The 60800-nt window shown below is 38.0% G+C and overlaps 4 protein-coding genes across 4 annotated transcripts; all 4 read right to left on the bottom strand.

The window, feature by feature from the left end:
• Positions 1–3124: 3124 nt before the first annotated feature.
• LOC143342126 (uncharacterized) lies at positions 3125–9297 on the bottom strand. Its single transcript, XM_076765649.1, has 4 exons — positions 9154–9297; positions 8422–8594; positions 4637–4753; positions 3125–3251 (listed from the first exon to the last, which is right to left on the bottom strand). Exons 1-4 carry the CDS (start codon positions 9295–9297, stop codon positions 3125–3127), a joined length of 561 nt encoding a protein of 186 aa, XP_076621764.1.
• Positions 9298–13511: 4214 nt separating this feature from the next.
• Positions 13512–24335, bottom strand: LOC143342132 (uncharacterized). The gene is made up of 4 exons (XM_076765661.1): positions 24222–24335; positions 15974–16128; positions 13680–13787; positions 13512–13617 (listed from the first exon to the last, which is right to left on the bottom strand). Exons 1-4 carry the CDS (start codon positions 24333–24335, stop codon positions 13512–13514), a joined length of 483 nt encoding a protein of 160 aa, XP_076621776.1.
• Positions 24336–27629: 3294 nt separating this feature from the next.
• LOC143342036 (uncharacterized) lies at positions 27630–36141 on the bottom strand. Its single transcript, XM_076765518.1, has 4 exons — positions 36004–36141; positions 28903–29105; positions 27958–28065; positions 27630–27774 (listed from the first exon to the last, which is right to left on the bottom strand). The coding sequence occupies exons 1-4, from the start codon at positions 36139–36141 to the stop codon at positions 27630–27632; spliced, it is 594 nt and encodes a 197-aa protein (XP_076621633.1).
• A 4196-nt stretch (positions 36142–40337) lies between these two features.
• LOC143342035 (uncharacterized) lies at positions 40338–51569 on the bottom strand. Its single transcript, XM_076765517.1, has 4 exons — positions 51474–51569; positions 48209–48294; positions 42627–42746; positions 40338–40503 (listed from the first exon to the last, which is right to left on the bottom strand). Exons 1-4 carry the CDS (start codon positions 51567–51569, stop codon positions 40338–40340), a joined length of 468 nt encoding a protein of 155 aa, XP_076621632.1.
• Between the last annotated feature and the right edge of the window lie 9231 nt (positions 51570–60800).

Below are 60800 nucleotides of genomic sequence, written 5' to 3'. Positions count from 1 at the left end.
ATCGGGTCGTCTTTAATTTCTCATCCGAAAAATCTAACTGTGGCGATTATTTCTTTTGTTTTATTCCCGCCCCGGTTGGCACGACGTCGAGCATACCGCGTTAAATTAAAAATTGAAACGCGAATTAATGTTTTAACAAGTGTTTTGTTTGCGTTGGAATTATTGTAATTTCGTGGCACGTGCATCGGTTATCGGTTCAGAGCATAAATTTCTGCGTATTTTGCTACGTATATGGAACAAACTGAGGGGATATCATTTATTTTTGATAATCGATGGTTCTTCATTATTATTTCTACTTTTGATTTTGTTTCGATAAAATTTGAGTGATTTACAGGCAATGCGTCGGGGAATCGTGTATTGAGTTTTATTCTTTTATTTAGATAACAAAGTATTTTAATGGAAAGTTTTGTTTACGTGTTTATTTATTCTTGAAAATGATATGCACATTTTTATGTAACAAAAAGCTTAATATTTAAAAAGTTACGAGCTAGAACATAAGTAGTATTTACATTTACGTTGCTACGTGGCAGCCACGATGTAAAGTCGTCATTTTTAAGACAGTTTTTCTGTTTTAATCTGTTATTGTAAAAGATAACATGCTCTCTTTTTAAATAGTCTGCAGAGTTTTTAAACTTAATTTTAGATCATTTTCTATCCAATCGTCGTCCTCTTCAAGCCTCAGTAACTTCATTTACATTTCGAATTACGAGTCAAACTTTATACTTGCAAAAAGTTTTAAAGAGATAGAATTTTATTCATCCGAAGAATATGAATATTCCCTTACGGGATTTTTGTTAGAGCTATTAAATATCTATCTCTGTATTCCTTTCCCGCCACCATCCTCGTTCCATGGCAAAAACATGGCGTCGTCAACCGAGTATGCGCGATTTCATAGTAAAATTTATAACACCGACAGTGTTGATTTTTCCAACATCCTTTTTAAATACATTTTTTGCTTTCCCACGTTGAATTCTTTTTTCCATGTTTCCTGAAAGCGATGGATTATGCTTTGTTCAAACTTCGTTTCGTACGAAGTTCACCGGACCGTACGTTAGCGTATTAATAAAACGTTGTCAGTGTGTTTAGCGTAATGCTTGCTGGTTAAATATTGGACATTTAAATAACGACGTCGACATTTTTTTTTTTTCCATCCCCGTTTCCCTCCCACTGTTCCCCGTTTACAAAAGAGCCGGAGCACCGCACTCGGCCGCGGCACTCTACCGAAATGAACTATAAATTCCCCGGCACTCGGTTGACCATTTTGTTAATGCAAAATGAATTACGCGCCGCCGCGGCGCTGCGACAGCCGGTGAAATATATTCGCTGAAAGGTCGGCTGGAAAATCTTCGAAATTCACCGGCGAAAGCGTAAATTGAAATTAAGAGGTCGAAAGAATCGCGCTGGAAATTTTCGTTCGATTCGATAAGTCGAAAAATGTTGGCCTCCCATCTTTCCCGTGGAACCGAATCTAACGAAATTCCTTTTTCATAAATTAACTCCATTTGTTAATCCTTCGATCGCCACACGTCCCTGAACTCGTGATTGCAGCTTCTTTTTACAAATATCTTAACAAACGACCATTTTTTAAATTTCGTTTGAAATGACAGACAATGTCATTTTGGCGCTATTTAATTTTAATATTCACTTCTATTCTTATTGTTTGTTTTCTGAGAAAAATATGTAGTCTGTCTTGCGTATCTCTTATATTTGTTTGTAAAAAACTAAAAGGTATAAAATTTTGGTTAAGTTTCGATGTAAATGGGAGCAGGAAGGATGAAAGAAGAGAATTTTCAGCTCCACTGTCTTAGAACAGTCTAACAACCCGTATTAAAAATAGTCAAACTTTATACGTATGCAGTTCCGAAATTATTAGCGTTTTATCAATAATTGAGTCACTGTAAGAAGTGGCAAGACCTTCCCTTTAATATAAGTTTTGGTTTCTGTCGATACGACTTTTCATTTCGGAGATATCGTAATTTAAGCGAAGGGGTAATTTATAAAATTCCACTCTTCGTTTATCAACGTGTATTAAAAATACTAAAACTTTAGATGCGTGCAGTTCCAAGACTACTAATGTTTTATCAATAATTACGCCATTGTTAGCAGTGGCAAAGCTTCCTCTTTGAAATGGTTTTTGGTTTTTGTCGATCGGACTTTCCGTTTTCGAAATATCGTAATTTATGTAAAAGATAATTTTTCTAATTCGACTGTCTCTGTCTCCGTCTAACGCGTCGGACCTCCTTCTCGCACGTTGACCCACTAACCGAGTGACCGAGTGACGTCACGTTTACTATTTACTACGGTCACGTGCGGTCAACGACCTTGACAAGGCCGTAGTAAGAAAGTAAACAAACTTCGGACCCTTATATCTCCGTAACTAGCCACCGCATCGACTTGAAACTAAAATCCTCATATCTCCGGAACTAATTAAGCTATCGACTTGTTCGAACGCTCATTTTAAAGGGCATTTTATCCTCTATCCAATGACTATACCAGCTACTATAATTTTTGCTGTCTTCCATGTTTATTTTGACATTCACTTTGACGCTACATACCCAACGTAGTTTCAACAATTCTTACTGATTATACGACTGTTGCGCGATGAAACTCGATTACAAATTGTTTGTCTAAAAGAAAAGACAGATCTAACAGTCCCACGCGCGAAGTTCGTGGTTTGTCGAGGTAGTTCTCTCATCATTCGAGGCAAACGAAATATTCGAGCGGGCAGAGGTCTCGTTTAAAAAGCGTCATTATCGTAAACTCCCCTTGTTAGTTAGTTTTAATATCGTCGACTAAAGAACTCGTTCGGTACGATTTACTCTCGCGGCCGGGCGAACAGTTGCGAGCGGCAACGTCCACCGCACTTTACGTTTTCGTTGTAACAAATGTATCCGCGCGATGATCCCGCGGAACTTGGCAACGGTCGGCCGCGTGTTTCGCTGGACCAGAAGATTATGCGGGGACGCAGTGGGGCGCAGGTTGAAAGATCGCCAGACCTCGGGCTGGCGGCCAGGAAAACTTCAGAAGCGTTTCGTCGGAGGCAGCGGCGGCACGTCCGTCGACGTTGCACACGCATACGAACGCGTCGGATTCCAGGAGTCGACGAGGTGCCTCTTGGCCAGCCTCAGAAGTCTACCTCGTAAATGGAGTGCTGGCAGGTCGGATAGAGCTGCGAGCAGTTTTCGGTGGTTCTGTGAGCGTGCTCGTAACCTCGATCCTCCGACCGCTCGAATCGCCCGTCCTTGGGCAGTCTGCAACAGGAAAACGAGATTCAGAACACTCGTGCTCGACCAATTCAACTGCCTCGACAGATTACGGTTTCAGGTTCTGAGCTTTCAGTTTCAAAGAACAAATCGGAGAGTTTCTCCAAAACGGGGAGAACAATTAATTGGCCAACGCGTAGAAACAAATCGGATGACGTGAGATTTTTTTCTTTATCGAAGGATCAAGTAAGAAATGTTTCAGTTATAGTCTATCGTCCATGGAGAGAACAATCAATTGGCGAACGCATAATAACAAATCGTTTTTTCATTATTAAAGGATCAAGTGAGGAATACTTCAGTTAGTCTATTTATGCTTGCTTCAACGATCCACGGGATTCGAAGTCCATATATTCTAGAGAATCTAAGGTGTTGACCGCATCGTAGCATCCAGTAAGGTTTTAGGTGAATTGTTCACGGAAGTGGTGCTTCTGTTGCTTCTCACTTCGTTTCTATTGATTTTCTGCAGGCGAAGAGAGCGAGAAAGTAATTCGTAGGAAGTTAAACAGAGGAAGTCGGTAGTTAAAGGGTTCTTCGCTTCTTTTACGAAGCTGGGACTCATTTTCTTCGAAAGTTTTTGCAGACACGTTGACTGTTAACGCTTGAAATCACGAATATAACTCGAATATCCAGAGAGACGAGGGAATTTCTATAACGATATTCTACTGTTGTGTTTAAGAACTATGCTTCTGTGATGTTTCGAAAGTTATTTTAACACGTGGGCCGACGAACTGTAAATCTGTTAGCGTTTCGTAGGATATTTAAGAATTAATTGCATCGATAAACAACTGATTTGGCATAGCTGCGGCTTGAATGATTCGTTCAAGGCAACACGATCGGGTTGACCAGCTGATGGTTACACGAGTCTGCCACTCGTAATTTAATCGTTTCAATTGATTAACTCCTGTAATTGATTACACGTTGGTCAGCCATACGTTTTAGTTTCACAGTTGTTCTCATTGACTAATTACACGAAATAATTAATGGAGCCTGCTATAGCATAGGATATTATTTGCCATTCATAGATGTACTGTTTGTGCCAGGTAATATTATCTGTTCAAGGTCACCCTTCGTAATTCAGGTTATCAACTTCCGTATTACGTCAGGTAATCTCTTTATTCGAGTACGTAAACCTACAGATTCGTGGTTTCTGAAATTGATCGATTAATATCTTCAGAAAAAATGTTCAAATATCCAATTTCGAAGGCTTCGAATTAAATGTACCTCTTAATGGACGTTATTTGCTCCTGACCAATGTTTATCTATCTGTTTATCTATCGTGGAAGTTTCGCCTTCAGTCGAAACTTTTTCGTCGGCCAGCAAGACACGAGTGGTCGCCAAGTTCTTGAAGAGTTGGTATCGAAGGGAATACTCACGCGAAGATGGCGTGCAACAGCTCCTGGACGAGGGTTCCTTTGCCAAGATCCGCAGGATCTCTTCGTCCAGCTTCGCAGAGTGCCCTCATCACGCAGGCTCTGCCATCGAGGCCCGTCCTGTCGATTAAAATTTCATTTGAAACAATAATTAACGTTGCTTCCTTCGCTGGAACGTCTCGAAAAATCAAATGTAACTCGAGAATTATTTTCGACGCGCGAAAACAATGAAACGGTCCACTCGTGGCGTCGGATGATGCGTGGAACATGTTGTTCGTCGGCTGCTTCCGGGCCGGAAACTTTCGTAAAGGAACGAGAGAGACTCGAGGGTCGTTGGAGGCGACGGAGATCGGCGTTTCCGGTGTGCAGAATAGAGTGACACGAGTGTCTGCCAGGATTCTTGAGCGGACGCGCCAAAGAATGCCAATCGTGTCGTCTGGCCGCGCGTGGATTGTTAATTAAATTCCCAGCCGACCGATAATTACTCACAAAAATCTTGGCGCGAAGTGTCACCAACCGGAGACAGCCTTTTGCAACGCGAGTACTCAGGCTCGTGGAATTTCTTGAGGAGCTTTTAAAGGGGCTTTCGTACACTGGTAGTCTGGAAGAGTGCATTTCTTTCCGCAATTTTTTATCGAAATGCAATTTATAATTCGAAACTCGCGTATTTATTCATACGCGTTTCGAGGAAACGTGTATCTTTGCCGAAGAAAAATGTTGAATGTTCTGAAACGTAGGCTTGCGTCGAACTAAATTATTCCTCGACACTTCTGTTACTTTCTACACGTTGAAGATTTTTAAATAAAAACTATGCTTCCTTTTAAATTATTCAGAGTATTAACCGTGTCTCTATTTAATATCCCATGCGACTGGACGTCTAATATATACCTCGGATCGTGATGTAAATACAAATAGCGCGGGGGAGGTGCTTTGGATGAAAAGGAACACGGTACACAGGGTGACTCGAGAGAAAACAGGTCATTGAATTCTGGAGACAATTTTTTACGAGGAATATTTTATCGTGCATAAATGTTCGATAGAAATTTAATAATTTGACGGTTAACGAATCATGAATAATGGATATTCCGTTCATGTTAAAAACATAAATCTACAGTTTTATGTTCGGTAACGTTTGTACTTGTTAAATATTAAATATGATATAGTACTCGATGAGGTAACACTGTATGATAAAGTTGTTTTCTCGTCTCGTTCCGGTGAGACTTTTTTGACAGTCTAGGATCACCCTGTATAATGTAGCGGAATCGAACTCGGCGGTCTTCCTGTTTCGTTATTCTCACACGTTTTGCATGAAAATTCCTGCGTCTGTCGCCCATTTGCATGTGCCAGCGGGGTAAAAAAGGGTCCATTTGCATGTTACACCGCGCGCTTCGGGACCGAATGAAAGCGAGCTTTCGCGGGGCGAAAACAAAAAGCAGAGGGGAACGGAAGGATGGGAGGGAAATGAATTGAAATTCTTGCGTCTTCTTTGCGGTTTGACACTCTATTTCCTACGTAATTTGTGCCACGATTAAGCGGAGGACCGAGAAAAAGGGACGGTGGTATTACATTCCGTTCGGTATTTCGTCTGATCGTTTTGTAACGGTGTGGTCGCTAATCTTGAATAGCGTAAAATTTACTACTACCAGAATAAAGATTATCGTGCAATACAAGCACCATTACTGTAGAAAATAATGCAATACACGTACAGTTTATATATTCAGAATATTATTAGAATATTAAATGTTTCTCACATCATATACAGGGTGTTCGGCCACTCCTGGCTTTAAGCTTTATTAAAAATTTTAATGGGAGATTCTAGAGGCCAAAATAAGATGAAAATCAAGAATACTAATTTATTGATGGAGATTTCGTTAAAAAGTTATTAAAGTTTAAAGTTCCACCCGTACTGAATTTTTTTCTAGAAAGTGGGTAGGACTTCGGGGGTAGTTCTACTCACCAAAAATGATTGCAATTGACTCCTGCAACTAGAAATAATTTTTTCAGAACGATTTGAAATTTTTCAATTTTGTCGAAAAATTTCACACCTTCTCGAATTTTTTTCTCGAAACTGAGTGGGAATTCGGGAGTATGTCTATTGACCAAAAATGATTGTAATTGACCCCAGAATCTAGAAAGAATTTTTTTAGAACGATTTGAAACTTTTCATTTTCGCCGAAAAATTTAAGCACCTGCCCCCTGTCGATTTTTCTTAAAAATTCCTTTTTCATGTTTAGTAATTTTGTTTGATGCCCTACAGAAAAGATGTCTAATACTTTTTTGTAGGTACCCATGAGCTCTACTTCAGAAAAAAGTTTCATTGAAATATATTCACAATTGTAGGAGTTATGGCTGTTTGAAAATTTGACCATTTTTATGGGGTTTTTCTCATTTTGCGGAGTCAAGGATCAAGTTTTCGAATATTTTTACGATTTCTACATATTCTTCACTAAAATACGCGTTGTTTGCTTTTTTAAACATTAAAATCGTCCAATCCTTTCAGAAGTTATGACGTTTTAAAGATTCGCATGAAATTTCGGGGAACGATTTCTGGCCTGAAATTAGATATTAGAAATTAGATAAAAAATTTTTTTTTCTGCCAAAAAATTTCAACACCCACCCGATTTTTTTTCTCGAAAGTGGGTAGGATTTCAGGGATATGTCTATTCACCAAAAATACTTATAATTGACCCCTGCAACCAAAAATAATTTTTCCAGAACGATTTGAAATTTTTGAATTTAATTGCTAATAACTTTTTAACGAAGCCTCCATCAACAAATTGGTATTCTTGATTTTCGCCTTATTTTGGCCTCTAGAATCCCTCATTAAAATTTTCCCCAGGGGTGGCCAAACACTCTGTATATACTGATGTTTATAAGTCACTGGACATTTTGCTCAATTGTTACATTTATTTATTTTAAATTACTATAAATTTTATAAATTTCCTATGGAGTTAAAATAAATATGCAATGTGTAAGATCGAACGCGTTTAAAGTCAATGAAAGTCTTGTGGAAAATATTGCAGAAATGAAAAAATACTAAAAAAATAATTATAGACAAAGTTTCAACGTTAATTTGAAGGATCATTTTCAAAGGAGTGCACTCATAAAACGAGAGCCTCCAATTGTTTGCTAACAGTTTAGTAAAATCCATAACATAAAACACGAATTTTTCTTTATAATGTAAATAAATAAATGTTAGTTTCGTTTTGCAATTTACATCGCTTCATCAGTGTTAATCGTTTTTATCCCACATTTATTAAGTGTCCCGTGACTTAAGTATTTTGCACATTCTTTGTTACATTTATTTATTTTAAATTACTATAAATTTTATAACTTTCATATAGAGTCAAAATAAATATGCAATGTGTAAGTCTCGTGGAAAATATTGCAGAAATGAAAAAATACTAAAAAAATAATAATAGACCGAATTTTAACGTTAATATTACGGATCATTTTCAAAGGAGCGTACTCATAAAACGAGAGCCTCCAATTGTTTGCTAACACGAGTTACAGTTCTTTTATAATCTAAATAAATAAAAGTTAGTTTCATTTTACAATTTACATCGCTTCACCAGTGTTAATCGTTTTCATTCCACATTTATTAAGTCTCCTGTGACTATTAGACGGAAGTGTACATGCACCAAGGGATCCCTCGATAGTATAAACGAATTAAAGAGATCAGATTTTGACCGGATCCGAACCCACGGTACGAAGATAACAATAAAGTCTTTCGAACGAAGAAAGAGATAAGATTCGAAGAAAATTTACGAGGAAGCTGATTCACTTACGACTGGAGTAGAGCTTCTATTTTCGGGAAGACGATGCTCCTGCTCTTACGATCGAGGAGTTTCGATATTTTGTCGTCGACTTTGCTCGGCAATTCCCAGGCCAGGGCAACCGTCATGCCCATCACCACGTCATTCTCTGTGGCGTACGTTCCAATCGTCAGGCAAAACACCAGCTGACAAAGACAGAAAACAATCGATACATATTCCCGCGATCGCTGCTCGAACAATGTTGACCGAATTTCAATCAATTCGAACCCAGTAGAGAAACCATGCACGAACGAAACGTACCCCGCGTATTTAGGCTGTTTCCCTGTGTGTTTCGGGCGAACAAATTGCAGCAACGTTTTGGCGATTTTTCCGGAGAAAAATACCGAAACAATTCGTGCTAAGGGATGTACCCGCGAAAATAATGAACAAATTTTTTTACGTGGTTGAAACCAATAATGAGTATATAATAAAAATTCTAAAACCGACAAATTCGTGGAGCTGCGAATTTACAAAGAAAAATGCTTTAACTCTGAATTAGAAAATAATATTTTCTGACATGATACGCAAAGGATGTCTCGTACCACAAAGGGTTTAAATATTGAAAGAAAATTTCATTCCGTCATATTTTTCCGCAAAAAGCTTCATAAATCTTGGGCTCGTTCGGGCTGTGGAGTGACGTGACGCGTTCTCCGTGGGAGACAAGGAAAATCACTGACAGGAAAGCGAATTTCCCCATGTTTTTACCTGAACGTTGCTGCCTTCCGGAAAAATCAAGTACCTCTTGGGTCTCGAGAGCATCCTCGGCGCGTCGATCGGGCTCTGTGTCGCGCAGATCATCAGGAAATCGAGGCACGCGAGGACGAAGGAGAGAAGTCGGACGCTCGGCATACCTTCGACGCGGTCCCGGGACTACTTTTCGCGTTCATGCGTTCCGCGAACGCGTCGAAGGAGAAAGTGTCTTCCAAAGTTTCTCCCGCGCCGAACTTCGAAACAAGAATCGCGTATCGAGCGTGATTTCAACGCCGCTAGAATGCGTTTTCTATACTAAAGCACCGGTACCGCCCGGATGAACGAAGTATAGTTCCGCGGACGGGATAACGGGAACGAGTATGCCCGTGTTTTTCCACGGGTCTAATAAGCCGGACGACATCTCGACAATTCGTCCAGCAAACGAAACGCCTTCGAGCTGCTCGATCCCACTGTGGAACCAACGAGCATGGCTTTGGACTAAATTCTGGACCATTTTCATTTATTCGTGAGATAAATCATTCGATACTGGAGAATAACAGGCGCCAGGAAACGAATCAAAGAGAGAAGAAGCAAATATAAGATATAAGGGGATTGAAAGAAAAGGTAAATAAAAGAATCAAGTCAATACAAATCGTATATTGAAAACATGATACAGCATTTAAGTATGGAAAAAGAGACATGCATTTTATTGGTAGTGAATATGGTATTAGAAAATGGATGAACTTCGAGTACTCTAATGATAAGATATAAAGGATATAAGAAAAGATATAAGAGAAAATAAGATATAATAAGATATAAAAAAATAGAAAGAAAAGGTAAATAAAAAAATCATATCAATACAAATCGTACATTGGAAACATGATAGAGCATTTAAGTGTAGGAAAAGAGACATGCATTTGATTAGTGAATACGATATTAAGAAATCGATGAACTTCGAGTGCTCTAATAATAAGATATAATAATAAGATATAATATGATATAAGAAAATAGAAAGAAAAGGTAAATAAAAGAATCAAATCAATAGAAATCGTACATCGGAAACATGATAGAGCATTTAAGTGTAGGAAAAGAGACATGCATTTGATTAGTGAATACGATATTGAGAAATCGATGAACTTCGAGTGCTCTAATGTGGTTTCTATCACAAGGAGATAGTTTTGTCGCGAGTAGGGGCGAGTTGCATTCTCTTGCATAGCTGCAGTCTTGAAACTTTCGTCTCGTCTGTGTTCTTTGGCCAACGCGACGGCACGAAACTCGAAAGATCGAGCGATTGCACGACGATTTGCATACCGGCGACTTGCTTCTTGGAAACGAGCCCCAATGTCCCAAAATCGGTCGAGTTTTCCGTTGAAATGATTCTCAATGCCGTAGAACTGACCGAGTCTTTCGCTTCTCTGCTTCCGTGGACGCCCACTTTGGTGATTAGCCAAGGTTCCCCGAGGAATTATACGTTTGCATGCGCCGCCATACCGCAATACTTAACGATTTTAGCGAACAAAAGAGCAGACGGTATCGTAATCGAATTTATATAAATTGCCAGAAGGTTTTCAGCTTTGTTTCAGGCACATTTTAGTGATTTTTATATCTACATGAAGTTGTCCAAAAATTGATAAACAAATTACAAACAGTTTTGTGTCTTTACAATTTTATTGGTATAAGCTAATAAATATGGATTTTGTTACATGCTATACGATTGAGACGAAAGAAGAAATTATTACTATTTTTTTTTAATATCTTTTTTATGGGATGAATTAAAAGAATGAGTTTTACCTCGAGAAAAGGGATATAGTTTTTTAAATTTAAAGTGAATTTCAGTTCTGAAAAAGAATGGTTCCCAGAAAGAAAATAGATCCCAACTACAGAGCAAACAAAATGGTAGCGGTAAAAGCACAGAAGGCGATGTAAATCTAGGTCCACCGTTGGGCGGGCCAGTCTTAAGAAAACATGGAACAATTTGAACAATATACTATGTTTATAGAACGCATAATATATGTAGCAGAAACTAGTGTGGATATATGGTTTTAACACTCGGATTAACTAACAAAACATACTTAGAAATACATATACAGCCATGGGATGCTCGTTCTAAAATGAGACACATCATTTACGTTTGTAATTATCGAGCATACACTAAATTTATAACGTTTTCAACTAGATCGCGAGGCCTTCTCGGAATTTTTTCCACAAATTTGTGAAATACGTTATTCGATCAGAAGCAAGTAGAAGCAAACAATTTTTTAAGGAACAGGTCAAAATTAATTCATAGTACAATTTAGACAAACAAAATAATCACGTACACTTTTGTCCATAAAGTTACACTCGTTTGCAACTATAAATTTTAAAGAAAGAACACGTGGAAAATAATAATACGATGTAATGGCGTCCAAAACCTTTCATGGAAGACTATTTGTTGAACCGTGAATTGTTCATTAACTTAACGAACCGCGAAAGAATTGTCAGCGGGGGTCAAATCGTTCGATAATTTCCGTCTTCGTCGGCAATTAAGGGCTGCTGATTGGTGCGCGCCATTAAACTCTCTCGAGTTCAATAAACTGTCTTCGGTGCTGTGAATATACCTCGATCTTGGTGCGAATAGATAGGTTAAAAAATGTAAATATCTTATGGCAATTCTCATACATAAACATAAAGGCTCGCGGTAACCATTTAAATAATCGCTGGCGCGAGGAAAATGATAAAAATTAATTGCAGTCGCTACAAACTTGATTCCTATCGTTCAGCTTTCGACCAGGGTTCTCAAACGAGCGAAACGGAATTAATTTAAAAGGAATAAAACACTTTCTTGGAAGCATGCTTGCCTCGCGTTTAAGTTCGACGTGATCCACTCGTGAATTTATTTTCGTCAAACGTCATCCTTTACGAAATATACAAACACGAGAAAATACACTGTAGTCCAGGGTACTGTACCGTGGCGTTCAAGGATTAAAAATTAAATGAACAGCGAAACTCGTATCGAGCAAACAAAGCTCAACGTTTCGTTCATTGTATTTTTAAACTCTCGCTTATATTAATTTGTACTGTCTTCGTCGGTGGAACGTTTTGGAAAAAAATCCAGTTCGAGGGAGGACAGAGGTACGGAGGGGTCGAAAGGGAGAGAGAAAGAGAGGGATCATTTTTTTCAACGGACGACACTTATTTCCTCATTTCGCAGCCCATAGCGGCGGAACGAGCGTCTGTTAATTGCATATGGGAGTTGCGTGGGCGTTCGCCCACCTGCCCCTTCTGCACAGTGTCTGGGAAGAAAACCGCGGACCATTCTAAATTAATGCTTTTCGTTAACGCGTCGCCGCCGTGGATGCAATTATAACCGCTCTGTCGCGGAATGTGACTAGGGGTGTCGTCGTCTGTGGAAAATCCAACGGGATAATACGTGGCTGCACGGAGCATTTCCGGTTTGGACATCACGGGGAAACGAGGCGACCGCCGGTCGCGTCGTTTGTGCAGCGAAAAATTGGACGATTAAATTCCCGGACGATAAAGGATCGTCGCGCTTTTTTGCAATCGAGAATCGCGAACGAGCAATTGAAATGGACAAGAGGATTGATTTCTTTACGGTCGGCATATTAAACAGATTTTTGCCCGACGGCCAATTTCCGGTTTCACGGATGTAAAGTTTACCAGGATTTGCAATATATTAAAATACGTTTTCCAGCATGAGAAAAGAGGATAATGAGTTTCGTGATAATGGGCGAAATGATACATTTATTCAGAAGATATCTGCAACTTGTTTTATTGTAATTTTAACAAATGACACATGTTTCGTTCGATTTACTTATAATTAATTGTGAAATATTTTACTGTCCATCGTCATGGTTACATTAAAATACGGGGTTTTTATTTTAATTAGGACGTATATTCGTGTCGTTGAATTAGTCAAATTTAACATAAATTGCTAACAAATAATATTTACATATCTGCCAAAATGACAATTCAAATCGTGGTGGTTACATTAAAATACAAGTTTTTTATTTTAATTGAGACATGTATTCGTGTCGTTGAATTATTCAAATTCAACATAAATTGCTAACAAATGATATTTACATATCTGCCAAAATGACAATTCAAATCGTGGTGGTTACATTAAAATACAAGTTTTTTATTTTAATTGAGACATGTATTCGTGTCGTTGAATTAGTCAAAGTCAACATAAATTGCTAACAAATAATATTTATAAGTTCTTCGATATCTGAAGCCTGCCAAAATGACAATTTCCGTAAATCTATCGTTAATATCTCTTTACGTATGTACATTTAAATTAATTTGTGTATCTTCGTTCGAAGAAACAGGCATGTTGGTTCACTTTGATTCCATGTCGTTAAGGTTTCTTTGGTTTACTAGTCTATGAGACTATCAATTCCGATTAACTGGAGAGGGCAATTCCTGGCGTGATCGTCGCAGTAAAGCGGGTCCTCGGACGTGCTGTTATTATTCGCGTACGATCTGAAATTAGCGATGGTTAACGAGACGCTCGTGCGATTAATATTAATATCCGTGCTGCTCACCCGACTAGTATCCTTAATATCTTCGCCATGACTCCGTCCCTCTGGCTCGTGTACTGCATGGCTTGGCATAAGTTCTTTATTAAACAGGATCTACCATCGAATCCATGGCTGAAACGTTTTTCAATAGAGTTCATCCAAATGAAATTTATTGTTAAATACGATATTCAGATTTTGCTCCGAATCCATAGAACACGGTGTAGACTTTGTGTTTGTGTGTGAGAAAAAATAACGGTCACGATAATAGAAGCGTATGTTGTTGGTGAATAGGATATTAGTTTAAATGAAGTTTAATATGTTTATATGAACTTTTCTCAATGTTTCATATCCCCTATGATAACGCATGTAATTTAAAAGAGACGCATTTCCCAATTGATTTCGTGTCTGTAAAGAATAAATGTAAGAATTTAAGTTAATTGTATACGTGTACGGTGGTTAAAAGAAAATTTAAGAATCGCCTCGAGGTCTGGCAAAGCGAAAATCCATGATGAAAAGTTCGCAGGTTACATGCATTCTACGTAGTTCCTGCATTTGGAATGCCTTTCGAAAGCACAAAGATCGACGAAAAGGAGGGTTCTGCAGCATCATTTCGCGCAAAGAGATCAAGGAAATCTCCTTTGGAGGATATCTTTTTCTTTTTCCTTGCTTTTCTTTAGTAATTTATATCCTTACGTTTATGCCTTGTATACGAGAAGGAATCGCAAGGAAAGCACTTGATGTTTAGTGATTCGTGCCATTATTCACGTTGCTGAATTCGCGAAGCACAGAAAGCCTTCATATTTTAATTCCTTTTCATTTAGATCTTCAAAAATTAAAATTAAAATTTTAATTGTTTCGACGTATACAAGCTCCATTTTTTGACGCGTACCCAGCCCTTAGCTTTAATTTTATTGCTTCGATTTTTTACTTTGCTATTATTGAACAAATACAGATACATACGTATTGCAAACATGACAATAAATGTGAAAACTTTCCGTTGCTGTTTTAACGTGTTCTTCTGCGAATAAAACTATTCCAAAAATTGTCTCGATCACGGTAGTTCCCTTTAATCTAATGAATACACAAGGTTTGAATCTTTTGCTCTTTCATTCAAAAATCAGGTTTACAATTTATAATTAATTAGGGTGCCCTAATGTGGAACACGTTCTAATTTGGAACACCGTAATGTTAAAGAATCGTGATTTTGATTCGATTACGATTGCCATTTGTTGCAACTAGCGTGCAAAAGAATATTGAAGAAAATGTCGCAGTCTGAGTTTTTGCTACTTATTTCCTTGTATCATACTTTCTTTCTCTAAAAGTGTAAATTCGATGTATTATGCTATTCCATATTAGGCACATATAGTATTTCATTTTAAAAGCACTATGAACCTAATATGGAAAATAAGGAACTCAGTAAAAAAAGTAAACATTTCTTAAACCATTATTACATTTAAAATTTTATTATTACCAGTGAAAAGAGCATATCTATAAATTCATAATATTTAAGTTTTTATAAAAATTCTGCAAGCAAGTGAAACAGCTGTATAAAAAAAAGTATTCCATATTAGGGTAACTGACCTTACGAGTCTCGGTATCAATACGATTTCTATATTATTATTGTTTATCTGTAATTACTGTTCTCTGCCTCAAGTGCAAAAATATCATTATATCTCTCGTATACAAGTGGGTTTTTACCCCGTAAAGTAAATAAGTATCATTTACGAAACTCGAACGATAGAATAGAAGATCGAAGAAAAAATATTACTGTTCTCTGCATTAAGTGTGAAAATATCATTATATCTCTCGTATACAAGTGGGGTTTTACCCCGTATAATAAACGAATATCGTTTACGAAACTCGAACGATAGAATAGAAGATCGAAGAAGAAATATCATAATTTGGAATTGGATATCTGTCAAATTTAAATAAGACGTTGCACCAAGCTCGTGCCAGGGTATGTTTTGATTTCAAATTGAGATCAATCCCAAGGGAAGCCCATCGGATGTGCATCTGGCGTTGGTGAAACGTAGGATTGGCGAGGAGGGGTTGGAAATAAGGGAAAGAGAAAGAAATCGGAGGCTAGACTGCGGAAGCCACCGGTGCTGCACCATTGGCCGATCGGTAGTCGACGCCGGAAACCGTCTGCCGGGCGGCCAGAAATCCATCCGACGGCTTTTTCGACCGACCACTTTCTGCATCGGTTGGGATCGCCAGCGGTTCACGGCAATTTCCCAGGCACCGCGGCTTCCATGTCGGCGGCCACAGCCCGCTGCCCATCCCCTGCATTATTCACGGTCTATTAAACTATTTATTACCTTTCGTACACGAGCTCCGCAGCTTCGTGAACGTCCACGATGGACCTGGTCGTACGAACGGCCCCCGCCGGCAGCTCGAACGCCATCTTGAAACCCGCAGCCTGGGCGAAGATCGTCGTCTCCGGGAACAAAGTGATCTTGAAATTCACCCTGCACTGGAACCCCAAACTTTCGGTTAATAGTTGCTATCCGTTCGCCCCAAAGTTCGCGAGGTAACAATTACAATCGATTTCGAGATCGATTACAAAATCATTGGGGCTATTTGATGACGTTTGCTCCGACTGGAGTGTGTTAAATTCAAGAACCTATTATAGAGGATGTTCTACGATTTTGATAATAATAATAGAAAGCAGAATCAAAAAAATAGTTACTTCTGTTACGAGCAAAATATTAAAATTCGGAAAAGGGAAGAAATTATACCGTTTATCCCTGTTATAGTCGTTTCTGTCGAACGTTTCGTGCGTCGACAAGGGAACAGAGAGACAAAATCATTGAGACTGTTTGTTGACGTTTGCTCCAACGGGGGTGTTAAATTAAAGAACCTATTATAGGGGATGTTCTACGATTTTGATAATAATAATAGAAAGCAGAATCAAAAAAATAGTTATTTTGAGTAGCAACTTTTTAAAGTGAAGGGGTTTGGTTCAAGATGATTAATTTAGTGACATTAAATTCAAAAACAAACGTTTTACTAGTTGGAAGATCGGAAACCCAAGTAACAATTATTTCGTTTAATTGTATTTCTGTTAGGAGGAAAATATTAAATTTCGGAAAAGGGAAGAAATTATACCGTTTATCCCTATTATAGTCGTTTCTGTCGAACGTTTCGTGCGTCGACAAGGGAACAGAGAGACACTGGCCGCTTGGAAACCTCTCGATACGGCCTCCCTCCCCCCAAAAACCGCCGTGGCCACGGATCGTTTCCAATATCGAATCGTCGAAATAAAATAGGGGGGTTGAAAACGGGGACGTGTATAGGAATAACCACGCCCTGTAAGCTGCCCGAGACTCGAGAGCTCGACCTAAAATTTCAATTTCGAATCGACAACGGCGCCCGGAGCCCCAGAATCCGATCGACGTCCATCGTTTCCGCCGTCTTCTTCCTCCGGATGGAAACAAGAAACGGCCTGGAACAATGTGACGGGGCAGGCGTTACCAGCTCCGGAGAATTCAAGCTGTACATCGCCCAGGTATGGCTGTAAGGGGCGCGGAAACCGAGACTGGGGTGTCACCTGGATCTGGCAAGTCGTTTATCAGACAAGCATCCCTCTTCGAGCTTCGCGTTTCTTGGCCGAAACGGGAATGAAAACAAGCTTGGCCTTTGAAGGGGCTGCTATTGCAGGATATGTACCCTTTGGAGACGCATAATTCTTACGATACTCTGTGTTCCTTTGGAGCAGCGTTTCTTAAGGGGTGAAACCACTGCGAGGGCTGAAAATAAAGGCAATTTTCAAGAATTTTTTGGGGCTGACTTTGAAAACTTTTTCTACTAAATGTTTAGCGCTTTTGAAAGTACATTTCTTAAACTACTTCTTGCAAAAATTTTGTGTGAAATTATTAATTATTGTAGTCATAATAGGGACTAGAGTGAGAGGCCTCCAAAAATTTTCAATAACCAACTTTTTCAGATTGGGCGGCTCAATAACTCAGTCAATTTTCATCCGATTTTCTTAAAATTTTGTATGGTAGTTTCTAATACTACTTTCTTCAGATACACATACGAAATTTTTGATCGAATAATTAGTTTTTATATGGTGTGAAAAGAAATGTCGACTTTTTCACAGATTTTTTAGATCTTTTCTTCAAAGTTCCACTATTTTATAATAATTATTATTTTTATAAATTTCTTTGTGCAACTGAAGCTACTGTCTTATAGTTTAAGGAAATTGCATGATTTCTTGTTTTAAAATTTTCAGTGATAAATTACACGTTTCCAATAAATTTTTGGCGACCTCTCACGTCGGTTCTTAAGTCTATAATAATTGATATTTTTATACAGAATTTTGACAAGAAACAGTTCAAGACATACTTTCAAAAACATCAAACATTTATCAGAAAATTTTTCAAAGTCACCTCCAAAAAATTCTTGAAAATTGCTTTTATTTTCAGTCGTTACAGTGGTGTCTAAACATTTCTGACGAATTTTCGCGAGACAAAACTATTCTCAGCGAACAAATTGAAACTTGTGGGAGAAGAGTTTATCTATTTACTATGTGAAGAAAACTTTCACGGTGCAATCTGTGCAAGTGATTCGTTCGACTACCCAGGCGACACATAAAGCTACACCCCTAAATTAAATCCCACGATGTAAAATCCGCTGCCATGAAAGAAAGCGTAGCGAAACGCAGTGTATTTATAACAGTTACCGTCTTCCCTCGCAACTGCCGCACAGTCCGTCATGCTTTAAACAATTATTAGTTTACTTTACGAGTATATAAAGTGTCGCGTAAATATTGTACGGTTATTGATATTTACTCGGACGCGCGGCGGCGTTGACTCGCATGAAAAATAGCCGACGGCGGTCGTTTGTTTCTGGAAAAGTTGCTCGACAACGCGTTAAGATTACAAACGATGGGAAAATGCAAAAGGAAACGACCACGCACGTCGGTGGCGGGGGGAGGGTGGGATGGAAAGCTGTTTCGGAAGGCGGAATACGAAAACGATATTTTTTCGGGATCTTTCGCGTAGCCGCGTTTAAAATGCATTATTTCTGTTTCGGTACGCGTCTGGAATTTTTCGGTTAATTCCTCGCCAGCGTCGAAAGAACGGCGCAAAAACTTCCAGGACGGATTTCCAATTCAGAATCCCGGGAATAATAAAAATATCGCGCTGCGTCCTTTTCGCTTAGCATACAACCCCCCCGCCATCCTCTGGATGTATGAATGCATTCAGGACTGTCGAAAAAGGAACGATGATATATCGCGAGGATGTTTCGACGCGATACACTTCGTTCCAACCTTCGTGGCCCGTTCTTAAAGCCACGCGATACGTATCTTCCGTCTGTTTTCTATATTCAACCGCGTCGCGAACGTTTTTGTATTCCGCACGCGCTACGGGATCGCTCGCTTTCTTCCTTTTAGCGTCGAACGAATTATCCTCTTTACGGGAACATGCATTCGGCCGAACTTGTATCAGCATGTTTGACAAAGGACGACGCGAAACCTGTTTCCCCCGGTTATGCGCGGGTAAATTGAATAATCCTTCACGGTCGTGTGCGGAATAATTAAGAGGGTAATTCGGGGATTCTGGGTCCGGCGGGCTGGGCTATCCTTTGTCCGTACGCCGCGTTCGGGTTCAAACCAAGGAAAACTCGCCCGGCGACTGGTCAATTTTCCAAACATCGTTAGCGCGTCCGCATACTCGTCCGCAAGAGGATCATTTGTACACCGTCTTTGGTAAACAAATCACACGCGATGATAACGGGCACCGAGACAGAGTTAAGTACGTTTAAAACCGTCTGTTTCAAACGAATTTTCTGAAAGGACCACTCGCTCGTGCGAACGTCATTTTGTTTCTTCGCGCGTTTAACCCTTGGCTGGGTTTAAAGTGTCGTAAATTAACGCTGGAACTACCAAAGCAGTCAAAATGATCCATTCGTAATTTCTAATAAAACTAGTAAAGAATTTACTGAACTGAATTTTTGACAATTTACTGCAATTTTCTATGAGATTGAATAGACACTTATTTCCATTGCATTATATTGGATCGTCCCATATGTTCGTATTCGGGTTTTGTACTACAACTTAAAGCAATATTTTAGATATATAATGGAATTTTATGAAAAACAGTAAATCTCTTTCTTTGGCAAAGCCATTGTATAGTCGCCAGAAATCTTCTTTGATTTTTTATTAAAATGTAGTTTAACGCTTTTCATTAAAAAATTGATATTTTCAAATTGTTTACTCAATAATAAGCCTAGAGATGGATCTATTTTATCTTCTATAAGGTTTGGTTTTATTACATTTTAACAAAAATATTCACACAATTAGGCTCAAGTACAATCAAAGAAAATTCCATAAGTCGAGCTTTGACACAATATCCATTTCTTTAAAATTTCTATGAATTGTTGATATGAGTGAATGCCATGTTATGAAAGCCATTAGAATACTTATTTTGTTTTGTACTGCTACTAATTTTGACTATTTCTCGTTGTAAAAATCTGTGAATATTACTGAAAGAGTAGTAAATATACACTCGAAACGCCAATGCAAGAACGTGCATAGTTTCTTTGTAAAAAAATACCAAAGAGAACATAAGGGAACGCGTTTTAGAATAGAAGACCCCCTCAGTCGACATAAATCCAATATTCTAATATTTGTTTCCCCAAAATATTTTCCATTCCTCTTCCCTTCGAGTTCCCCTCCAGATTCTAATTTACCTCTGTCTGAAATTTTTCAGAAGTCTCTGGGTTTTCGGGACGCTTTTTTATCCCTCGAAATGTTATCGTGCGAAGCATAACGGGACGGTCGGTCGCAAGTTTCGTTTCGTCCTTCGTTATTCCGAGGGTGCATATCGCTAGCCAGCAGGTCGTATCGATTCTGCCAGGCTGATCTGAAATTCCGTCGCTGTCTCGTACATTAGGATGGGCCGCATAGCGTGCATGCAGGCGGCCGTATCGTCGATACTCGTCGGTGCACTTGCTCGTAAGTGCACTGGATCATCGCGAGTCGCGTAATTCTTCCGGCCCGCGTACGAGCGAACGGAAGTGCAGCCTACCGCCATCGCGTTGGTGGCCCCAGCTGGCGCATCCCGTGGCCCCGAAAATCGTAAACAGTTTACCGAACGTTACCGAAACTCCTCTGGTTTCTCGAAAATTCCGCGATCGACTCACGCTGGGCCAAAAGTCTTGCTCCACACCCGACGAAAATAACTGACAGATTTTTGGGACACCCTAAGACAATATTTAGTAACTAAGTTCCTGAGTATTGTAGGGGAAGAAGGTGTACAATTTAGCAAAAGAAATAAACAGAGCGGAAAAAGAAACGTGGACAATCATTTTTTATACAATTACTTTTATCATTGGAGTTTAATAACTGTTTCTTGCAAGGGTTTTAAAAGACGAAGTGTATTCACTTTTTGTTTCGATCGGTGTTACGAAAGTTGAAATAAAAATTAATTGTGTAAATATAACAACTACATAAGATGGATGGTCGATGAGCAGAGTTGTCGAAATTGAGGTGTTAATTCTCGTGTCCACAAAATGTGTACTCTTTTGACCGGTGCAGTCGTTGACTCTTATTTCTTTCGAAACGGAAAAGGTGTGACTGTGGCTGTTACGGGTAAGAATTACCGTTTGATGATTTCATCTTTGGCGAAAATTACGTGGGTTTCGTTTGTGTAAGATGGTGTAACTATCGCTTTATTTAAGATTTTACTAAGACTCTTTTTATTCTAATAAATCGGAAATTGTTGACGATCTCGAAGCAAACATCCTGAGAGATACAGTCTGAGGATCATTTAAATAAAACAATGAGCAGCAGATAATCTTCCGTGGTTTTCGTCTTATTACAAATTCAAAGTTCCATCGGTATTATTGGAAAACCCGTTAGGTTCGAGTTAGTGCCACGAGATACGACGAGGTGACTCGATCGTGCATTACAGAGTGCCAGAAGCGCCTTTTAAGGCGAAAATACGAGCCAATGATCGGTTTGCATTACTCCCAGTCTCCTGTAAGTACTCTATGGTACATAAATTTTCGCGCCGCGGCCGCGTGCTCGTAAACAGAGTCGACATAAAGGATATATGTCTTTCGACGACGGATGTCGAGTTAATTTCGACGCGGACATTGCTAGGAATTTTCTTCGTCGTCGAGCTCTTGTTTGAAGGAGAATCGAGTTGCAGGCGCAGTTCTGCTCGCGGAGAATGAATTTTCAAGGAATCGTCGATGAGCGTCAAGCTGAGAAAAAGGAGAGAAATGGCTGAACAACCAGGGTTTGAATTTATTTTGTTTAGATGCTTCGAACGTTGTGTGATTTTGGCAATTATAGTTATTATATTTTGGATATTAAATTAGATTCGAGCTTGAACTCTTAAAAATTTTATGTTGAGAAACAAAATTATTGGAAGTTGGCAAAATTCTGAAGAACTTCCAAGCAGAAGGACACCATGGAATATAGTTTGCAATTTTGTTCAGACGATAGAAAACAATTTGATGATTTCTCAAGTAAATTCTCATCACCAATCTTTTAATTTTTCTGTCAAGCATGATAAACGAAATTTTGATTCGTCAATTAGTTACGAAAATAATTGAGTCGGTCAATTTACGTGATCCATTCTGTGTAGTGGCTTCGAAGGATATAGAAATAGTGTGGGTGACGATAGAATAGAGCAAGATTTAGGAAGTTCCACGGAGGATGCAGAGACTAGGATGATGCAGGGTTCGCAGGACACGGGTAACAGTGTTTACAAGGAAGCGGACAGGGTGTTCGTGACTACGAATTCAAGCATAGATTAGGCAGATACATTACAGTGTAAATATTCCAAGTAAATTGCACCATTCGTCACGGGCACGTCCACTCGCGATTTACAATCAAAAAGCTTCTTATTAGATTATTATAACGATCAAAATTTGCATTCGTTAGAAATCACACGACATGGGGAGAAGAATTGGACGTTTTCAAATTTTATTTTTACGATTTAAATAGAAAGCAGATAGTTGCTAGGAGTGGAGATCTTTACAATCAACCTAGTATTTCTTATTAGATTATTAGATTATTAGATTAGAGATGAAACACTATTATAACAATCAACATTTGCATTCGTTAGAAATCACACGACATGGGGAGAAGAATTGGACGTTTTCAAATTTTATTTTTACGATTTAAATAGAAAGCAGATAGTTGCTAGGAGTGGAGATCTTTACAATCAACCTAGTATTTCTTATTAGATTATTAGATTATTAGATTAGAGATGAAACACTATTATAACAATCAACATTTGCATTCGTTAGAAATCACACGACATGGGGAGAAGAATTGAACGTTTTCAAATTTTATTTTTACGATTTAAATAGAAAGCAGATAGTTGCTAGGAGTAGAGATCTTTACAATCAACCTAGTATTTTTTATGAAATTATTAGATCACAGATTTTTATTAAATTATTAGATCACACTATTATAACGAGCAAGACCTCTATACCCTAGAAATCATACGATATGGAGAAAAGAATTGGACATTTGCAAGTTTTATTTTTCCTATTTAAAGAGGTATTGCTGTCTAGACTGTCAATTTCACGGCCCTTTTTGTGATTTTTTTTCTAATGACAGGTAAGCTGTTTTGTACTGAGACTTCGTAGATACATTTATTCATCTTCTAAGCATGTACAATATTTTTTTCATGGGAAAATATTAAAAATCGTGGGAAATGTGACTTCTTATTTAATGGCTCTTTTGGAAAAGGTGCTCCAATGGCTTCCAGGATTCCAAATAATTTGAAACAGAGGGGGTTAAAGTATCTTCATAAGGAAGGTTGTAGTTATAGCAGGAACCAGGGAGAAGTCAAAATCCTGATAAATAAAGAAATGGCGACGCTTCAAGTTTCGAATTTCTATTTGTTAATCGTTCGTTTGTCTTTAGCGTATCGAAAAAAATAGTAAAACTCAATATTCTTTAAAATCTCTAGTTCCAGCTATAAAGGCGAGTCTGTTGAATATTCTCTCCAAATTTGAAGTCAATCGGTCTGCTAGATCTTGAAATATTATATAAGCCAGTTTAAATGCGTTTTTCTAAACAAGGAGTTATAACTCTCGCAATTTTTAATATTTTTTGATGAAAAAAATACTGTACATACCTATAAGACGAATAAATATATCTGCAAAATGTCACTACAAAACAACCTACCTATCGTTAAAAAAAAAATCACAAAGAAAGGCCGAAGATATGACAGCCTAGACAGCAATACTCCCTTAAGTGAACAGCAGATAGTTGCTAGGAGTAGAAATCTTTACAATCAACCTAGTATTTCTTATTAGATTATTAGATCACAGATGAAACACTATTATAACGATCAAAATCTGCATTTGCTAGAAATCACACGACACGGAGAGAAGAATTGAACTGTTGCAAGTTTTATTTTCTTATTTAAGTGAACAGCAGATAGTTGCTAGCAGTAGTAATCTTCACAAACAACCTAGTATTTTATGATTCGCTATTACGAAGAAGTATCGCACTGTGGAAATTTCGCGTATAGAGAGTCGCTGTAATTTGATCGCGGAACGGGTCAAAAGCCCTTGGCAGGGTTCGATACTCACGAAAAAGGAGCTGCCTTTCCGGAACGCCAGCGATCTGGTGGCTCTAGCAGCGGTCACGAGCTTCCCCGCGGTAACGAGGCCGAGACATAGCAAGCTCCAGAACAACAGTCGCATAATCAGCGAATTCTGGGCACCGGGCCAAGATGTCCCTGCAACGTCACCACACGCGATATTTGCTGCAGCTCGCTAGAACTGATTTCGACCGCGAAATGTCTTCGTCCGATGCGATTGAGTCGGTTTTCGAGGCACAACCGTTGCCTCTTCGACGTTGATAACGGTGCTCACGCCCCACTATTTGGGCAACTTTTCGCTCTACTTCATACGTTTTCGTCTTCCTCCTCGGTTGGCGTTGTTTCACGCTGACAAGTATGATTGGGCACCGATCGTACACGCAAGCTCGACGGGAACGTTCAACGATTCCCGTTGTTACGTATTTTAGACTCGTTGCATAGTTCCATAAGTACACGTAACACAGGTGCGCGAATATACGAGGCGCGTTTGCTATCACCAGCGAATTGGAAACCATTCGCCACAGATCAAACCACATTCGTAGTAATTTTGCTTTATAAAGTGCACGGTTCTAGTAATAAATTGATTACGTAGGCCCACTGAATATTTGGAATGTGTTCTCGCGTGTAACGTTGCACTGGTCTGCAGTTCTCATTTCGTTCATATATGCTGGTATAAAATAGACAACCATCGTTGTTACACACACGTGATGTTGCAATCACACATATGGACGTAGGTTTGTTTAATGCTAACATTGTTACATTTTGAGCAAATCGAAATTGTATAATGACCATAATTGCTAGCAGCAGTAGAGAGCTGAGTAGTTTACATGCACATGCATGATAAACGAAAATGCTTCAGGAAAATCTTGTTTGTAATGTTAAAGTAATCTTTTTCAAAAATTATGATCATTAAATTCAATGCAATTTTTTTATGATGTCAAGTATATACGTGTACTATTATCTGGTGTGAAAGGATTAATATAATTTGTTCCGATACGACAGAACATGCAAGAATTCTATTATATATTTGCTAGCTCCATATTGGAGTTGGAAAGTTTGTGAATTAAATTTGGTTAGTTCTGAGTATTTGAAATGTAGATCCCACATAGTCGGTATTCTTCAAGTTCCTGACACGCCTGTTCTGTTATAACGAGCTCTCGTTCGTTTAATCGTTATAAGATTGAAATATACTTACGCTCGAAGTTGAAGTATCGCGTTAGGTCGAATTCTATTAATCCCACGAACCTAAATGTGATATATTACCTTTCGATTATTCTCAGTCAATACGTGAAATTATTTGCCACGAAAACAAATACTTCTATCGAAAATATAAATCCAAAAACGCGACTATATTCTTTCGGTAAATACAAATAAATATTTGTCAACATATTTCACGCTTCACGTCTACAGTTGGTCCAGAAATGTTAAAAAAGAATTGTTCGATGAAACTTGAAAATGGTGGGTGAAATTCAAGACCGAAAGATATTGGATTTCTTAAAGATCGCGTAATTTTTATTAATCGTTCAAAAATGGGACGCATTGTTAGCTTCCGTCTCGAACGCGAGACACGCTGAATTTCCTTCTGTGAAGCGTCAGACTTAACAGTACTCCTTTGTCTGAAATATGGAACATGCCAGTACCTCTCTCACGAAGACTGAGTTTCTCTCAGTAAACTCCTAAACTGCCTGGAACACGAAACGATCTTGTGCTACCTCCCCGAGTCGTTTTACGACCGAGAATCCCCTGTCTGAAGTGTCGGATGAGTCTGTGCACCGCGCATCCTAAAAGTGATTTGTCTATTGACACAGGCTACGAGATTAGACTGACCGAATGCCCCGTCAAATATTGCAAACACACCTTAACAGAACCAACGTAAAATCAACGCAAACAAATCGGCCGTTCTAAAATAATAATCGTACAAATAGAACAATATTTTCACGAGTACATCGATCGAAATATTTATGGTGAATGTTATTTATTTGAATAAGATACTATTCGCTGATTAACAACGGTGTAAAAATTTCTTTTCACGTCCCCGTTGACACTTTGTTACATCGTCCATATATGACAGAACTTTTAACAGTGGAACTAAAACGATTAATTCTCAAGTTGAAATGTCGAAGAAAATAAATTCGAATAGGCTTCATAAATTTAGGGAGGTTACGGAAGTAAGTGCTACGAGAAGTTATAAGTTATGTAATTTACAATTGTTTAAAATCAAAGTTTCAGCCTCGTAAACAATTTTACGGTTTTAGACAGTGAACGTGTTAAATTGCAAACATCTCGAGAGGGGTAATTTGAACAGCGCTGATTTAAACGGTTCATTTCGTAGAATTATCGCGCGTTGGATTCGCCTGTCGACAAAACATCTCTCGAGCGTCGATTCGTTCAACCCGTTCACGTTCGTACGGTGTTCGATTTAAAAAGACAGTTTCCTGGGCACAGCTGGCGTAGCATGTAGCTGTGTACTTATCGAATAAGGTAGTTCATTAAACTCTGCAAAACGCACTTAGCTCCAATTTGCGCGCAGCGAGACGTTCGGGCGGAATTGGCAGCAGAAAATCGACGAAATAACTCCCAGGAGTAGAGACTGACTTGTCACTCGGCAATTGGAGCCTTTGCAGTTAACTACCTTCGATTAAAGTGACTTCGTTCAAACTATTAAACCGACTCGAGCTCCGCGCGGCCCCGTGAAGTCAAAACGACCGTAAAACTGGGCGTTTAATAATCAATTATTTCCCGCCCTTCCCGGTTCCATCGTTTACTGCCTGGAAACGTATTTATGGACTCAATCTCGGAGTCGAACAAAATACTTGCGTCCATTCTCGCCCCTAAGTTCTGTTAAAAATCTTTTATTATACTCAGGATCAATCGTGAAGATTTCATTTTTAGTATCAAGGTTCCTATTTAATTTTTATTCTAGGGTTGTTGAATTATATCCAGGTTGTACAATATCAATCGTTTTTATTGTAATATTACAAAACAATCTCGTATACTAATTTGAGCAAAGATTTACAAGGATCGAACTGCTATAAAAAAATAATATCGTGGAAAATAAGGAGTTATATTGCTATATGTACATAATAATATTCGTAATGGTTGTGTACGGTTGGAGAAGTTCGAGATGGGAGTATTTGCGCAGGTTCTTCGATCGGGAAGGAATGTAGGAGAGAACGTTACGACGGACTCGCCCTTTTATTGCACGGGGATCGTAGATAGGATTTGACGCGAGCTTAACAGCGTGAAACATAAGGTAGAAAGAGATTTATTCCAGTGTAAAGGAAAAGTGACGTAAGGCGATGGCGAGGCGTGTAACTGGGTCGGGGAAGAAAGTAAGGAGAGAACGCAATAAAGCTCGTAACAAAGGAACCTAATAATAGAAAGTGGCGCATCTTAATTAATAAACGGTGGAAATTCGATCTAGAACCCCTAGGCCAGGGGGACACGAGGAATAGATCGTCGAGCAGTTTCCGTGTCTTCTTCCTATCGTCGCTGCCTCCAAATATTCTTTGTTCATCGTCGAAGCGTCCCCGTGATCCGGACTGAAAACGAAAAATAGAATTTGCAAACAATCCTGATATTATCGAGAGTCAAAAAATATTGACACTAATTTTATTACATCAAAGTTCTCGAGGTTGTTACGAGAATCTTTCTCAGTAAAAATATTCAGATAAATGTGTTTTAAAAACATGGTTCTTTTTAAAAGCGTGTGATTATATTCTTACGTGAACAACAGATGCAACAATTCTCCGACCAACCCCTCGTCTTTTAACGGTGTGGCGGCGGCTTCGCAAATATCCTTCATCAAGCAACTATTTCCGTCGATATTTCTCCTGAAAATACTTCGTTAGCGCTCGTAATAATTGTATTATAACCTCGCCTTATGAATATTAAACGACACGACACGGTGCTATAATTAAATTGTAACATCATACATGGTACGCACGTTCTCTAAATTATGCGCGCATTAAGCAGAGTTATTTATTTAATTGGAACGATACCGGGTATAATTTATATTATACTTCTTCCGAAACGTCTGTTGAAGAACGTACAGTTCGAGCCAAACAGCTTGATTGCTTTAAATTGTTTGCATATTAAAATATATTTCGAATAAAAGTGGCATTGGTTATTATATTTCTACTAATTATAGACATTTGGATGGACAGACAGACGAATATATTAAACTGTTAACTACTAGCTTAATCATTTGTATATTGTTGAATGAAAAAATGTTTCGAATACAAGTGAGATTCGTAATTATATTTTTACTAATTATAGATATTTGGATAGACAGATAGACGAATATATTTATCGATCTGATAAATTGCGGTATTTAATATATTCGATCGTGAAGAATTTAAGAGTAACATCAGGCTGTCGAGTTAAGCGACTCGTTCCGTAGAATAATCGAGATATCGCTTTTACCGATTACCCGTCGATCGTTTAATGATAATCGATTAATTACCGGGTGTTCGCACAATATTCATTAATTATTCACGAGCGTATTTGCATCTGTAAATTTGAAACGCCGCGAATTCGAAGTTACTCGTGATTGCGAATTCCAAGCCCTGTAGGTGAAATTAATTAATTCACGATAACGCTAATTTCGTTCGATAAAAATCGTCTGCCGCGCGGGTAATAGCGGATCCCAGGAACAGGGACTTGCTCACCTGTCGAGTTCTCGTTCGATAATATCGTATATGGGCTTCCTCTCGTTCCACGCCGAGCGTCTACGACGTCGTCGAGATGAGTCCTCGAAGAACTTCGCGAAGAAGGTTGCGTTGTCTGGCAATGCGTATTGAAACTGTATGTTCTGGCCGTAAACCAAAATCTTCCCCGACAATTGAATCGGTACAGCCAGGCCCAAGATCAGCTTGATACGCGTGCAATAAATAAACATTCGTTGAATCCCAATATTAATTTAAGATTATTTACGTTCTGGAATAAACGTATGCTCGTGAATGATTTTTATTTCCATCGTCGAAGGACTAATCAAAATATTTCTATATTTTAGAAGACTAATTAGTAATTCTAAATCAAAAGATTTTAATTCTTGAATTATATTTTTTATCATTTACGTTCTGGAATAAACGTATGCCTGTGAACGATTTTTATTTCCATCGTCGAAGGAATAATCAAAATATTTCTATATTCTACAAGACTAATTAGTAATTCTAAATCAAAAACTTTTAATTCGTGAATCATATTTATTATCATTTACGTTCTGGAATAAACGTATGCTCGTGAATGATTTTTATTTCCATCGTCGAAGGAGTAATTAATTTATTTCTATATTCTACAAGACTAATTAGTAATTTTATACCAAAACATTTAAATTCGTGAGTTATATTTAATAATTCTCATTATCATTTACGTTCTGGAATAAACGTATGCTCGCAAACAATTTTTATTTCTATCGTCGAAGGAGTAATCAAAATATTTCTATATTCTACAAGACTAATTAGTAATTCTACAATACTAATTAATACTTCTACAATACTAATTAATAACTCTGCAAGATTAATTAGTAATTTTACACCAAAAGATTTGAATTTGTGAATCATATTTAATTATTTTCGTTATCATAATATCGTGGAATTATTTCTTCTTTTGAATATTTGAGCATTAAATTTACTCGAGGAAGATGCTATTACTAAAGAACTTTAAAACCTATTAAATTGAAAACATGGTCGTGTCAGGATTAGGAGCAACGCCCTTGCGAATAATTCTTTTTAATTTGAGAGGTCCTCTATAGAAGAAGTTCATTCCAGGCTTTCGTTGGTTTTTCAGGGAGAGCGATCGACGAAGGGAAAGATCGATGGGAAAGGGAGAAACAAACGAGCAGGTCTAGCAATTTCAACCACTTTCAGCCCGTTCATTTTCATACGCGATGGAGCAATTTGTCCGCGACGGAGCTCATCCGTCGGTTGAAAGGGAGTCCGGGCCAAAAAATTCATCACCGAAAGTACGTAAGCGTGTAAAACAGCCGGAGAATAAAAGCCAGCGTAATCTCGCTTTCTTTGGAAAGGCGGAGACGGATCGTCGGGAAGTTTGACGAAGACGTTTCTGTTTTTCTCGGCATCTGCAACCCCCGTGAAGAGCGAACAGGCGTCAAAAGAACCGGGGGCGAAAACGAGCAACGCGGAGGAACGCAATAATGCTCGTGACTTCCTTTCGTCGATGAAACGACGCCTTCAAATACGAATTGAACGGACCGAATATATCGTTAAGCAATATTAAAGACGGGTCGTTGATCGAACGGAGTCGAAAGATCAATTTAAAAAAATAAGGAACACCAGTTTCACTCAATCGAGCTTCTATTTAATAGTATTTCCTCTAGTTTGAGATAGTTTTCGGAATTACGGAAAATTTTTTAACTAAATTGGAAACTCATTCTTAGAAAGAATTAATCGTAGAAAGCAAACAACTAAAAATTAATAAAATAAACTAATTAAAAAAATATGGAACACCAATTTCACAGTCTCAATCAAGCTTCTATTTAATAATATTTCGATCCTCTAGTTTGAGACAGTTTTCAGAATTACAGAAAATTTTTTAATTAAATTGGAAACTCACTCTTAGAAAGCAAACAACTAAAAATTAATAAAATAAACTAATCAAAAAAATATGGAACACCAATTTCACAGTCTCAATCAAGCTTCTATTTAATAGTATTTCCTCTGGTTTGAGATAGTTTTCAGAATTACAAAAAATTTTTTAATTAAATTGGAAACTCATTATTAGAAAGAATTAATCGTAGAACGCAAACAACGTCGAGGGTAACAGATTGAGAATCAGGAGAAGCACGAAAAAAAAAATTTAATTTTATCTTATAATGTACGAGTGAAAATACGACGACAGATGGTAAATTTTATATAATATTACCGTCATCACTGTTTGTAGGATCAATTCTTTCCAAGTAATTTTCAATAATCTTGTAATATTATGATCATATTATTTTTTAAGAGACACGAGCTGTAAATTACGTTTACCTTTTCTAACCAAGCTTCTTGGGTCGTCCTCGGTAAATGTGGAAAGCTTTATCACGTAATCCAGAAATGTTTTATTAATCTCATAAGTACCACAGAGCTGGTAGCATTACAAAGTATGGGATTTTTATGAAATTGTAAAATATTTGCAGATACTGTGACATTATTCTTAATTATATTCAGGTCTCGTGAAATAAAATCAAAACGAAATGGCAATTTTCTGCTCTTGACGACTATTTTGTCCTGACCTTTATTTCGAATGACGTATTCATAATGCAAGGGTCGAATAAAGCTCAGGTAGCGACGCACAGTGGATCAGAATTTATACAAAAATAAAATAAAAATCGTAACTGAAATATTGGAGTTACAATACTAGAAAGCATCGCGGCAATAAACAACATTTGGTAAAAATAAATGAAAGAAGTAAGAGTGACAGTAACTTAAAAATGGCGAAGAAGTCGTGTTCACGTAAGGAATCCATCCTCGATATTCTCAGACATGACAGTTGTGCACTTTTAATTCCGCTTCGTAATATTTGTGAACCTCTGAATTGAAATTGACAAACTCTATGTTGTGATTACGATTTAGGAACGACGAATTTCAACACCTCGTTTGGCAATACAAACACGCACGGACGAAATGAAGTTTGAGAGAAGCAGAAAGCAAGAAGGAAGGGAAATTACAGCGAACCACGGCCTTTTTTTGCCATTCGTTGGGAAATTTCGCCAGCGAATGCAGTCCTCATTTTTCAAGTTTCGAAATGCCGCTTAACCTCCATCCGTTTCCAAGATATTACGGGGTCGGTGAACTTTTCTTTCTTTCTGCTATTCTCTCTTTCTCTCTCATCAAAACCACTCTTCGTTTGCTTTCTCTCTGGCTTGTATCGAGAATTTTACCACCGATAAATTCTCAAGAAATCCCCCATGGTTATGAAACTGATACGTGCTTTGACTTCGTCGATCTCTAATTCAAATCGATGCACTTGCGACGAATTATTGTGCAATGTGTCTTCAAACGATTCGAGGATACACCATTTAATACTCGTATTCTAATTGCTCGATCAAGTACGAATTTAAAAACAAAGAATAGTTGCTTTAAAGTGTTAATTTGTAAACGCACCGAAGACAACTTACACAGACTCTTTCTTTTCTCTTGTTTTCTATTTCAAAACATTTCAATTCCACGAGTGAATAAATTTACAAATTCCACACAGTGGGATGTAAAATTGTTGTCCAGGACCCACAAATCGATTGGTCGATACGAAAAGCTGAAAGCTGAATTCGCGGCAGTATCGCGTCGCGTGTATCCTCGGAGGATTAATATTTTTCTTTTTTTTTTTCCGGTGGACGGTGGGGGGTAAATTTTGCGTTGAACGGACTCCTCGAGTTAAGTAAACTTGCCGCGTCCACAATTCATCCGAGTTCAGCACTTTAAGTTTGCCCAACGTCTATCGCACAAAAGCGACTTGACGCGCGCTCAAACTTTTAATTGTCCTTCCGACAAGAACGCCAAGCTTCCAGTCGCCCAACACGTGCTCGTTGAAGCGAAGACATGGAAGTAATTGAAAGTCGTCGCACTTCTTTGCAGGTCTCTTCACCAGCTATTCTTCTTATTCCTTCTCTGCTTTGAAGCTTGCGCTTTTGACGCAGTGCAGGGCTCCGTGTGTTTAGATACATACTAACCCAGAAAGAGGCGAATTTTATTTCCCCGTCGGTACCCCGGGTCTCCTCGACGCCGAGCATCGGAATATTTGCCTTCGCCGTGCCGTCGTGGCCTCTGAAAATCTGATAATGTCTGATAATCAAACGCTCCGACGGTTGGAACAGCGTTGATCAGACGTCGATTTTCTACTACCCTCTGCTGCTCGACAAATTGTAACGACCGTACTCTGGTGCTTCTGTTTGCGCATCGAATCGTATACGTCGAACGTTTCCTTTGCCACCCCTTCACGCTACATTACGTTTTCTTCGTTTCACCTTCAAACGACGCTTGACATTTTCTTTCGAGATATACAATTATTAAACTCCGAGGGGAGCAACGAAATCAACGAAAGATTCAATTACAATAATTTTTTGTTCGAGGTTTTGTCCATCGATAAAATTATTACGAGTTAAGTGAAGTCGATCTTAATCCCTGTAATGTTACAAAATCGTTTAAAATGTTCCTAAGGAGTTCTCGAGAGGAAAGTGGTCGTCTCTTTAGATCTTGATTTTCACCCTGAGCAACAAAACCAACGGAAGATTCAATTACAATAATTTTTTGTTCGAGGTTTTGTCCATCGATAAAATTATTACGAGTTAAGTGAAGTCGATCTTAATCCTTGTAACGTTACAAAATCGTTTAACCCCTTAACGTTCATGCCTGAGTTTAACTGCTTTGAAAAGCGATATTTGTTTAATCTAACAATTTAAGGGATGATAATATTTTTCTTTCAAATTATACGTTAGATACAACATTGTAATTAACAAAAACTACATTTTTAGAAACAAATGCGATAAAGAAAACTGATCATTCTTGGTTAACCCGAAAAATATGAGCGTTAAGGGGTTAAAATGTTCCTAAGGAGTTTTCGAGTGGAAAGTGGTCGTCTTTTTAGATCTTGATTTTCATCCCGAGCAACAAAACCAACGAAAGATTCAATTATAATAATTTTTTGTTCGAGGTTTTATCCATCGATAAAATTATTACTAGCTAAGTGAAGTCGATCTTAATCCCTGTAACATTACAAAAATGTTCAAAATTTTTCTAGGAAGTTCTTAAGAGGAAAATGATCGTCTCTTCAGATCTTGATTTTCATCCTGAGCAACAAAATCAACGGAAGATTCAATTATAATAATTTTTTGTTCGAGGTTTTGTGCATCGATAAAATTATTACGAGCTAAGTGAAGTCGATCTTAATCCCTGTAACGTTACAAAATCTTTTAAAATGTTTCTAAGGAGTTTTTGAGAGGAAAGTGGTCGTCTCTTCAGATCTTGATTTTCACGAGCATCGCGAAACAGGACGCAGAATCCTATATCGATTTGATATCCCTCCCCACCTGGATTATCTATAAGCTTGAAGTCGTCGTTCGTTACCGAAAGGGGCCGCGAGTAATTGAGCGCGCCAGGGCCAGCGGCAGAAGCCAAGGCAAACAGTCCATCAGGACGCTTCGCTCGGTCGGGAAAGAGTGAAAACTACAGAAAGAGTTTCCCGATTTAATTAGAAAATTTGAGAGGAGACAGTAGATAAGGCTCCGGTTAATTATCAGCTGCGGATAGAAGGTGGGTTGGGGAAGGGAAGACGTTTCTTTTGGTTTAAAGTTTCTGCTACTTTCCAATTCCCACCTCCTCGAAAACAACGTCGAAACCCTGAGAATTCCACATCGTTACACGTTAATTCGTGCATTATCTTTGAGAAAGAATTCGAAAGTCAAGGGGAGAAATTTAATGGGAGATTCTAGAGGCCAAAATAAGAAGAAAATCAGGAATATCAATTTGTTGATTGAGGCTTTGTTAAAAAGTTATTAAAAAATTAAATTAAAAATTTTCAAATCATTCACGAAAAAATTATTTTCGGTTGTGGGGGTCAATTACAATCATTTTTGGTGAATACACATACCCTCGAATTCCTACGCAGTTCCGAGAAAAAAAATCCTTACCGAAAATGTAATGTCTGACCATACATTGATATGTTTCCCTGAAATTTGTCGGCGAAAAAAAATTTTTTCAAACCGTTCTAAAAAAATTATTTTCAATTGCGGGGATCAATTACAATCATTTTTGGTCATTAAACATACCCCCGAATTCCTACGCACTTTCGAGAAAAAAATTCCTCACCGAAAATATAATTTCTGGCCAGAATGTTTGCCGGAAATTTCATGCAAATCTTTAAAACATCATAACTCCTGAACGGATTGGACGATTTTAATTTTCAAAAAAGCAAACAACGCGTATTTTGGTGGAGAATATGTATAAATCGTAAAAATATTCGAAAACTTGATCTTTGACCCCGTAAAATGAGAAAAACCCTATAAAAATGGTCCAATTTTCAAACAGTCATAACTCCTAGAATAGTGAATATATTTCAATGAAACTTTTTTCTGAAGTAGAGCTCATGGGTACCTACAAAAAAGTATTAGACAACTTTTCTGTGAGGTGTCAAACAAAATTACTAAAAATCAAAAACGAATCTTTAAGGAAAATCGACAGGGGGTAGCTGCCTAAATTTTTCGGCGAAAATGAAAAGTTTCAAATCGTTCTAAAAAAATTATTTCTAGGTTCTGGGGTCAATTACAATCATTTTTTATGAATAGATATACTTCCGAAATCCTACCCAGTTTTGAGAAAAAAATTCATTACCGAAAATATACTGTGTGGCCGGAAATGTTTCTATAACTTTTCAACGAAGCCTCAATCAACAAATTAGTATCCTTGATTTTCGTCTTATTTTGGCCTCTAGAATCGCCCATTTTAATTTTTTCCAGGGGTGATCGAACACACTGTATATTTTGACATATTTGATTGACATAAACATTCGCAATCTAATCATTACCATTCCTTCTCTAGCTCCCATTGTAATTGTTAAAGATACTAAATGTAGACGTGGTAACGATTTTGAAGATTTAAACCGATGATTTGTAGCAAAAAGTTCGATCCATCGATCCTCTGATAGCTTTATTTTCCCAATCAGCGTCTGTTCATTTAGAGACCCAACATGAAGGCTTCTAAGGTTGATTATGAATTAGTTGAAGTACTCGTTGCTATGAAATTTTGTTAATCGTTTGCTAAAATGCGGATAAATACCTTGAAATTGCCACCGTAGGGGAAAACAAGAGGCGGTGGATAGAATTCTCTTTTCTCTCGAAGTTGCTCCCTCGCGCCTCCCAGAATTCGTCCCGTGGCGAGAAAGCACGTCAGGTATAATAACCATTTCACTTTCATCTAAATAAACACATCAATTTTTGCGTATATTGCATAGAAAAAAAATATTTTTGATACCATCACCTCTAACGTATCGATTAGAATCGAAACAAAATTTCTCAATCGTCGAGTATCTTCATAAAAATGTAAAATAAAAAATACAATATTTGACCGATTACAATTTGATTTGATCGTGACAAGTAAAATATTATTGGTTCGAGCCTTCTCGACGCTTTCGTGTTTAATTTAATAAATTATTCAAATAGTCCAAATCCTATTACGAGCACGTAATTAACAAAATACGCGAAACAGCCGGGCAACTACGTTCTCCTATTGAGTAGAATTTCGGCGAAAGAGCGACGCCGAAATCGCTGGTAAAACTTTGGGGAACTCACGTTACTCACCTGGAAGACGAAATCTGGAAGCCAATTTTGTCCTCTCTGAGCGGGCACAAAAGCACGCAGCTAACGCCAAACTCGTAACTCCGAGTCTGTCGTCCCGGGGCTGCTTGAACTTTCAGTTCCTCGGCGAAATTAACGTGTCATCCGTCAACCCGTGGCACAGTTACACTCGAGGCCTCAGCGATCGACTGTAACCGGTTCAACGAGCTAAATGTACATCGCGGAGGATCCAACGGGGAACACGTAGCCCCTCGGGTAGATCTTTGGATACCGGTTCCGCGTAATCGGAAAAGAAAACAACGATATTTGTCGTTCGGACGTCGAACCGGCCTCGAGCGTTTGTTAGAGTCCTTCTCATAATCACAGTTACGCGGAAGTTGTCAAGCGAACGTCTAACTCTCTGGGGCGACCGGGGACGCGTCAACTTCTGAATAAGTAGCAGTGCACAGGACAAGTTTCGGGAACATGGAGATCACAGCTTGAAACTTGTCGCTTCTGGGACGACAAAGGGGCTGAAATGCATATATAAACAAACAGATAGAGTAACGACTACTTTCCAGGGCGCAGGGCGGATGGATGCGACTCTCAAGTATAGGATTTGGAATTATAGGGTGGTAAGGTTAGCGCGTTGATCCTGATACTTGAGAATTTGTGGACTGTCATCGTTTTATGAAATCACTGGATTTTTACGTTACGTGGATTTTGATGCTTGGCAGAGTGGATGTTGAACCTGATGTCTAATGATTCGAAGAAAGAAGAGAAGAAATGAGAATAATTGCATTGTTGACAGTAAATCTACCACGATTGGTCATATGACGATTTAAATGATTTATATCTTACATTTATAATTGAACAATATTTGGTATCGAATATTAGTTAGTTTCTGATCTAAATAGCAAATGTATGGCGAAAGAAGGAAATCTTCAGTTCCACTGTGTGGTAAGGTTAGCGCGTTGATCCTGATACTTGAGAATTTGTGGGCTGTCATCGTTTTATGAATTCACTGGATTTTTACATTACGTGGGTTTTAATGTTTGGTAGAGTGGATGTTGAACTTGATGTCATTATTGACAGTAAAGTATTGACAGTAAACCTACCACGACCGGTCAAATGACGATTTAAGTGATTTATAGAAGAGAATCTTCAGTTCTAATAATGCGTATTAAAAATAGTTAAATTTCACACATGCACAGTTTCGAAACTAAGTCACTGTTAGAAGTAGCGAGGCCTCCCCTTGAAAATGGTTTTTGGTTTATGTTGATTCGACTTCAAATGAAAGCGTAATTTTTTAAATACCGTTCTCTGTCTTGCGAGAGTCTCTTAATGCGTATTAAAAATACTAAAACTTTAGCTGCGTGCAGTTCCGAAGCCATTAGTGTTTCATCAACAATTGAGCCACTTTTAGAAGCAGCAAAGCTTCCTCTTTAAAATGGTTTTTGATTTTTGCCGATACGACTTGCCGTTTTGGAGATATCGTAATTTATGTGAAAGGGTAATTATTCAATTTTCACTATCTCTCGGTCCGTCTTATGTACAATAGCCTATCAACGCGTATTAAAAATACTAAAACTTTAGACGCGTGCAGTTCCGAAACTACTAGTGCTTTATCCATAAATGAGACATCGTTGGAAGCGGTAAACCTTCCCCTTTAAAATGGCTTTTGGTTTTTGTCGATCGGACTTTCCGTTTTCGAGATATCGTAATTTATGTAAAAGTGTATTTTTCTTAATTCGACTATCGCTGTCTCCGTCTGACGCGTCGCGCTGGACCTCTCTTTCTCATACGTGACTCGTGACCGAGTGACCTAGTTTCTCCAAGTCACGTGCCGGTCAACGACCTTGACAAGGCCGTAGTAAACAAACGCTTCGGACCCTTATATCACCGAAACTAGCCACCGCATCGACTTGAAACTAAAATTGCTATATCTCCGGAACTAATAAAGCTATCGACACGCACAAACGCTCATTTTAAAGGGCTTTTCATCCCCTATTTAATGATCATATCACCTACTATAATTTATGCTGTCTTCCAAGTTCATTTTAACATTTACTTTGACGCTACATACCCAAAGTAGTTTCAGCAATTCTTACTGATTATACGACTGTTGTGCGATGGAACTCGATTATAAATTGTTTATTTAAAAGAAAAGGAAACCCCCACACTCGAAGGTCGTAGTTTGTCGAGATAATTCTTTCATTGTTCGAGATAATCAAAATATTTTAGTGGAGAGAATTCGTGTTTCCACAGTTCGATCCTAGTCTCGTTTAAAAAGCATCAGAATCATAAACTCTCCGTTTATTACTCTAAAATGGAATTTTTTTGTGCTCGATACTGTGTGCTATCGATTCAATGCTTATCTTTCAAGCACAGAATTATGGAACGTTTGAAAGTTTCCTTATCATTTTTATCTCTGGGAACGCGTCGAAATGTCCAGGATCAGAGATCGCCGGTCGTCGTGCTCTCCAACGAATGCCCGGCGAAAAAGTAGACAGGAAAATATCAAACGAAGCAGATGCACACCGAACGAACGGCGTGAAGTGAAAACGAATGCGCAAACAGAGGAAACGTGATTGAAAATCGTGACAAATGACCGCGCCAGCGAGGAAAAGTGAACGTGTAACCGGCGCGGGAAAAAGTTCGTTCGCGGTCTTATGTCGTGTTTCCCGCCATTTTACGGCGAGTCTCGACAGTGAAATTTACTTAGGAGCTTTCTTGCGCCGCGTTCCACTTTCGCGAACGACGACTCCTTTTTTTGGTGCTGGTAGTTTAGCCACGAACGTGGATAATAACTGCAATCATTAAAAAATAAAGCATATAGATCGTCTGACGAGGACTTGCAAATAACAGATAAATTACGATTCATTATGAAGCAATTCAATTTTATTTATTTTTTATAAAAACTAGACAATCCTCAAAATAAAATATAAATATGTATTTATCGTTTATTATACCGCTTTACACAACAGGTAGAAGCAAACAGTAACAATTAGGGAAACATTAGTTTTATATAAAGCGATTGTTTCATTATACGAAAGTACCCGAAACGTCTCTCTATTAATATAAATGACAGAGATTTGATTTGTTGCAATTCCACTCTTCTCAACGTGATTTGGTCGCGTCGATCTCGATCGATTGTCTCGATTACATTCCTTGTTATTCGAAACGTTGATTGTTCGTTATCAAGCAAAACGGATGTTGTCTCGACGACGCGTAAGCAGGATTTACGACCCGGAGAAATTCGTTTAAATTGCGGTGGTCGAATCCGTCGCGGACAGTGATCGATACCCTACAGAAAATCCATTTAATACCCAAGAATTTCGCGGTAAGTATTTGCAGCATGGTCTGGGATATAAAGTGCATCGTGATGTAATTATGAAAACGTCCCTTTATTCCTTATTCATAAGGCGACAGTGGAAACAGAATACAGAGCCTTTCGGAGCCTCGTGGGAGCTCCTTCAACAAAATTTACTTAGCATTTCTCCTCTTTTATCATCGACCTCGATGTCGAAAATCTTTCGCGTTAACGCGTTCACCGTCAGCAGACACACATTCTCTACGAAGTAAATATTTTAGACAATTGTAAACTTTGGAATTCTATTAACTTTTTAGGAGATTTAATTTTGTTAGTTTCTCAGACAGTCGACGCGTTAAATTCTATTATGACAAAATCGGCACGCGAGAAAGTGAAGAATCTTCGAATAAAATTCGAACGAAACATTCATTAGGCGTAGAAAGCGTCCATCGTCCCAGCAAATAAACGACACCGGTCCTCGCTGAGAGGGTTCGAACGAGGAGTAGACATTTAAATCTAGTCCCTCAGGAGAACACGATCTCCGTGAATGATTCCAAGGGCGAGTCGATGCAATCGGGGTAGGCCAAGATGCAGTCACCGCCAGATCTTCCCAATCGTTCCGCTTCCTGATACAATTCGTCGACGCTCTGGTGAGTGGAATTGGCTGTCCCTGGCAAGTCCTCCGTCGGCCTGATGGAAAAATTCAAGTCCCCTTTCAGCTGGATCCGACCAACGGTTCGTTAAACCGGGAATAATTATTTGCGTCGTTGCCTTTCTAATTGCGCCATCAAAGGAAACTATAAAATATCTGGAAATTCACTGGCTCGAATTGTAAAATTAATGTGTCGATCATAGTTCGAAATCAAATTCTATACGCAATTAAAAAGCAACGCGTAAAAATTTGTCGGAGTACAATACGATGAGTTTTTGAAACCTTAGAGGGAGTCAAAGACAATTATTAAATCAAATTATCAAATTGGATCACGAGACCTATAGTTAATTTCACAATTTAGAAATTGAAAACGTTTATTAATGCATGGAGCTTTGAGTGCACTGATAGTAAGATTACATTTTCCTTGAATCGTTTTAACCTCTTCATGGACGAGAATCGATTTTGGTAAAACGAACTAAAATGTTAATCAAGTATTATTGACGTTAGACACTGATTGTTCCAGAGGATATTGCGTAAAGATTACGTTGGTTGAAATTCCAGGGTGACGTGTGTACGCAGAGAAACACTACAAAGCGAAAACCTACGCGATACACCTTCCATTAGAAACTTAATGCATGCGCCTAACTTCGTCGCAATTAGAACGCCACTGGCTCGGTTGCAATTTCCTTTCGAGTACACGCGTCCGCGTTTCGAATAGCAAATATGTTCTAGGCGTTTGTCAGACCCGATCGTCCGACGTATATTTTAACGTCAGTGAAATATCTAATTAGTGTCCTCTGATCGGGCCTTAATTGGCTCATTTCTTGTCGTTCCAACACCGACACGTTCTTGATTACGATCTGAGTACTGTTTCTTAAACGATTGATTATTTTTGAGTGAACGAATCTTTTATCAGTGATATTCTTTATACTCTTGTTATTTTATTAACTAATTTCATTAACACTGATTCTTGATTGCGATTTAAATACGTACGTCTCATTTAACTTTTTTTAAATTTCATTTCTTGAAAGTATATATATTTAAGAATGTACTGTTAAATTTTGAGAGATAAATGTCAAGTATTGTGGGGTGTAGAATATTTTTTGTATATCCCTCGCTGTAATTACGTCAGTGTTTAAACACATGTGTACTGTGATCGTGATAATAACATGAAAAGTCAATAAAAATGATTAAAAAATTTATTTTGTATTCCCAAAGGATAGTTAAGTAAATTGCAAAAATGCATTATGGCGTTAGACGTAACATTTACTTGACAAAAATTAGTAAAGGTGGCTAAATTTTGCAACGTTTACATGAGACTGTCTCCTTAAACGATTGACTACTTTTGAGTAACCGAATTTTTTATCAGTGAAATCCTTTACACTCTTGTTATTTTATTATCTAATTCAAATAATGAAGAGTATATTTCTAGGATAGGAAATGTCTCATAAATGTTACGCCCTACAGTGGTCGTTAAAATCACGAAAAATAATACTCATACTTACAATCTTCAGATATTTAACCCTAAAACTACCGAGGTGATCGGAATGACCCACTCGTAATTTCTGATATTCTAAAAAATCTTCTCGGCTGGATTTCTGAGAATTTACCATAGTTTTCTACGAGAGAACGAATAAATATTAATATCCATCACATTGTAAATTTCTTCGAGCATCGTTTTAATTACTTTTGGTGTTGGGAGAGGGTAAGAAAATGAAAATGCGATAGAACGCGATCGAAATTACGATTCTAAAGCACCGCGCGTTTGGAAGAAAATTTATCAGGACATTTGACTTTGGTCAGAGACCCAACAAGCGATCCCGAAACTTTTTGCCGACAGTGTATGTGGACAACGGTGAAGTTACGGGCAACCTAACAACGTGCAACATTGTTGGTTGTCCGCGAACCGGGCGCAGCTGTGTCTAACGACGTTCCACCTCTCCGCCATTCCCGGACAAGGGTCTCGTGCGACGTCGATTTACTAAATTCTGTCAGTCTACTCGTCCGTGCGCCGGTGTCCCACTTTATCAGCGTGGGAGCAGGACAGCCCATTAAGGACTTCCAACGGAATTCATTAACCGGAAGCTCCTCAAGAAATAAATTTCGTTTCGGAAAGCACGCGCCCTACGAGTGAAAGCGCGATTCGACGCAACGAACTTACGTTAAAATTAAGTGGATCACCTCCTGGAGGACGTCCTGGCCCCGTATCCTGCCAAATGGTGTCTCCGCGAGCTCGCAAATGGTCCTTAAAAGACACTCCCTGCCGTCCTGCCAGCCGTGCCTGCACACCGAACGTTCAATATTAATTTCTACTTGGTGTTCTTCGCGCTCCCCCACTCGTATTTATTTCCTCCTTTTCTCCCTTTTCGTTTCACCTCGTTTCTTCTCCTTTTTTTTTTCTTCCCCCGCAGGCCCCGATCGCGGCGCAGAAGTAATTTTATTAGGAAGTTGCACGGTGGCGAGCTTCTCGGCGAACCGTGCCGCCGCGAGACGATATTGGTTTTATGAAACGACGGCTAAAAGAGAATTCTTAAACGCGGCGTCCCGTGTTCGTTTCGACCAGTACCGAGTTCAGAAATCCGCTATCCCGGCGTTCCTTCGGCTATCGAATTAAATACAAATCCGCCGTGGTTTGATCTCGATTGTCTTCGAGATGAGCTGGAAAACTTCGGGGCAACAAACGAAAATGGCGTTAATCGCGTCGAAGTTTCGGCCAGTTTTAACGCGGTCCTTTTTTGGGTACAAAATAAAATGATAATAGGCTTCAGAATAGAAGGGAAACGATTGTGAAGTAATTACTCAAGTATACAGAAATTATTATTTAAATTATTCCTGTAGTTTGTATTTGTAAATGTAATCGAATGATTAGATATTTCAATGAAAATAATAAGAGGTTTCAGAATAGAAGAGGAACGATTGTAAAATAATTCTTCAAATATACAGAAATTATTTAAATTATTTCTGTAGTTTGTATTTGTAGCATAAATGTAATCGAACACACGATTAGATATTTTAATGAAAACAATAAGATAATAAAATAATATTTAACAAAATAAAAAGAGGTTTCAGAATAGAAGAGAAACGATTGCAAAATAATTCTTCAAATATACAGAAATTATATAACATAAATATAATAAAAAATAAGATATTTTTAACGAATTTAGGTTATTCAGTTCCGATAGAAAATTAAAATTACAATACATGATATATGGTGAATTGAAAATTGCTTTTGTTTTGAGAACATCACCCATAGGAACGGTAGGTTTTACGTTTATTTTTTGAGGAAAGTGTGAACTAGCGATATGTGCAGCGAACGATCGATACTTCGGTTTTAATCCTGCGAGAAAGTCGCCACGAATCATCTCATCGAACCAGCTAACTCGTTTCACGCGACATCGCGTTCCCTCGTCGCTCTCGAATCAGCCCCGACACTTCCTTAACTTTCAAAGCACCTTTCCAAAGCGAACTTGTCCGCTTGTTACGTACGCTTTACGTCCTCTCCAGCCTCGACGTCGAAGTAATTGCCTTATGTCCCAATTAATTTATGTTCGAGTTTCCGTCTTTACCTGTGCCTTTCCCTCCGTCCTCCCCCCCGAACTCTTTGATCTTAGGGCTCGCGATGCTCGCTTAGAACTCTCTTTGTTGCCTTCGAGAGCAATCATTCTGAAAACTGGTATCGCGATTGCAGGCGATGGTCCGTTACGAGCCTCGGAATAGCCAGATCTACGTAACGATGTCAGTATTTCGAATCTTCTTAAGAAATTTTATCGCAATTTGTAAATTACAGGGTGAATTAAAGAAATGTATTTAGAAGAATTTTGCGATTTCTGACGATGTGAATCAAAACAATGGAAATTAATTTTTATCACCGAGATTATCAATAGTGTCGAGTTTTCATTTCTCTAGTTTTCAAGTTGATGGAGAGCCCTTTCGAATTAAATTTTCCGAAAAAATTGCAAGCAAGTGTAAAACGAAATGCTTAAACTATTTTATCGAATATATCGTAATCCGTTTTGACATTAATAATAGACGAAGAATTGGTATATTGTCAAGTGTTAAAGTTAAAATTTTCCATGCTCGATAATAAGTCGACCATTTCGAGGCTGTAATCGTTCAAGCGTAAATATTGCTGGAGAGGGGCAGTTAGGATTCGGTACGCTTCAACGAAGGACAAACTCGACGTTCTTATAACGTGTTGTTGTATCGTCATTGAAAACAGTTTAGTCCTTAGTCAACCTTCGTATCGTGTATATCTCACGGTTAGGAACAGTATTTCAAGTGTACCTCGCCTATTTGCACGCTTTATAATCTCGTATTCTCAAAAATTCATTTATAGAAGTTGAATATCGAATATTCATTGATTTTGTGCAATAAAGACATTAAATAAATCGGTAAGAAACGAGAACATTTTTAATTACGGTGGAAAGTGCGCGTATTTGTGGTGGTTATTGCAAGAAATTACTGACTAAAATAAGGAAGTGGACTAAGCAGTATCATCCCCAGGGTCATCTTAATTATTACTGCGAGAAAATTGCAACGGCAACGATGGTGAGTTTTACTAATATATTTCTGGTATTTGTGAGAAACCATTATCGCGTAAAATATTAAAATTTCGGAGAACAACTGAGAAAGTAGATCGCCCCTATGGTATACAAATTTAGCAAAATTAACAAAGTAGTTTAAGTTGTACCGTTGAAAACAGAATTGTAATAATTAAACAGCCAGAGGACAAGTTTAGAAAACAGCAAGGAAGTTCTTATTTTTATATTTATTTCAAAATTGAAAAATACAGCAGAACGTCAATTATTATTAGAACTAATAGGGAGACAATTTCGTTCCAATAATCGATTTCAGAAAGCAAAATAAGTTTTAAATATGCGTATTGCGCGGAAGTTTCCTATTTACTTTGAAACAAATATTTGAATGCGATCTATTTTCTTTTGAAGCCTTTTTTTTTTTATTTTTAAAGGCTACCCCATCTAGATGAAAACTCAACAAAGAAAAATTTGGTACGGTCGATAGTTTCATATTCATTTATACGATCCGTTTTCATTTAAATAGACAAACATCATAAAATTCAATGTTTTGTATTTTTAAATAAGTTCAAAGTCAGAAAAACGATGGAATAAATATTCTCTAAATTTACATGACCTGTAGAATATTTCGATATCGTCTGAACCTTTGACGTCGTCCATAAAATGCGATCGATTTGACGTATATTAACCCCTATGTAACCAAGTCGCCATTTCAAATTTTCATGAAATAATTCAAGGTGATTTGTATATTAACCCAATACTTGTCATTGTGTTCGTGATTGAAACGGATTTATGTTGTGGCTAGGGTTGGGCATTACGTGACTAATTTCATTCAATTAATTGATAGATTAGGTAATGAGATTGCAAATTTAATCGTCAGAAGTAATCGCGATTAATATTTATCGGTACAACGACAGACAATTGATGTAATACTTAGGTGCCAGATATGATCGACGATTGAATAATCGTTAATCGTTCATGGCGATCGACGATAATAGCAATCGTTCGAGAGGATTAACGATTGAAGTAATCATTATTCGCTAACGTTCGTCGTTGATTGAATTAGTGATCAATCTTCGGCGGTTGGAAGGTCTGATTTCAGGGATAATATAATTTCAATGGAAATATCTTAAAATTAAATAACGATGTAATATTTAAAAATTGAATAACACGTCATTTAGAATAGTATTTCAAATAATTATTTACAAAGACATCCGATTAAATATCATTGATTTTGCACTTCTCAGTTACTAACATTTACCATATATGATTTGTTCTATCACAATTGAGCATAATTATTGTTCTAAAAGAAATTTTTTTACAAATTTTATATGATATTTTACGTTATTAAGTGTCAAAAATTACTGTATAATTCAATCAACGACAAGTGCTAACGATTTTTCCAGCTCTCAAGCGTCGTTAACGGTCAGTCATTAATTAATTTCTCAATATTAACGTTTCATATTTCGAAAACGAAGTTTGAGATGGCAAAATGGCACGAGAAATGTCGTCGTTTTGGTGCACCCTGTATATGGTTAAGCCAATGTTGTTCGAAAGTGATATTAAGGTTGTCGTTAAAATAACGAGTGCCCTATCAGTTCGATGCTAATTTGTCCATGATTGGCGTTATCGATACCAACAGCCGATGTAAATTCGTGCTCGAAATTATTCGTTCCGTCGTCATAATAGATCCGTATAATATTCCCGACGCGTAGCGCGCAATTTCCACCATTATAAGCATCCGTTTCAAGAACCAGTCGCTTGTCCCGCAGTTCATAAAATCTGTTTCGAGTGCCAACAGCGTGCACGCTACAAAGCCCCCGTCTCTTGTTTGTTTCGCGTAATCAGCGACCCATTGTACAGCCCATCGACGATAAACACGAATTGTGGCGGGCTGGTCTAGATGATCCACAGCTAGAAAATGGAGTTTCATTAAGCATCGTCGAGGCTGGTCACGGCCAATTTCGGCCTCGAGTTAATTACGAATTTATTCATTCGATTTCAGCACCGTTCGCCGATTTATCCGATCATTTTCACGGACGACGCGCGCTCGTCCATTCGATTCTCGCAACCGTGTTTCCTCGAGACTTTTTCCTCGCTCGAAATCGGTAAATTCTTCTTACGATCGATACTGGTCGGTGATTTACAAAATATTACGAGAATCAGGAGGAATATTTAACCCCTTGACCGTACGATTTAATTCGAAATAATTTTTCAAACGTATACTATATCACTTAAATTTACTCGTACAAGGAATGGCCACGAAAAAGTATAGGGCTGGGTTAGAATATTTAACCCCTTGACCGTACGATTTAATTCGAAATAATTTTTCAAACGTGACCTATATTATTTAAATTTATACGCATATGAAATGGCTACGAAAATGTATAGGTTTGGATTAGAGTATTTAACCCCTTGACCGTACGATTTAATTCGAAATAATTTTTCAAACGTGACCTATATTATGTAAATTTACTTGTACAAGGAATGGCCACGAAAAAGTATAGGGTTGGATTAGAATATTTAACTCCTTGACCGTACGATTTAATTCGAAATAATTTTTCAAACCTATACTGTACAGGGTGTTCGGCCAACCCAGGGAAAAATTTTAATGGGAGATTTTAGAGGCTAAAATAAGACGAAAATCAAGAATATAAATTCCTTGACTGAGGCTTTGTTAAAAAGTTATTAACAATTAAATTCAAAAATTTCAAATCGTTCTGAAAAAATTATTTTTAGTTAAAGGAGTCAATTACAATCATTTTTGGTAAATAAACATACCTCCGAAATCCTATCCACTTTCGAGAAAAAAATTCATTACGGGCGGAACTTTAAACGTTAATAACTTTTTAACGAAGCCTCCATCAACAAATTAGTATTCTTGATTTTTGTTCTATTTTGGTCTCTAGAATCTCCTATTACAATTTTTCCCAGGGTGTCCGAACACACTGTATCTAAATTTATTCGTACAAGGAATGGCCACAAAAAAGAATAGATTAGTTTTACGAATATGTCTTGAATGTAAAAATCTGTTGATTTTAAGACTCGATGACCACTAGCCTCACGATTGTGTAAGCTAGACATCAGAAACTTGTTACGAATGAGACTCGTGATGTCAAGGGGTTAAAAATTCGATCGTCGAGGAACAGGAATAGGGAATCAGTTGAATCGTCTCGAGAATCGTCGACGATGGTTCGCGGAAACTCACCGGTCCAATATGTTTTCGATGGTCCCATAAGTGTCCTGGAGATTCAAATCCCTCATCTGCCTGGCCGGTATTATTGTAGGCTCCAGCTCCGAGAAGTTCGACGGAAGTTTATAATTGAATTGGAACGCGGACGAGAACACTACGCCGCCCCTCTTGCTCATGGTAATCGGAACCGAGACGCCCAGCGTGAGCTGGAAAATGGAACAAGCAGACGCGGATGAGAAGGAACGATCCGTTTCCGCGAAACTAGTTTCCGAGCGGCGCGAAAGAATTTTCGTCCAAGGAACGAGAGGAGTAAGCTTTGGCTACGGAGGCTGGAACCGAACTCTTCGACGGAAGTTTGACGCGTGGCTCGGTCGATCGCGATCCGAGCTTTATGGACAATTCTACTCTCAACGGTACGTCCAACGGACGAGCGTACGAAAAATATTTTTCAATAAAATCGTTCCACGATCGACTGATAACCACAGTTTCATAACGTAAACGAACGAAGTAAACTTTCGCCTGCGTAGTATCGTTACATAACAGTTAGAAAGTGAAGGTGAAAATATCGTGGGTGTTTAAACGATTTCTTTTTATTCTAGGATGAATGAAACGAATTTAATTAAACAGAGAGGAATTTTGTTATATTGCCGTTGGATATTGTTTCTTTCATAATTATAGATTATTTTATTTCTTTTGTTATCATTATGAAAATAAACCTTGCATAAAATGAATGAATACTATTATAGAATAATCTAATTTTGTTGTATACTTTGTTGCATTTCGAGACATGTAATTATAGATTATTTTATTTCTTTTTTTATCATTATGAAAATGAATCTTGCATGAAATAAACGAATGAATACTATTATAGAATAATCTAATTTTGTTGTATATTCTGTTGCATTTCGAGACACGTAAAAATAGTTTTTTTGGGCATGTTTAACGGTGGACTCAATTGGAGAAAAACATCGAAATGTTGGGGACCATGGAACCCGAATAATAAAACGAATTCTAGTTGACTGTAATAAATTGCGTTCTCGGATCGAATTCGAAAGCAAGTGAATTTTCCCCCGATTTTCCAAGTATTCTACAATACAGTATCGAGTGTACTTTCCATGGAAATGCGAGGCCCTCCGGGGAAAAAGTATCTGGAATTCGCAACGAAGTAACGATAACGAAGGGAGCAACGAAGTCGATCTTGACTTCGACAGTTTCCTGGGAGCGTCGCGTACCGCTGTTTGGAATTAAAAGAGATTTGCAGAAGAAATCATGCTATTTGCAGGGAATATAAGCTTCGGTAGAACGAACACGAATTTAAGGTACCGTCAAACGGGATTGCACGCAACGCTTTTACGCTTTAAAGATATACAGTAGGAAATCTAAAACAAATAGAAGAACATTAAATACATCGAGAGGTCGAGTTTCGAGTCAGAATCATCTAGAAGAGTTTCGAATCAATTAAAAATTGCAAAAATGCATAATTCATGGTTGCTTCGAAGAGAGAGTCGAGCAAATTTTATAATAAATTTTCGATCGTCAACCTGAACAAAGTGAATGTTAAAATGATCGTAATCAAAACTAAAAGAGTATAATTGACGTTTCGTGCATCCTAATCTGATATCGTAATTCCAACTGCTTTGAAGGAACTGGTAAAAGGCGATCTTTCACCTATTCCAGGCTTCTCGACTTGTACGGTTAGTTTATTTAAAAGCAGCCTCCCGTTTTCGCAAACGAGCCGCGAATACGCCTTTGAGCCCCTTTTTCGAGATTGCTTATTCAAACGTTTCATGAGAGCCCTTTATTAAGAACGAATCGTCATCTCTCCCTCTTCGTTGCAACGAGCCATCGACAAGCGTCTTCTTCTTCTACTTCGTCGACTTCGGCCGTCTTAGAGGCAGAAAACATTAAGAATTCAATGCAAACAGAGGCGTAATCTAATTAGAGGAAAACTCACGAAGGAGTACTCGTTATCTCAGAAACGGGCTTAATAAGTTTCGCGGCCTGTCCACGACGATAAGAGACTGGGATTGCAGCACGGTTTATCCTGAATAGTCGCCTCGTTGGCGCGAACAAATGTTTGAGAAATCGAGGAACGATGGTTCGACGACGTTCGAGGAATTATCTGGGGCGAGTTTCGCTTGAAAAAGAAGGTTGATTATGTCGTTCATAATAAGCAGACAACGACGACAATATTATCGTATATTGTTGTTATAATAACGGCAGAAAGTACAAGAGTAACTGCAAGACGAACGACAAAAACAACAATAATAATAATAGCTTTACTTCGAAAACAGAGATTTAAAAACAATAGGGTGCCTGTAAAAAGCTCAACAAACAGTTTATAGAAATATATCCACAATTTACAAGAAGGAATAAAGTACCAGCCATTATACTAAATAATATTGTGCTTGCAGAACGCTACATACGATAAACAATAGAATAAATAGCTGCTGCAACAAAATTATGTTACCAGCAACCGACTACAACTTAGAACGCGATCTAAAATTACGTGGATTGTTGGGAACGTATTTGGTTGAAACGTAGAAACTATTTAGCGGTGTAGATCGATATCAATTTCGCTAAATGACAGATGGGAGAATGTAGAACGTGCGACTAACCGCAGATTGCGGGAACCGCCATCAAAATTATTATTTACGTCGCGCGTTTAGTTGTAGTGCACACTCAGGTTGCATTCTACGCACCATTTTGTTATGCAGCACGATATAATCGGTGAAATCTTCGAGACACGAGAGCGACAGTTACGCGATTATCGCGTAGATCGTTTATGATTGTACTTTTTAATTGTATATGTATCTCAGAACGGAGAATATAAACTTTATGGAGATTACACAATTATAATTTATCCAACAGGCTCGATAAAACACTCGAACATTAGAAATGGAAGCACGTCTATTTAATAGATACATTAATTACAAATGCAATTATTTATGTATATAAAATATTTTCTAATAAGTGTAGATTCTTCTAACGAGATGGAAACAACTATAAAAAAACAACACCATACCTCCGTTAATGTTTAACACTGTAAATACAAGTTTAAGTAGAAAGAACGAATATTAGTCAGACGCCTTTTAAGTAGAAACAATCGATATTGGTCAGACGTGCTTTTACCAGTTTAAATTCAACTTTCTTCGAAAACAAAGTCTCGTACGAACATACTCTACTATACTTTTTAGAGTTATATTTGTTCAAAGAATCGCTTTATGTCAGTTCGTAACTCCCCCTCCTCCTTACGTAATTTAACGTTTACGATAGTTACCTGGAATAGTGTCTTCTCTGGGTATAAGAGTGCATTCTCGCCATGGGAGATTAGTAAGAAGAAAATCGCAGCTACCAGGTACAATGATCGAAGCATGTTGTACGTAAGTGCTTCGAGAATCGCGATACTTAACGCGACACGTTCACAGAAACTCGGTTCCCGGTTTTAGATCACTGGTCAACGAACCACGCGCGAATGGTCACTGATTCCTCGACGAGTTTACGACGACGCGATAATCAGCGTTGAAATTCACAGGACCGAGCTATATTTGCTCCCGACAAACGTTTTTCGTAACTGGAAATTACGGTTCACTAAAAATTTCTGTCGATCGTCGTCAATCGACAAATTATCCAACGAAATTTACGCGTGATTTTCGAACGGCGAACGTCGAGTTTGAATATTTGCGATGTTGGAAATATATTCGGGATTTGCGATTAATTTGAGTTTTACGCGATTATTATTATTTATTCAAGCGTTTGTACCCTTTGATTTGCAATATTTACAGTCGAGTATTTGTAATAATATTACGTTAGAGTAACTGTAAAGAACGCAAAAGCCTTTTGTAAGTAATTATGGATATTTGTTTGGAGTTTTGCGCCAGTTGTATCGGTTTTTCGAATTCCCGTGGAATAACTCCGCGATTCTGGTTACAAGTTTGACGTGTAAATAGAACATAGCGAGTTCATAGAAGTTTGGAAGTGAATTGCGTTTAACTACTGATCGGAAAATCGTACGCGAAATATTTCGTAGCATTTGTTTGAGAAACCTCTAACACAAGTAAACTGGGAATCTATGACGGAAGTTTGTTTGATACTCTGCTCGATTGACCTAATTTTGGCTACTTGGCCTGCTTGGGAACCTCGTTTATGTTAATCGTTGTCCTTCCTTGTTAATAAATTATCAATCTTCTTGCTTCGTTGTACGAGGATCCTCGAACACCTGAAACTTGTGCTTTAGTCAGACGAGCTTAAATTCATTATTTTTTAAACTGACATCCAGGATAATTAAAAAAGTAATTCGTCAATGTCAAATGTAGGCAGTGAACCTAACATTTTAATTTCAGGATTTATTTATAGTATATTTTTCAGGTAATTATTCCTTTAAACTTTATGAATTTCAAAATTTTTCATTTTCTTTTTTTAAAAACATGTTACTGTAAACCATGCAATTTTAAGAAAATTATTTTTTGAGGGTTGATTCGACGTAAAAGAATTATTTTTTGTAATTTAATTCTGCCTTTATTGCTCTAGAAAAATCTAACTCAAGTCGACAATAATTCCTGAAAACAAATCTATAAATATCAGTTACTTTTAGAGCTATTATACGAGAGTCTTTAATTTGCTATGGAAAATTTTTAAATTATTATGCAACGAAGATTCCCGTTTCTTGATTGTATCGTCAACCCTGTGTAATACTGGTTGATTGTTAACAGACAAAGCATCGGTTCGACCGGAATTTCCGTTTCATTAGGCGTTTAAGCGTCGAAATACAAGGACGGGATACATACAAACAATACAAACGCGTTTTATCAGAGTGTTCGGTGGCTGCTTGGAAAATCGGCGCGCGATTCATCGGCGCATCAGCTTAACCCCCCAGCAGCGATAGCGTTGTAAATCCAATAATTGCCCGGGCCAGGCCGTTAAGCAGCTTTAATTAATTCCGTTTCCAGCGTGCCGCGATTAACGACCAAAGTTGAATTAAAATCTCATCCGAGGACGCTCGCTGCGAAACTTTTCGTTCCCCTCGGCTCAAGCAATCGTTCCGCGTCGCGTCAACGTGTTTGTTTCTTACCTCGGGACAATTTTTACGCGGACTGATTTATCACCCGCGCGAATTCACGATTAAATTTATCAAAATGATTTGTGTACACGTTTGGTCCAAATAGGGAAGAATCGTCATTCGCAAAGCTCTGTTTTTCCTTCGAAAAACTCACGAAACGTCAATGGAGAATCGCAATACCATGCTTTTCTCGTGGAATCTTTGGTTCAGACGTTACATGACGACGATTGGACAGTGTTTTCTATCTCGTGCACCTTTACATTACCCGCGAATTCACGATTTAATTTACCTGTTCAAAATGGTTTGGTCAAAATAATCGCTGAGAAGAATCGTAGTTGCTACGAGTATGTTTACGACATCATCCATTGGCAAAGCTTTGTTTCTCCTTCGAAAAACTCACGAAACGTCAATGGAGAATCGTAGAATCTTTGATTCAGACGTTACACGACGATTGGATACGAATAACGAACATCCAGATCGCTTTGATTTGTCCCTTTCTCTCTCCAGTCTTTTCTATCTCGTGTTCTCGAGCTGCACAGAAATTTACCGAGATATGCAAGGAGAAGCCCGAGCTCTCGTTCCTCTGGACATTCCCGGGCGAACCTGCGACCTTTCGAGAAGAATCAATTTCGAGAAAGCGAGTTCAGGTATCGAACTAACGCGCATAAATGCGGTTGCGTTCGTCTTCTCCTTTCGATTCCCATGCAAAGGGCATAAATAACGTGTAAAGGATACTTGTTCGATTCGTATTTCGCGTAACATATTTTCTTGATTTTATATAACAAGCATCGATTATCGTAGGATTCGCTGGATTATATTGGGTTCTTAAGAATGTCTTACATTACTCCTGACAGCTTTGGAACCCTTCTTCTTTATCGAATTACGTCTTTAATTTACTATATACTCAATACGATAATTTATTTTAATGCAACAAGAGTTTCTTAACAACCTAATACGCGAGTTAGAGTTCAAACAAAAAAGTCTGTGATATTAGTGAAATATCGAAGAGAAATCCTCTTTCGTTTAAAAGAAGACGTCAGTGTTCTCGACGTGTGAAAGAATAGTGATCGTTCTTCCGATCGTGGGTTCGTCCACCGTCGAAATTAAATCCGCGAACGCGCTCGGGGAATTTGAAAATTCCGTCAGTCGGTTGAATCGAGCGTGTTTGCTACGACGATGTGCACAATCGGTGATTGTCTATACAGAGCGATGACAAGTGGAACGGTTGGACGTAGGGTGATTCGTTATGCAAAAATAAATCGGAAATATAAAATAAAATGTTTTCGCCTCGAGCTTCGTTTTCGAGGGAATCGTTTTTCGAAATATATCGAGCACTTGGGCGTTTCAATGCGACTAATTTGCGTGTTTGAATTTTATTTTCCACATAGCGATAATGCAATTTTATACTTGTGTTATATAAAAAAGGAATATTTAAATGATCGTTCATTATCGGAACGATTAATTCGAAATTCTGAAATTTAATATTTCAGTTGTAAAGTGAAACGATGGCCATATAGAGTGACACGGGTTGAATTTCGTTTTGGATTTATTTTATTCAATACGACTTGACAAAATTCAACGGAACTTATAAAAGGTAACTCGTTTCAAAATGATATTCAGTAATAGTTGTCTAGCTCGATGAAATCAGTGATAGAAGAATCAGTTCGAGTTATTCATTAAGGAGTCATTTGCTAAGTAATCGATGGTCGTTCAACAGAATTAGGAAGACATCAAGATCCATTTAGAGAAGTAGAGTATCATCAAGAGGAATACTCCTGGTAGCAGATTGAATCAGCAGGAGGCGCGTCAGTCCTACAAGGGAATAATTGTAAGAGCAATTAGTATAACTATCTTAAAATCTAGGATTGCAAGAGCTAGGGTTAAGTAAATGTATATTCTCTTAAAACAAAAATTGCAGCGACTCATTTGTCATGGTGTTACAAAAACACGTTGATCAACAAGAAAAGACTCGTATCAAAAAGTTTACTCTTTAGTTTCGCAAATTGAATCACTTCTTGCTGGTGTATATCACTTTGTGTAAATGAAGATAATAGATAGACGGAAAATGAGGAGCAAGAAAAACAATAGTCGACTGTAAGAAGTTGAAAAGGCAGGATTTTTAGGCGTAGTTACTTCCGGAAGGATCGGACACGTTGAAAGCGCGCATTACTTTACGTCCGTGTGGCTCGTAAAGACCATAATGGCGGTGCAATAAAAGCGATACCTAGGACGGAAGTAATAATATCGTCAATGTCAGGGAAAAATAGCAGAGGCGATGTCATTTATCTTTATTCCGCGACGACACACTTGTTTGCACGTTCTTCGCGTTATTTTGTTCCGCCACTGGCAACTGTTGCTCTCGGTGGTCAAATATTTTTCGAGTGACATCTGACCCACGGAATTGGAACAATTAAAATAGTCAAAGCTAATAATTCCTTGACCCTTTCGTACCTAAAAATTATGGCTATGCACGAAATATTTTACGATTTGTATTGTTCTAGAAAATATTTTGTGATTTTTGTTACTTTTAATCTTGCAAGTTTTTAATCGTCGAAGTAAAATTCGCCAAGTGACCCACTATAAATTGCAAGTAGACGAATTAAGAATTGTCAACAATATTAAAAGCAGTATTCTTACATCTACGAACTATAAACGAAGCGTTTGCCAGAAAAACACATTATGTTTTGTCATTTGAAACGCTGATTTTTAGTATTTCTGAATATTAAATGGTTTTGTGGCGTCGCCTTCGATACTCGCCACCAGAGGGGTGGCGTTCTCACAAACGCTTGACCGATCCCCCGGTTGCTATATACAGGGTGTTCTGCCACCCCTGGGAAAAATTTTAATGGAAGATCCTAGAGGCCAAAATAAGACGAAAACCAAGAATACTAATTTGTTGATGGAGATTTCGTTAAAAAGTTATTAACGTTTAAAGTTCCGCCCGCACTGAATTTTTTTCTAGAAAGTGGGTAGGATTTCGGGGGTAGGTCTATGCATCAAAAATGCTTATAATTGACCCCTGCAACTAAAAATAATTTTTCCAAGACGATTCGAAAGTCTTTTTTTTCACCCAAAACTTTCAGCACTTACTCGAATTTTTTTCTAGATAGTGGGTAGGATTTCGGAGGTATATCTATTCACCAAAAATGATTGTAATTGACTCCAAAACCTAGAAATAATTTTTTTGGAACGTTTTGAAAAATTTTTTTTTCACCGAAAAATTTCAGCAGCTACCCCCTGTCGATTTTTCTTAAAAATTCGTTTTTAATTTTTAGTAATTTTGTTTGATGCCCTATAGAAAAGTTGTCTAATACTTTTTTGTAGGTACCCATAAGCTCTACTTCAGAAAAAAGTTTCATTGAAATATATTCACAATTGTGGGAGTTATGGCTGTTTGAAAATTGAACCATTTTTATAGGGTTTTTCTCATTTTGTGGGGTCAAGGACCAACTTTTCGAATAGTTTTAGAATTTTTACATATTCTCCATCAAAATACGCGTAGTTTGCTTTTTTAAACATTAAAATCGTCCAATCCGTTCAGAAGTTATGACGTTTTAAAGATTCGCATGATAATTCGGGCAGAGATTTCTGGCCTGAAATTATATTTTCGGTAAGGAATTTTTTTCTCGAAACTGAGTAGGATTTCGGGGGTATGTGTATTGACTAAAAATGATTGTAATTAACCCTCCTAACCGAAAATAATTTTTCCAGAACGATTAGAAAAAATTTTTCTTCGCGGAAAAATTTCAGTAGAATATTCTGATATATGGTCAGACATTATATTTTCAGTAATGAATTTTTTTCTCGAAAATGCGTGGGATATCGGGGGTATGTGTAATCACTAAAAATGATTGTGATCGACTCTTGCAACCGAAAATAATTTTTTTAGAACGATTTGAAAAATTTTTTTTTTGCCAAAAAATTTCAGCATCTACTCGATTTTTTTCCTCGAAAGTGGGATTTCAGGGATATGTCTACTCACAAAAAATGCTTATAATTGACTCCTGCAATCAAAAATAATTTTTTCAGAATGCTTTGAAATTGTTTAATCTAATTTTTTAATAACTTTTTAATGAAGCTTCAGTCAAGAAATTGATATTCTTGATTTTCATCTTATTTTGGCCTCTAGAATCTCTCATTAAACCGCGACCCCTCTGGTGGCGAGAATGGAAGGCGACGCCACAGCTTCTTACATGAGGAACAATTAAAAAAAATTTAATCTAAATTGGAAAATCGTAGTGAGAGTTATAGGGAAATCACGAGCACACAGACTTGGAATTTAATATCATCGATACATCGTTCCAGAAGATATTAAGAATTTGAAAATGTCAGTTTATCCAGGAATAATTGGAATTGAATTACGGTAGAGTATTTCTTTCCAACACTCGGAAAGCAGTTTCGAGGCGCACGGTATGGAAAAAGGGTTCGACCGGAAAACTGAAAATGTCCCTGGATAGTAATTGGAAGAAGAGAAGAAAAAGACATTCCGAAGGTCTTGAATTTTAGAAGCGAGCCACGACGTGATCCGATTACGCTGCACCGGGCAGAAGACAGTTCCTTCAGGGTTTCGTTGTAAATTACGATGGTTCGTTGGCTGGAGGGCCGTTTCGCTGGACCGTTGGCTCGATCGAAGGGCAATGTTTCCTCGGCGCTCGCCTTTGTAGAACGTTACAGCTCGGATAATAGTTTTCGTGCGATTGGTTGTTTCGTTGGTCGAGGTTTGCACGCTGCGGGGCCGCGGGAAATAAAATTTATGACGATTAGAGCATTCGCTGGCACTTACACATTCGACAATTGTCTCGAAACTCGATTATATATAACGCATATGGCACAAAACACAAATATATCATGTCAGGATGTAGGACAACTAAACCAAGTGTAATATCGTTTCGATAAACTTTGAAGTGCTTTGCGTATAATTGACAATTTGATATTGGAATCTTAGATTCGTAGCGAAACAGTAAATCTCGAATACTCGATTTCTGTAGAGAAACTGATTTATAATTAATTCACTATCCTTCGAAATATCGAAGGAATCACACTCTGAAAAGTATTTTTATAATTGTATGTACTTTTGCAAGATCGCGCGAGAATAGCGGCTTTTGGATCGGAAATTTATGAAGAGATGGTCGAAAAAGCTCGGTGAAATACGTTCATTCTTACGCCGCGTGATCCGCGAACCGGATTTGACTTGAATAAAGAAAAACGACCGAAAGAAGAGCGTATCTTTCCTCGCGACAGAGAGATATCTCGCAGCCTGTCTAAGAATCTAAAACGCCCTTCGCGAAGGGTTGGCCATTTTCCCCGTGCCCCGTTCCGCCCATCCTCTTCGTTCCTCGGTTGTTACTTTCTGCCGGTGTACTTGTAGAACCGGAATGAAAATACTGTAGAAGAAGCACGTCTCGCTGAATCGTTCGCACTATCGCGGCTACGTAGCAGAGCGGAATAGTAATGAAGAAACTAGAATCGTTCGTCGCGCGTTTGGATGAAATTCATTCGTAGAATGACGAAAATAATCCACTGATTCGAGTTATACGTAGAAAAATTAAACAGCTTACATCGTTATTTATGTACTTTGATAAATAATAGGAATTTTAGAAAAATATCTGCAAGAGCACGGGCGTGTTAAAACAAAATTTAATTATTTGAAGCTTGTTTAGGTGACGACTTTTCAAACGTCACACTTTTTATTTAGGCAATGAAATGTTACACAAAATTAAATTGTTTACAGTGTAAGATTGTTAGGATATTTTAGTGCCTGTAATCTTAAATTAGATGATAGAAAACTTGTATTTATGTAACTTTTCTGTTATTGAAGTTTTGTTTTAAAACCCTGATCGCTAGAAGTTTTAAGGAAAAATTGAAAAGAAATATTCGCATATCTGTTGAAATATTTTAATCCAGGAAAGTGTTTTTATTATTTGGAAATGATCACCAGAAACGTAGGATTTTTCGAACGCATCGAGGCAGCGTGCTCCACCGAATAGAGATAGACGATTCATAGCTTGAAAAATTTAGGCAAATATGAATATTACTCGAGAAACTCTATTATTCGCGAGCACGGTAAAGCGTAGATTAGCAGGATTGTGTGGTCGAATTGCAGTACGGAAACTGCTCTTGAAACCGCAGAATAAAAAGAAGAGCCTACAGTGGGCTATGGAGTATGAGAATTGGACTTCGAAAACGTAGAAAAATGTTTTATGGAGTGACGAGTCGAAATCCCAGTAGTTTCGCGGAGGCAAGTTTTCGTACGCAGATGTAACGATGAAAGAATGCTTCGTAGTCCCAATTAAACATCTGTGGAATCTGAAATATTGTAAACATTGGCGATATATTAAACAAGAATGGGCCACAAAAAAATATTCGAAGGTGGTATGTTTATCAGAAAACAGAATGCAAGAAATTCAAATTTTTCCAAATGGTTGATCAAAATATTATACGACGTTCGTTTTTTTTTTTTCTATTCGGAACTAAGAGGAAACAGGTCACGCTGATAAATAAAAATTAGTTTAAAAATGGCGCGTGAAAATCGGACGGAGAAATTCGGGAAAGCTTGTCCAAACAGGGTGAAATGCTCCCGCCGAGCGAAAAATAGTGGCCTCGCGAAATATTCTGTATTTTTACGCGTGACGGTACGAAGTGTCGGATTACAAGGCGATCCTTTTTCTATTTTCAGCGATATATTTCGCGCCTGCTATCCCACCGCCGGTTATCCCTCGTGCAACGCGGATTCCAGCGCGGAAACTTTACGCGAGATTCTATTGAAATTATGCGCGATCACACGAAACGGCGTAACGACGCGAAATTTCTGTTTTCCTCGTAAAATTCGCTACGCTCGGACCTGATAATACTATTATTTTATCGTCTCTCGTGCCTTACGCTAACACTAATTAGTGTATAATTAATAAGTTAATCATATTCCTCGATAACGTGGAAATATAGAAGGGAACGTAACGTTGAAGCGTACGCAACAAAATAAACGAAATGTCATACACAAATTTAATTACATACCTTACAATTACTCAAACTTGGTAAACTCGACGAGGTATGGTTACTAATAAATAATATTTAAAATCAAGATTTTTTCGTACATCGAATGATCAGAAAACTGAGTGCAACAGTTTGTACGATCCAGTGTATATATTCCAAAGTTTCAGAACACTGATCTCGATACAGTTTAAAGCTCCTGTATTCCGAATCCCAATCTAATCCACGTTCAATTTATACGCAAATATGATTTAATCTCGATCTGACATAAATCTAACGCTGGTTACACTGTCCAGACAAAAACAAGTATTACTAGGGTCGACTGATTTATTAATAACTTCACGCCCATTACCTCTAATAGCCCAAACAGGGAAGAAAAGCCTCTTTTCGCCGAATCTGGGGTTAATTCATTGATTAATAATCCGTTCGGTGGAACAAGCTCTTTATCGCAGGCTAAATAAATTCACGAGAAAATTATGAGCATTAAATTATCGTATCCTGAGGCAAACGTTCAGCTCCATCGAGGATATAATCTTGTTCTTGTTTTTCTCTTCTATATTA

This window comes from Colletes latitarsis, chromosome 5 (genome assembly GCF_051014445.1).
Source record: "Colletes latitarsis isolate SP2378_abdomen chromosome 5, iyColLati1, whole genome shotgun sequence".
Classification (NCBI taxonomy): Eukaryota; Metazoa; Arthropoda; class Insecta; order Hymenoptera; family Colletidae; genus Colletes; species Colletes latitarsis.
The sequence above is the reverse complement of the archived record's forward strand: the minus strand, read 5'-3'. Positions and strand labels throughout refer to the sequence as shown.

Coding starts and splice junctions, on each gene's coding strand:
- LOC143342126 (XM_076765649.1), bottom strand. CDS start 9,297: ATGCCGAGCGTCCGACTTCTCTCCTTCGTCCTCGCGTGCCTCGATTTC. Junction 8,595..9,153: donor CGGAAGGCAGCAACGTTCAG/GTAAAAACATGG, acceptor TGTCTTTGTCAG/CTGGTGTTTTGCCTGACGAT. Junction 3,252..4,636: donor CTGTTGCACGCCATCTTCGC/GTGAGTATTCCC, acceptor TTCCTGTTGCAG/ACTGCCCAAGGACGGGCGAT.
- LOC143342036 (XM_076765518.1), bottom strand. CDS start 36,141: ATGAAAGTGAAATGGTTATTATACCTGACGTGCTTTCTCGCCACGGGA. Junction 29,106..36,003: donor CCTACGGTGGCAATTTCAAG/GTATTTATCCGC, acceptor ACGCGTATCAAG/CTGATCTTGGGCCTGGCTGT. Junction 27,775..27,957: donor TTGTTGCATCTGTTGTTCAC/GTAAGAATATAA, acceptor TTTCGTTTTCAG/TCCGGATCACGGGGACGCTT.
- LOC143342035 (XM_076765517.1), bottom strand. CDS start 51,569: ATGCTTCGATCATTGTACCTGGTAGCTGCGATTTTCTTCTTACTAATC. Junction 48,295..51,473: donor CAGAGAAGACACTATTCCAG/GTAACTATCGTA, acceptor AACTTCTCGGAG/CTGGAGCCTACAATAATACC. Junction 40,504..42,626: donor GTGATCCACTTAATTTTAAC/GTAAGTTCGTTG, acceptor TTTTTCCATCAG/GCCGACGGAGGACTTGCCAG.
- LOC143342132 (XM_076765661.1), bottom strand. CDS start 24,335: ATGCGACTGTTGTTCTGGAGCTTGCTATGTCTCGGCCTCGTTACCGCG. Junction 13,788..15,973: donor GCGGAGCTCGTGTACGAAAG/GTAATAAATAGT, acceptor AAAACGTTTCAG/CCATGGATTCGATGGTAGAT. Junction 13,618..13,679: donor ATATTAAGGATACTAGTCGG/GTGAGCAGCACG, acceptor CGCTAATTTCAG/ATCGTACGCGAATAATAACA.